The sequence below is a fragment of the Chanos chanos genome, chromosome 8 (genome assembly GCF_902362185.1).
Source record: "Chanos chanos chromosome 8, fChaCha1.1, whole genome shotgun sequence".
Lineage (NCBI taxonomy): Eukaryota > Metazoa > Chordata > Actinopteri > Gonorynchiformes > Chanidae > Chanos > Chanos chanos.
Window position 1 is genome coordinate 31178026 of NC_044502.1, and position 71061 is coordinate 31249086.

Here is a 71061-nt window from a genome sequence, read left to right on the forward strand (position 1 = left end):
AACTCTTGGAATGACTAATAGTCCAGAATCTTGAGAGGGGGATTATAGGATGTAATTAAGACAGATAGGTAGGCTGGCACAAGCCCATGTAGAATTTTATATGTTAATAAGAGGACCTTAAAATCTGCCCTTGCATGAATTAGGAGCCAATGAAGGGAAGCCAGGACAGGAGTAATATGATCAAATTTCCTTGTTCTGGTCAGGATTGTGGCAACAGCATAGCAATCAGCATAATAATACCATAATATAAGTTTTAATATTTGCTTTCTATCATTTTTTTATATTTGCACTTATTAGAAAATAACATTCTAGTGACCAAGTCACATCAGCAGGGGTGAACTAGCATGAATACAGTGCAGAAGCTCACCACAAGATGTTTATTAATGCTTATGCTTTATTTCTTTCTACTGCAGTTGGTGCTGGAGTTATTCAGCCAAGTGGTGAGTAGTGTTTGTATTCTGTCAAATAAAACCTTACATTTTAATACAATATGAATGTTTCAAGATGCTTATATGGAAGCATTGTAAAATACGCAGTATGTCTGTGTATATGTATGCTCACAAAGAACTTTCAGTGAAAACTTTTGAATGGATTGAATTACAACAGCAATTTCTATGATTATTCAGTTGTTTGGCCATTTATTTTCCATTTGGTTATTCATTTTACCTGTAACTTGTTTATCAACAGCAGTGACAAGTGTAGATGAGTGTAAAAAAATATTTCACATTTTCTAATTACAGCCAATGAAAAGGGTATGATCATTATCCTTATAATCACAATATGCCACATAGGTTGTGCTGGTTGATCACTGCCCTCTTGGGGTGAGGTGTAAAAAATCATGAGTACTTTATTGTTGTATGAGAAGGAGTGGTGGTGTTATTTTACTGATCAAAGTTAGCTTGTGAGCAAGACTGTTAGTTGATTAGCTCACTAGCAAGCTGGTTAGTAAATTTGTTTGCTTGTCTGATGTTTGTGTAATATCTTGTTATTATTTCAAAGATCCTGTTGCACAGTTTCACTCAAACCAAATCTCCAGTCAGGCCTTTTAAAATTAACGTTTAATATTTAATTCAGATGTCCATTTATTGCTTATTTTGTTTTCAGGTGGCACAGGCCAGGGTCGACCAGGCGGTGGTGAGTATAACTACACATGGTAACTTGAATTTTCTTTTGGAGATGAGAAATTACACATATCGCATAATATAGCAAGAATATTTTGAATATGAATAAAACAGAATAACAATTTCAAGAATGTGTGTTACAAAATATCTTAATACAAATAAAAAAATATCTTAAGCACTTCAATAAAACCTGTTATTGGCTATATCAGAACTCAGACACTAAATTTATTATCCTCATGTTCTGTGACCCGGCATCAGAAACTACTCGATGCTGACAGTGGTGGATTCAATTTTAGTATTAACGTTCAAAGCTTCAAAATATCAGAAAAGTAAACACTCAGAATCATGACATCTATCAACTTCTGATCTCTTCATCAGGAACTGGTGTTGGCATTGGTCTTGGTTTTGGCACTGGTACTGGTGTTAGTGTCGGTACTGGCATTGGAATTGGTATTGGAATTGGTGTTGGTGGAAATTCTGGTACCGGTTTTGGTGTTGGCATTGGTATCGGTGCCAGTAAATCTGCCAGTCCAACAGCAGAGACAGGAGCAGGTATTGTAATGGCACGCAGAGGTGCCAACTCTCACTGGGCAATGTCCCCTTACTAATGCTCCTGTCCATTAGCTTGCCTGACAATGCAAGGGGTCTGCATTAATGCACGGTTTTACTAATGTGTCGAGATGGAAAAGTATCTAATAACGCCCTACTTAATCAAATGGTTGGTTAAAACCATATTATAATGAGTTGATATTTTTGATGTGTGCCATTTGTTATAAATGAATATTCCCTAGTCAAGGACATTAGTCACATTCATGTCATCTCTTTTTCAAGTCATTTAAAATTTGTCTTGTCATACATCTGTCATGTGTGTGCAAGAAGTCTGTTAATAGCCTAGTGTCTGAGTTTTGCCAGCTCAGCTTTCGACCTGACCTGAAATGGAGGAATGTCTCTGCATAATACAGCTAGTTTGCTCTGAATCTGTGTTCAGACATAAAACAGCTGACTCTTGACTAAAAAAGAAAACAACACTAACAATTTACAATAGCATTCCTTAACAATTCTAAAATCTTAACTATAGGCCTTAAATAACCATTTGGCTTATTAAAAGTTATAAAGATTCTTAACCTTGGTTACCATTTGTGCCAGTGAAAGTGCATTGCAGTTCTCAAGTCAGGACTTTGTATGTTGGTCTAAAAAGTCCCTCCCTTTGAGTTATGTTAGATTTCCAAAATTTCTGATTGACCATATTAAAATATCAATGGGCTGATTTTGAGTGTTTGTGCAAAAGTTTATATTTCACAAATATTTCAGAGGGAGGCAGTTGTTCTGTTAGTTCATGTGATTGGAAACAGTTTTCCAGAATGTGTTTAGACCTGCATGACGTGCACCTGTGAGAGGATCTGTTTTATCCTGTTTGCTTCTTTTTTTTTTTCAATTCTCAATTTTATGATGTAGGCTTTAAGCAGTGAGGAAACAGGGAAGGTTTGAATCAAAGACCAGATTATAAACAAAGAGACAACATAGTTCAAAGAAGAACTGCAGAGCATGACTCTTGTCTCTTAGGTCAATATGCAAAGTCTGGTGGAGTTTATTTTGCAGTGCAAAATGTAGTGATATTAACCAAACTGCCATGGACTAACCAGAAATCCTCCAGAACAATATGAGCCTTGGAAATAGGCTCTCTAATTCAAAAGTATAAGTCTTGGTCCTCTTAATTACCCTCAAAATGACATGTCTTCATAAGGTACGGGTGTCGGTATTGGTGTCGGTATTGGTGTTGGTGCTGGCGGGAAACCTCTGAAACCGGGTGCATCAGGTGATGGTCATGTAATTATTTGCAGTTATCTGCATGAGGGATGCCTATACAACACTATACTGTCATTGTTTCACAGATACTACTTTTTGTAATGAGGATGTATACACTACAAATTATAATGAATACCTTTATGAAGACCTTTCTTGGACATACTTCAGATTTCATACTTCATACATTCTCTCACACAGACATACAAAAATGTATACATACACATCTGGAACAATTTCAATTTCTTGTGCAGACTTGTATTAAATCCTGACATATACCCAAGGAGCAGTCTCATCACATATACGCATATAATACTGTAATAGTACATCTATTTCAGAAATTCCCATACCTAAAAGTGAGAGACCTTTCACAAACAAATGTGCAATGTTTTTCATATGTAAACATCTGAAACAACTGTCAGTGTACCCAGAAAGCATTTTTTATCATTAGGTTCATATTTATATGCAATCAATTTATATGCAAATTTTTCACATCTGTATGCACCAGTATTTGAGAGAAATCTTTGAAAACCATTAAATACCGACACAATGAAACAGTCCCCTGTGAGTAATGCCCACCACATCATGGAACAGTGATTATGAGGTATACTTGCTAAATTTCAAATTAAGAGAGTACTGTCTGGTCTGTGTAACATCCTTGTTAAGATGGAAATAGCTGTATGAAAATTCTAGAGAATAATTTTCCATTCTGCATAATTTTTACATATATGTCATGCAAATTATGGCAAATTAAGGTTTTGAAACCAAAAAAAAAATTTATGGCATATAGTATGAGTGGCAAGACCAATACCGTATGTTTTCGTTATCATTACTTTATGCATTGATATCACTATTAATTATTTATGCAATGGAATTAGAAGACTAAAATGGATTTGGTCTTTCTTTGGTGGAGTAGGTGATGGTGGTCTCCCAGGAGCAAAACCACTGAAACCTCCAGGTATACTTGATATTCTTGTCTCCACATCAGTAACAGCATTTATGAGTGAATTTATGAGCAGTGGAAGCCCACACAGAAGTTCAAATAGGATTTTAGTATGGTAAACTAGGAACTGTACTCAACTTCTAAATTTCATAACTGACACTTAGGAGTTTGGTGATCTTAAAGTCTAAGAGTGTTCTATATTTTGAAGGCCAGTTATGTCTAAATAGTGAAAATCCACTGATAGGTGTTGGAGGTGGAGCCATTGCTGGGCGAGGAGATACTCCAGGCACTATTGGAGGGGGACCAGGAGGAGTAGATGGAGGAACAGGAGGAGTCACAGGAGGACCAGGAGGAGTAGATAGAGGACAAGGAGGAGTCACAGGAGGACCAGGGGGAGTAGGTGGAGGGGCAGGGGGAGTCACAGGAGCACCAGGAGGAGTAGGTGGAGGATCAGGAGTTACTGGAGGACCAGGGGGAGTTTCAGGAGGACCAGGAGGAGTTGGAGGAGGACCAGCAGGAGTTGGAGGAGGTGCTGGTGGAGTTACAGGAGGTCCAGGAGGAGTTGGCTCCAGCACTGGCCCCAGCACAATAAAACCCTCTAAAGGTTATTAAACATTTTAGACAATCTTAATACCATCTTAATTAAATATCTATTTAGTATTTACTATGTAAGCTGGAGATTACAAGGATGTAAATCAGAATAAGATGTTCCTGCATGTCTCAGTTTATGGTGGCGTTGGTGGTGCTGGAAGCCTTGGTGTCGGAGGAGTAGGTGGAACAGGAGGAGGTGGCCCAGGTGCAGTTGGAGGGCCTGGAGGAACAGGAGTATCCCCAGGGGCTGGTCTTCTACCTGGTGGTGGAGGTCTACAGCCAGGTGGAACAGGCACAGGAACTGGCACTCAGAAACCAGGCAAAAGTAATTTTGTCATTAATTAACATTCCCTTCACAAAATTTCAGTGGTGCTACCTTTATTACAACAGATTTTTTCATTCTACTCACTAAATTATGCAAGCTATACTATATTTCTCTTACTTTGCAATGCACGTGTGTCTCATGTTGTGGGCTTATTTCTGGCTACTTTAGGTTATGGTGGGGCAGGAAGTTTGGGAATAGGAACAGCGCCTGGAGCTGGTGGGGTTCTACCAGGAGGTGGTATGCAACATGCTTGGAATTTTTTACTATACACACAATTTAAAGGGATAGATTTTTTTTAAAAGGAGATAAAAAGATTTCAGTGAGAGTGTGTCAACCAAGTAATTAATCAGCTGTTAATTAAATGATCAGTTCCTAAACTTTAAGAGCTTTGACTTAGGAGCTACCTGACATAATGGGAGTAAAAATCATTGCTGCTCCAGCCACAATGTCTTAACCTCTAAAATTCTAGTAGCAATTGGTCATGAAATAATGCAAGTTGAATAAGGGAGCATAGAACTTTGACTTTTTTAAAGAGTAAAATCACTTCTATAGTGCGGTGGAGTTCCTCAAGGATCCATCCTGGGACCATTTAAGTCTCTCTTATATACACCCAGCCAGTTTATTAGATACATAACCCTGTTCATAAATATGGATCACTCTTATGGACAAGAAGTCAAATATCCATAGAATAGGCAAACAGGCATGAGAGATCCATGTGAACCAAGTGAACCAAGCCACTTTGAGCATGGTATGATTGTCATGCAAGGTGTGAGGGTCCCCTCTATCTCAGAAATCTCCATTCTCTTTAGCTTTTCACACACATCACTGTCTAGAGTTTACAGTGGTAGTCTTGTGAGCAAATGTAGCTTAGAGATGAGAGACGTTGCATATTATAATGACAAAAATTATGAAACCTACTACACAGGCCTCATTTAGCATTGTAGTAACCTACTATCTCAGAATGTACAGTTTGTGGATTTAGCCACAGGCTATAGCAACACTGGGTTCCACACCTGTCTGCTGAACCCAAGAAGAAGCAGTTCCATGTTGTACTTGATCACCCTGGATGGTGAACATCACCTACTATGATGAATGCTAGTTTCTGTGACATCCTGCTGATGGCAGAGTCAGGATCTGGCATAAGCAGCAAGGCTCCACATATCCATCCTGTCAGGTGTAAAAATTCCAGGCCAGTGGCAGTAACAGTGTAGGGACTGTTTTTTAGGCACACAGGTCTGTTGGTCTTAGATCTGTTAATGGTAACTGAGCATTGTTTGAAGGCCACAACATATCTGAACTTTGTTGCTTACCAGATAAATCCCCTCATGGCTATAGTTTAGCATTTGTCACATGGATACTTCTAACAGGATAATGAGCAATGCCACATTTTATGTAGTATCTCAGAATGGTTCCGGGATCATGACTGTGAGTTCTCTTTATTTCAGTGGTCTGCTGATACTTTTACATCAACATGGACCAACACTGCAGTGGAATAACTCCTAAACCTTGTAGAATCTGTGCCCTGAATAATTCAGGCTGTTCTGGAGAAAAAAGGGGCCTGACCCAGGATTAGATGGATGTAGTTAATAAACTGGTCCCTGAGTGTGCAGTCCATTGAATCAATGTGATTATGCCTCAAAATGTGTGTTGTGGTTAAACATGTCTCAAGCAGAAGAAGCACGACAATACTTCATACTAGAAATTTAAAACCTTTGCCAGGTTCAGTGTTTATTTCTTACCAACATTTTGGATACCATTGCTGTGCTACAAAAAGTCTGTAACAGGGTTATGATAAGGTCAAAAGTCACGCTGGGACTTTGCTGCCCTCTACAGTATACCAAGCATATATTCTGAACCAGTGATTCTCAACTCCAGTCCTGAGGGCCTGGGATTAATTCAGGACTGACACACCTGATTCCACTGATCAGTTAATCATCAATCCCTTGATTAGCTGAATTAACTGTGATAATGAAGAGTTAAAACAAAGACGTGCAGGACAAGGGGCCCTCAGGACTGGAGTTAAGAGTTCTAAACACTGTTCTAAACAATGTCAACAACTAGCAAATTCGGAATGAATAACTAAGTGAAGGCCTTTATTCAATGCTGTGATATTTTTCAGGTTTAAGGTACCCACTTGGCACTGGTGTGGGTATTGGAAAACCGGGCAAAGGTACACAAATAACAAATACAATGCCCTGATTCAATGTTTGACAATAATGATCCTTTAGCATTCACTTGTTTGTAGTCTGGATGGAAATGCAAAAATATAAAATCAAATGTAAATTTATATGTGTGTATTTAATGAATGTACATATTGATTCTGTTTGATTTAAGCTTATGGAGCTCTTGGCAGACTTGGAGGAGGAGGTTTTGGAACCGGCCTGGGTGGTTTTGGAACCAGCCCCGGTGGTTTTGGAACAGGCACGGGTGGTTTTGGTTTAGGACCAGGTGGTTTTGGTACAGGACCAGGCAGCTATGGAGTGCCAGGTGGTCTGGGTGGACTTGGTGGTCCTTCAGGAACTGGAACTGGCAGTGAGTTATCAAGCTATTATTTTGTATTTGGGTTCACCTGTGTATCAAGGATGATGCATTATAAGGAAATGTGCAGTTTAACTATCTGTGCACCTAATTTCTTTCACAAAACACAATATATTTAATTGGCTGATAGCAGACAACTCATTATGTACAGCATAGACTGGCATAACCAGTAGGTAATTTGTTATTTTTTAACAGAGGGGATGGCACAATGGCCAACATGGGGATGGCTCAGTTGTCACTGACACAGCTCTATAGAGCATATAGGGGGATGACAGGTTAACAAGGGAGATGCATTTTGGTCATTTTACTAACAAGGGGGATGGTATCCCCATCATCCCCCTACAAATCGCCTACAGGGCATAACAACACATTTTTAAATCCACACAACTGTGCCTTCAAACTAATCTGTTGTCAGGAAGGACAACGGTGCTGGACACAAGTGTGGTGAACTTAAGATTTTTTAATGGCACGTAAACAAACGGAAAGAGGCTCAACTCAAACAGGGTTAACAGGGGACCAAAGAAAGAGTGCAAAAAAAAAGGTTAACAGGCAGCCAAGCAATCTTTGGAACAAGGAACAATGAACACGAAACACAAAACGACTCAGTACACACATAAAAGGTGTAGACCTCGCACTGACTGATCAGACAGAGGAGTTTAAATAGTGAGATGCATTATCTGGAACTAAAGTGAGGGCAGGTGTGCTGAAGGAGGGTGATCAGACCGGTGATTAGTAAACCAGCGACGCTGAGCGCAGAATGGCTGAAACCGGTGAGGGAGGAGGCGAGTTTGTTACATCTGTGAAGTCTATTAAGCATACAGAACCCTTCCCACTTCATCTTTCCTGTATGTCCACTCATCTACCAGTCATAAACAGAACTATTACTACAGTTCTCAGATGTAAAAAGCTCAGTACCAGTAGTTACTGACACAGTAATGATTGTTTTTATTGCTTATTTAGAACTATAAAATTGTTTATTGTTGATCATTTTCCCAGGTCTTGGATATGGCCCAGGGACAGGAAAACCATCAAAAAGTATGTTATAAACATGTTGACTCAGTATTCATATTTTGCCAGACAGTCTACGATGCTTAGATGATCATTTAATTTTTTCTCACTATCTTACTTCTAGGCTATGGAGGTGGTGGCATTTTGGGTGGTGCTGGAAGGGGAGGATATGGTGGGATTGGAGGAGTGGGGGCAGGTCCAGGAGGAGTAGGAGGAGGACCAGGGGGGACTGGAGGAGTACCAGGAGGAGTAGTAGGAGGTCCTGGGGGTGTTGGAGGAGCACCAGGAGGAATATGGGGAGGTCCAGGAGGGGTTGGAGGTCTACCAGGCGGCATAGGAGGAGGTCCTGGAGGCATTGGAGGAGTACCAGGGGGAGTGGGAGGAGGTCCAGGGGGTATCTGGGGAGTACCGGGTGGAGTAGGTGGAGGTCCTGGAGGTGTTGGAGGAGTACCAGGAGGAGTGGGAGGAGGACCAGGAGGAGTAGGAGGAGGTCCTGGTGGATTTGGTAGAGGTACATTATAGGGCTTGACCATAATTATTGAAAGACCATACTTATTGAATTATTGTTTATTTATTTGTTTGTTCGTTTTGTTTGTTTGATCTGTTCGACTGGAGCGACATCTCCCTCTTAGCTATCCAACATGAACTTAAGTGATCCTTGTTACTATGTTGTTGCTTGATGGACTAGTTGCAAGGTTATCCCTCATATAAGTCAGGCGAACTGTCCAAACAGCAAAAATAATCAGTTAAGCACCATTTCAAAGTGTGAAATTGACAACATGTATTGCAATGAACAATCTACAAAAAGACCACAGAACTGAATAAACACAAAACACAAACAATCATTGAAATTAGTTTTCCTGATTTTAGAGTCATGAGATTTAGATATCTGAAAAAATCTTTGCGGAATTTTTTCACACATCTAAATAGCTTGGAATTCAAAAGTCCCTTGTGTAGAGCAGCTACTGCTCATAAATCATAGACTAATGTTTATAACATTTTGTTAAATTTTAGGAGAGCCATTAAAAAAAATTAAGGACAACTCTTCAACTGATGTGAATGATATCCCATATTGCTCGTTGCTGTATATTGCAATGATGATTTCCATTTTCATTTTAGACTTATTTTTTCTAAGCCATAGTAAAGACACATAAGATAAGGAAACATTTGATTTGGCATTCAAAACACAAAAATTCAAAAGATTTTCTTTTCTAGGTCTTGGATATGGCCCAGGCTCTGGAAAACCACCCAAAAGTATGTTATAACAAGCGCAATCAATTCACATTTCAGCTGTTGCAGAGCTATACAAGATGAGGATATACCCACAAGATCATTTAAGTCTGTTTGTATTGTGTTAATAGCCTATGGGGGTGCTGGTGCTTTGGGTGCACCTGGAAGAGGAACATTTGGTGGGGTTGGAGGAGGACCAGGAGGACTTGGAGGAGTACCAGGAGGAGTTGGAGGACTACCAGGTGGAGTAGGAGTAGGCCCAGGTGGAGTCGGGGGAGTTGGAGGAGGACCAGGGGGAGTTGGAGGACTACCAGGGGGAGTAGGATTCGGCCCAGGTGGAGTGGGAGGAGTTGGAGGAGGGCCAGGGGGAGTTGGGGGACTACCAGGAGGAGTAGGAGGAGGCCCTGGAGGTTTTGGAGGAGGTCCTGGCGGAATCGGTAGGGGTAAGTTATAAGGCTAGAGCACATATTCTTGCTCCATCAACACATATACTACAGAACCCCAATTACCCTTTTTCCTTCAAGGATACATGCATAGATGTTGCATGATTTGCAAACATATTCAGATATTATGTTTGAATCAAAGTAAAAATACAACCATAAAAGAATGGATCAAGTAAAAGCACAAGTCACCCATTAAAAAACACCTTGTGTCAGAGTCTTTAGTATCAACGTCTGAATGTGCTGAAGGTTTCAAAAGTACAAAATGAAATAAAAAAGTACAAAATGAAAAAACATACTGCAATTAATATAACAAAAACAAACACAACTTTCTTGTGTTTCAGTCGCACATTTCTGAAGGAACTTAGTAGGCATCACATACTGTATGAATTGCTTTGTTCGCCAAGAAAGTTAAACATTTCTTTTAAATAAGCATCAGATATCTTACAGGTAGATAGCTACATGTGCAAGTTAAAGGGGATTATTTAAATGTTTATAAATGTTTGAATGTTTATGACATTTTGTTCAATTTATGGAGAATCATTAAAAAATGAAAGACAAGCAATTCAAGTTAGTGCAGCCTTTGGATTGAGCTGAGGACAAAGTTTAAATTTTAGGCCTATTTTTGCTCACCCATAATCCAGTGAACTTGTAAAAATATATATACTGGTACCAATGAAAATTTTATTTTGTATTTAAACCAGAAAGATTGAAAATATTTTGTTTTCTAGGTCTTGGATATGGCCCAGGCTCTGGAAAACCACCCAAAAGTATGTTATGAACAAATAACTCGAGCTTACATTTCAACTGGTGCAAAGCTATACAAGATGAGAAAATACTCAGAGGATCATTTAAGTCTGTTTGTATTGTGTTAATAGCCTACGGGGGTGCTGGTACTTTGGGTGCACCTGGAAGAGGAATATTCGGTGGGGTTGGAGGTGGAACAGGAGGACTTGGAGGAGTACCAGGAGGTGTGGGAGGAGGACCAGGGGGAGTTGGTGGACTACCAGGGGGAGTAGGGGGAGGTCCGGGAGGATTTGGAGGAGGACTAGGGGGAGTTGGAGGAGTACCAGGTGGAGTAGGGGGAGGTCCTGGAGGAGTTGGAGGAGTCCCTGGAGGTTTTGGAGGAGGACTTGGAGGTGTAGGAGGAGGTCCTGGCGGAATTGGTAGAGGTACATTATAGGGCTAGACCATATATTCTTGCCTCATCATTATGTATACTACAGAAATACCTTTAAACTTTTTCTTGCTAGGTTGCATCCATACAACTTGCATCCCAGAGAAAAGACATTCAAACACTGCAGGAGGGTATTCCAGAAAGTGGTTTTAGTGAAAACTCTGTCTTAGTTAACACAGAGTAAGTAGTAAACATCCTAACAGAGGAGCCCTATGGCCTCATTCTCCTAGCAAATCAAGGCCATAGGGCTCTTCTATTAGGAGGTTTACTACTTGCTCTGAGTTAGCTAACTCCAAGTTTCCACCAAACTCACTTTCTGGAATACCCCCCCCCCCCCCCCCCCCCCCCACGTTTACTTGTGGCAACATGGTCAAAAAAAAAAACCCTGTTGGAAATGAAGTTTTAAGAATAGTATAATATTTTAATGCTTGTAATTTTACAAGTGAACTGAACTTAATTTTACACATGAACTTAACACCCCATCTATTGTTGTGTTATGTATCCCCACAAAAAAAAAATTTAAGAGAAAACTGGTTGCCAGGTTATCCTTCAAATCAGTCAGGTGAATAGCCCAAACAACAGATATAATCAGTTAAGCTCCATTTCCAAGTAAGAAACTGACAACATGTAATGCTATGCAACAACTATGAAGAAACCTCAAAATATAATAAAAATAAAACAAACAAAATCTTTGAAATTAGCTTTCCTGATTTTTAGTTATAGTTGAGTCATGATTTAGATATCTGAAAAACTGAGCTGATCTAAATAGCTCAGCATTCAAAAGTCCCACATTTAGAGCAGCCATCGTTCATAAATCATACATAAATGTTTAACATTTTGTGGAGAACTATTAAAGGAAGTTCAAAGTTATGAAGCATGTGAATGACATCTCATATTGCATGTTACAGTATGCTGCAAGGAAACTAAGAAAATGTTTTGATTTTGCATTCAAACCACAAATATTAACATGATTTTTCTGCCTAGGTCTTGGATATGGCCCAGGCTCTGCAAAACCACCCAAAAGTATGTTATGAACAAATTACTTCAGTTTACATTTCAGCTGCTGCAGAGTAATACAAGATAAGAAAATACCCACAAGGGTATTTAAGTCTGATTGTATTGTATATTATATATTCATTCCTGTTCCAGCCTATGGGGGTGCTGGTACTGTGGGTGCACCTGGAAGAGGAATAATTGGTGGGGTTGGAGGAGGACCAGGAGGAGTAGGAGGAGGCCCAGGAGGATTAGGAGGTGGTCCAGGAGGAGTTGGAGGACTACCAGGAGGAATTGGGGGAGGCCCAGGTGGAGTTGGAGGAATACCAGGAGGAGTAGGGGGAGGTCCAGGAGGAGTTGGAGGACTACCAGGAGGAGTAGGAGGTCTAGGTGGAGTTGGAGGACTACCAGGAGGAGTAGGAGGAGGTCCAGGAGGCACTGGAGGAGGTCTAAGAGGAGTTTTTGTCATTCTTTTTTGTCAGGATTTTTCCAACACTGTAAATTCTGTCCAAGCATGCCCTTTCGGACTGCATCTCACTTGCTCTGATTATTACTGCAGTGTTGCCATGTCATTGTTTAGGACCCCCTTCAACTTGTTCTTACAGCTTGTTTTTCATTTTTTGACAAAGCTCCAGGGTACTTTGGGACATCCGTGCATTGAATTACTTTTGTGTTCCTGGATCAGGCATACTTGTTACTTGTTTGGCAGTCTTGCTGTCCCTTCTCCTGTTATTTTACTAATAGTATTAGGAATTAACTTGGCCTGTGGTTTAAGTACATTGGTGATTGGTTAATCAGAACATGGCTTGCATAGCATTGTTAGATTTAGTTGCCATAGTAGTAGGTAAAGTACATATGTTTGTCCATGTGTGAGGAACCGGGCGGTTTAGGGATCTCCCTCTCTCGTCTTTTTTTTTGGTTTGGATCCCAGAGAGATTAGATGGTGATAATGCCTTCCTACTTACGTTCCTTTTGTTTCTGAATTTGCAGCTCTATCTATTGGATTACTGCAGTTCTGGGGTATTGTTTATTGCTGTTCATGGATTACGCTAATTGAAGGGTGTTGTATTTCTCATTGCTAACAATTTATTGTTCAGCAAGATCTCTTTCATCATAGTGGCCTTAATGGCTAACTTATTGTCTTATCGTCCTTATTATCATAGCTTTTTCCCGTGATAGATTTTTTTCTCTCTTCTTTTTACCCTTTCTTTCAGCTGTTGCCTGTTCTTGGTATTTATTTAGATGTTCTCTCTGTTGCTCCTCATAGCTGCCTCTGATTACAGTGAAGTGGAGTCTTCTAGATTGTTTGCCATGTTGCTTAATATATTTCAGCTGATCCCAAGCCTCTAAGCTTTTTACACCGGGCAGCATGTTTATTATTATTACTTGTTGTTGTTTGGTTTGAACATTTTTGGGCTTGTTTTAAGTCTGCAGATTACCTGCCCTTGCTTTTACCGTTGTCATAGCCATCCACATTTACACTCCCAACTAATTTAAACTCCAGTACTGCCACAGGTTTGGGTCACAAAGAGAATAAAATCCAGTGCACTGACAAGAGCACACAATAGGAATGCAGACTGAAGAAATAGTTAACACACTGATGAAAATGGCTTTAACCTTCAGTGTCACACTGAAAGACATACTTGTTCTCCTTTCAGGGGTTGGAGGCCCAGTTTACAGTGGAGGTTATCAGCAACCATATCCAGGTAATGAAGATCTACACATAACCATCATAAAGAGGTTCAAAAGAGAAGACGAGCTTTTTTTGTTGTTCTTGATTTTGCTGATTCACTTTCGATTGTTTCATCACTTTTAGTGACTAAACAAAAGAGCCCTTAATAGTGTGAATATTCCATTTTTAAATACGAAGTGGTGGATTGGAAATTTTCCTCATACTGTCAATTTCTCTTTACTTTAGGATTTGGTGGAACTGGAGGTGGAGTCCCAGCACTGTCACCCCAACAATGTAAGACAGAATATACTTTGAGGCTGTAAAAAAGACTACGAAGCCCAAAATGCTCAGTGTTTTGTTTCAGTCTGTTTGAAATGTTTTGTCTCTCACTCTTTTCTTTTTTAGCTAAGGCAGCCAAATACGCAGCCAAGGCAGCTCTCCAAGGTCTTCTAGGAGCTGGAGGCTACAGAGGTAACACCTTAAATGTGCTCATTTGATAAATAATTTTTATTTTGAGCTAAACAATTACTGTCTAGGAGTATTCTTGGGAAAGCGAAAAACAGTTTCATATTCATTTTTACTGGCAAATGGAGACAATTAAGTTCTAATTAAAAAGCTATTTAAAGATTATTCACCGAGCAAAGGGACCATCTGCAGTTGCAATCTGCCAAATGTCACCCTTTAACAATTCATGTGTGACGGCTTTGAGTTCACTATGAGTTTATATAAGTTGAGGTAGTGTTCTGGGTAGTTTAAGCTTGTGTAGTAACCTTGTGTGGTAAGTTGTAAGGACCTTGAGGTGACCGTGGATCTTTGTTCCAGGAGGAGCTGGTTGTCAGGGCAAATACTGTGGGAGGAGGCGGAGGAGGAAGTGAGAACTCCCAGTGGGGAAGTTACCTCATGAAAACGTGGTGCTACTGCCTGATTCGAATGTACTTTTTCAGCGTGGATCCAACATTACCATTCATGTGCAACATTTTTTTTCATTTCTTAATTCATTTTTCCTCTTTGCTGTTAAACTCACCAATGTGTTTGTTTTTTTATGTGAGGATTACTTTTTTATAACAATATGGCGGAGTGTGGCTAATGATAATGAAATGAGCATTCCTTTTTTTTCCCACCCTGTGCTCCCGCCCACATTTTAAACTCAAGCTGATTTTACTTGAAATCTAAGTCATCGCTAGTGAGCTAAATAGCTCTAAACTGATTCAAATCAAATCCTCTCAGAACACCAGCAAAGGACTCAAAATACTGTGAGAAAACAAAATATGTATGTACTTTGTCAAATTAATTTCAATATACAGTGTGTTTATGAAGTCAAATAGCTTCTAACCAGGTTAAGGTTGAGATACTCTGACTCTTTGTGCATACTATAGCTTTGCACATTTCATTTATATTGAAGTATTTTTATTCATTCCTGTTACTGAATGGGTCATGAAAGTAAGTGGTTTGGAAACCTGTTCAGACACCACACATTTGAAACCTCTGACTGAAGTAGTATGAGTTTTTACTCTCAAAGGTGTTTGGCTTCAAGCGCATGAAAGACCTTTGTCATTTCTCTTTCTCTTATTGAGGTCAATAAAATTCTAAAATAAATTAATCAGGATGATGTCTCAGAAACATACATATATGGCCTTTGAGATGTGTGGGATGTTTTCCACACTGCAACTCATTGCCATTTTCACCTCTTAGTAACTCAGAGCTCTTTTCCCTCATTTCTCTGTCCTCGACTTATCTTTCTTTAAATTAGCCTCTCTTTTGCTTTGTACAAACATATTTGTTACATTTAACCATTTTTTACTCTGTTTTTTTTGGATTTGTATTGATTTTGAAGCAGTGTGTACTGTATTGCACAGTGAATGGTTTTATGCTTTTCTTTATGTATAAGTGGAAATATGATTTTAGCTGTGATCTGATGGCATGATGTGTGAAATGCAGTTAGCTGAATATTGTTCAGTATTAGCTCATGTGCATTTGTTACTCATTAGAGTGTCAGTCATGTGTGTCAGAGCCAGAGTACTTTTGAATGACTTTAAAACTAAATGCTTTTTAACTTTGATACAAAAACAAAAGAAAAATAAATAAATAAATAAATAAATAAATAAATAAGACTCTAGTCTGTAATCTCTAGTCTTTTATGCAAAATACCCATCATAAAATATATGTACCCAATCCCCACCCGCCCTTTTGGACAGTGTTACTCATTTTCTCTCTTTCTCTTTCCTTCTTTACTAGTGCACATAGAGATGGATAAACATACTCTCTCTGAGATCTTGTACCGGTCCAGTGGACTATATTTTTTGTAGGGGATTCTTCTTAAAGAAGCAAAGTGGAATTTAATGGTTGAATTGAATTTGCTCTGTAACCAGTGACTCTTACTCTATGAATCTAGCATCTGAGGCTATTCATGATATTACTGTTCCTCGATGTTTTCAAGAAGTACAGAGATATTTTTCTCCCAATTTATAGTATTTTCCTTTCCCCTCTGCACTCTTTCTGCTCCAATTCCTAAATGCAGATTAAAAATCAAGATCAGTCTTGAAGATCAGTTGGTTGACAAAGCTGTTGTGAAATTCCTCGACTGCATTGCAAAACTCACACACATGCATGTGCACGGAACGTCCTCCAAAGCAGGGCACCCGCATGATTTATGTGCAGGTCCTTGCTTGCTCATGCACTCTGAAGGCTATCAGCAGGTGGTGGAATAGAGTAACTTTATCCTGTGGTAGTGCAGAGCTTTTTCTGCAGACCAAAGCAGTTTGCTCACAGGAAGGGTGAGAGTTGGACAGAACACACAGAAGGAAGCTTACTGTCGCCGGGTCAAGATTTTCTTTTTTTGCAAAGCGGACAATGACAAACTCATTCATCAGGGTAGGATCATGAAAAGAAAGTGTCCCACTTCAGGATACACATTTGGATATACTGAATTGCATGGAACAGTGTGGGACAAAACTGTTCCATACAGCTATATCCTATTTCATTTTCTCCTCCCTCTTATTCCTCATTCCTTTCTCTGAATAGAGAGAGAGAAAGAGAGAAAGAAAGAGAGAAAGAAAGTTGACAATTGAAGAGTTTATGTCACTGAAGGACTCACATGTCTAAGAGGGAGCAACGTTTCAAGAGAACGGTAAAAGCAAGGTAAGCCAGACCATTACTTTGTAATTCATTTGTGAGAGTTTGAGTTGAGCTTATAGGGTGGTCTGTGCTTTAGAAAAAGGTTATTGTTCTAACATCCGTCATGTGTTGCGTTATACTGCTGTCTACTCTTCCTGCATTCGCATCGACTTAAATAAAAAAAAAAGGAAAAGAATTTAAAGTGACAATTAATATACGGACTTTACAACACTTTCAAAGTACAGACAGTAATCAAAGTTTATGTGATAGTAATCTATGTAGTCATGCATATCTCTATGCGTGTTTTTACGTGTATTAAAGAGTAAGAGAAAGTGAAGGGGCAGAGCTCGAAAACTGTTGTTTCTTCCCCCTTTGCTGCCTCAACCCATCTCACGTGCTTTTCTAAGAACTATGCATGGTGTGTTAATGATAACATCTGGTCTCCAGTTCCTCTAAGAAGAACAGTTAGTGCTGATATAAACTGATTAAAATGTCTATGCACAACAGACTGAAGGCCAGGGTGTGCCAATTAGACATTAAATGTAGTGTTTTTCAGAGGAAAATCCTGTGAAGTTTTAAAGGGGTTAGAGGAAGTGGGGGGAGTTTTGGATATACGTTTAAAAGGACTCTGTTGCAGAACTTGCTGTGAGATTGGATCATGTAAAGGCATGTTCAATCTTGCAGCATCTTAAAAGTTCTCAAAATACAGAGTAAGGGGTCTGATGACGTAATAACAATTTAGATATGGTGTGTGTGTGCGCGCGTGCACGCGTGTGTGTGTGTGCGTGCGGGTGCACGCGTGTGGGTCTGTTTGAGTGAGAGTGCCTGTATGTGTACTCTGCATGTGAGAGCATGTTTTGGAAAAGTATTCTCTGTTTAAAACAAAGTGGAAAGAAAAACAGATGAGGAATACCAGTGATTTCCTGTACAGATGGTCAGTGAGGGAGTGGGGGGAAAAAAATCATTCTGGGTCATTATATCCAGTCACTGATAGCTCTGGGAACTCTGCTGGAATCAGGCAGAGCTCATGTGAATCTATGTACAGCTTGACCTGATATCTCTCGACATGGCTAAGAATAGCACAGCCAGAAAGCAGTATTCTGGTGCTGTCTGAAAAAATGAACTCAATTTCTCTGTCTTTCTAACACAAACATTTCCAACAGTGAATGAAACTTGAAATTTATACAAACTAAAATATGCAATATAATTCGAACCTGGTGCACAACCTCTCACCCTCTAGGTTTCAGACATTCTCACCGTGTACTCTCCCTGTTTTTCCCAGGTGTTGTGTATGTAGCTCAATTCTGACTCACTTGTGCTATGAGAGAGATGGCCAGTTCTTCTGTAAGAAGGATTACTGTGCTTACTCTGGTGAGCAGTGCCATGGATGTACAGAGGACATCACAGTGGGTTTGGTCATGGTAAGATATTACAGTACAGTACAGTTCAGAAAATTAGAGACCAGTCAGATTAATGGCACTGTTAGTGTGCTGCTAATGTCAGAGTATTTTAAGTCTACATTATCCAGGTCTAAATAACAGGTTTAAATATGACTTACAAAAAGGTTAAAGAATTTAGCTTTCTTCTTATAACTTGAACTAACTCACAGAGTTTCTCTCTTGGTGTAACAAGAGATGTAGTACATCATCCAAGTTATTGTGAAACTGCTCCCATTTCCCACGGTGAAAGTTTCATTTTGGAGTGTTGTGAAGTGGAATTTAACTTATTAATTTGTTATTCATGAGCAGTCTGTTTCTAAAACTTAAATCACTTAATTGCTTAGGTACAGAGCTTGGGGATTTCCATTGGCTTACGTGCACATAGTATCCGTTTTTCCAAATATAGACTCTCCTCCAGACAATCTCCTCACTTCCTTCCACTTATTGTGATGTAAGAGTTACTATCTGTAAACCTGACGTCACCTGTTTCTCTCTCCCCCTCTCTCTCTCTCCCCCTCTTTCCCTCCCCCTCTCTCTCTCTCTCACTCTCTCTCTCAAGGTGGCAGGGGAGCAGAAGTATCACCCTGAGTGCTTTATTTGCCATACTTGTGGTATATTCATTGGAGATGGGGATTCCTACACCTTAGTGCAGCACTCCAAATTATACTGGTTAGTGCCAGATCCAGTGTCGATGTTTTAAAAATATTGAAATTTATGTATTTGATTTTTTCATATGGGCAACAGTAAATATACTGATTAAAAACTTCTCATTGCTATGGAGCTAATATAAAATTACATTCAGTGATCAGTTGTTTTTTTAATTGTAACAGCCACTTTTCAGGGCTGTAACAATTTGTGTCTATGTGGATCTTGCATTCAGTGGTGAATGCCATATTAGGGTGCCCAGGTCCCAGGTTCCTGCTACATTTTAACCTCACCCTGTAATTGGAGGATGATTTTTTGGTCAGAGACTGAATTTAGGGAATCCTCCACCATACACATTTACAGTGGGCATAAATGCTAGTGGATACTACTAACAAATAACGACCTTTACTTTAAAGTATTTTCTCCTCCTGACCTGTAGCGAGCACTGTTATTACCAGAGTGCCTCCCTTCAAGCTCCAGAGGTAGAGAGCTCCAAGTTTCCCCATTCAGTGACACTGGTGACACTTAGCCCTGCAGCACAAGGCAGGCAAGGGCTTGTCTTGTCTGTAAATGAGCATGCAGTCTGCAAGAACTGCCCTGAGATCAGAGTATCACGGTAAATCATCCCACGGGTCCACAATTTCCATATAATTTCTATTAACTTTCATTAGAAACTTTCTCTTACCAGCTACGTACAAACAATCGTGTTTATTGAAATTTTAGCATGGTAGTGGATTTAGCTGTAATAAATAAAAGTAACAAGTTTTTTTCATTTTAATTTAAAATGGCGGCAAAGATCCTTACGGTTGTCTACAGAACATTTGGAATTTGGAATCAGAATTGTGTGATTACAGTTTTTGAACATCCACCTCAATATAAATGTATATATGTCTTGAAACAGGTGGGACTCTGACTGTATAAGCCCCAAGGTCAAAGCGTTACTTCATGTTGGAGACAGGGTTCTTGAGATCAATGGAACCTCTGTCAAGGACATCCCCCAAGATGAGGTATGGCCCCTGGGAACCCTGCTGATCAATGGATTTCTTAACTGTTGCATTTAACTGACCAAATAAAAAGTCCTTAGTTTATCTGAAACACTTTTGACAGTCGCAAGAAATACTTAAAAAGTAGAATACGCTGCCTTTTCATGAATGTGTTCACATTTTGAATTGATGACTGAACACAGGCAGTTTTGTCAAATTTTCCCTTTTAAAAGAAGTGATTCAATAAAATGTGACAATAACAACAAAGTTGGATTTCAGAAAATGCTTGTCGGCAACAAATAAACTTATACAGCTTCCAAAAAAACATCTGAGTGGTTCCCATAACTCTTCAGATCGACCAGATAATCCAGGATACAAACCGTGTGCTGCGGCTCACTGTTGAGCATGACCCGACTGACTCTCACAACAATCACCACTCTCCTGACTTGCTGGATGAGGCATCAGACCAACCAGCACCCCTAGGCCTTCCCCTTTCTCTGAACCGCATTTCAAGGTCTCCTCGCACAGGAAAGATTCTGTAAGAGTTCTTGTCTAACACAAATGATAGAGATCTAATTACACAAGTATGCATCATGATGTCTGTCCAAGTCTAAACAACCACAGGAAGTTATGCAAGTGGTCTGTGTGACTACTGTAACCCACTCATTGCATGCTTTGCACTCAGTTATGAAAAAGCAGTGTGCTGAAGCATAATTTCAAGAATTTGTTTGATGGAAAAGTGGTTTGCTACATCTTGACATGTAACCTATTTTATGTTTCTGGTGTGTAGAAACTCCTTTTTGAGTGATTATCTCTGGTTTCTTTTTGTTCACAACAAAATAATTCTCTTTGTCTTGATATCGCTGTCTCTCTGAATATAGGCGCAGCTGCAGTATAGATAAAGCAACATGCTCACAAGGCAATGCCCCACTGCTCTCCCAAAGGAGAGAAATAAATCGTTCAGAATCTCTGCGTATGGAACCCAGCGACAAGACACAACGGATTTTCCGCCCCTCTGACCTCATTCATGGCGAGGTCCTCGGTCGAGGTGCCTACGGCCAGGCCATCAAGGTAATGCACTGCCAGTTTAAGAGAAGGGTTTTCTGCTCCTGTATTACTGAGTGTAATGTGAGAGCATGTGGGATTTAATGGATTTGAAGACATGTTCTGCCTTGTGTTGTCAGGTGACACATCGGGAGACAGGTGAGGTCATGGTGATGAAAGAACTTCTCCGCTTTGATGAAGACACCCAGAGGACTTTCCTAAAAGAGGTTCGCAACTTCTCTATGATTCCACATCCACAAACCCCCCCCCAAAAAAACCTAGAAATATTCTGCTCCTCTGATATTTAGGACAGGTTTTGAAAAGTGAAGTGATCACTTGTTGACTTACAGAGTGTTATGATTTTTAATACCAGGTAAAAGTCATGCGCTGTCTTGACCACCCAAATGTCTTAAAATATATTGGGGTCCTCTACAAGGATAAGCGACTTAATCTCATTTCGGAGTATGTAGAAGGAGGGACGCTGAGGGATACCATCCAGAAAATGGTCAGTCTCTCTCATGTCTTGTTTTTCATTTCGGGTTTTTTATGTTTAAACAGACATACGGTGAATAAAAGAGTTAAAGATATATGTTGTCCATTATATGACATATGTATAATGGATAAAATTCTCTCTCTTCTCACTCTTACAGGGCAGTAACCATCCTTGGAACCTGAGGGTTAGCTATGCTAAAGACATTGCTGCAGGGATGGTGAGAATTATTTTTCAGTGTGTAATATAATAATAAACTAGAGCTTCAGCCCAGTCCCCACGGATCAATTAGAGTCCTGAAGTTTATTCAGCTTCACCTCCTGTTTTGGAGCTGACAGTCATGCTAAACTGCATCCAGCTATACAGAGTCTATGACTAATATTTCATCTTTTCTGTTCTCTCTCTCACCTAGGCCTATCTGCATTCTATGAACATCATTCATCGGGATCTGAACTCACACAACTGCCTAGTTAGGGAGGTTGGTAAAGGGATTTGCAAGAATTTGTTTGACTTGTTAGAAAGTACTGTAAGGTTCTAAGAAGGGTTCAGTTGTATAGAGCCAAATTTACATAAATCAAATTTAAGTAGTTTGAGACTTCATGAATATAACTGAACGGTACTTTAACGTGTAGTAGCATAGGGGTATCTTAATGTCAATCATAATCATCAAAAAATCATACGAAGAAGAAAACCATGCGATTACAGCTTTTCAAATCCTTCATATGTGGCACCTAAGAAGTGGTTCCAGCCATCACAGATGGGTGTTCTTCACTCTACTCCTCCCTCTCCCATTCAGAATCACAGTGTAGTGGTGGCAGATTTTGGGCTTGCCAGACTTGTGATGGAAGACAAAATCCAAAGGGAGCCCTCATCCTCCCCTGAGCAGCCCCAGACCAACACGAAGAAGCAGAGACGCCGAAAGAAATACACTGTGGTGGGAAACCCGTTCTGGATGGCACCAGAGATGATCAACGGTGAGCTAATCAAGGGAACAAACAAATTCATTGGCACTGAAAACACCACCTCACCCTCAGACATTTAGCCACTTCAAAGTTATGACTTGCTCTCTTCCACCCTTTTCTAGGAAAAACTTACGATGAACGAGTGGACACCTTTTCTTTTGGAATCATGCTATGTGAGGTTGGATATTAAGATCTCTTCACTGGTTAACAGCCTGTTGTTCTATTCCAGATATGATGCATTGTGTCTGTCACTTCTCTTGTCTCAAATCCTTTTAGCCTATCTCCCTACTGTCATGTATCCTTGCAAAGAATGAGCCATGATTTTAAAAAAATTCTCATGAGTATCGCTTTTTCCATTTTCAAAGCACCTCAGAAAAAAAGATAGGTGAGCAAATATCAACTGAAAACAGAAAAATCTATGAACAACACAACTCTATCTCCTTTTTCTTCCATTAGATTATTGGAAGGGTGTATGCTGACCCAGACGACCTACCTCGCACCCCTGACTTTGGGTTGGCTGTAACGGCCTTCTTGGAGCACTATGGTACCCAAGAGTGCCCACCTGCTTTCTTAGCCCTAGCGGTCCTCTGCTGTGACATGGATGCTGAGAAACGGTGAGATCCATTCCATCTGCACCAAAATTTCATATGATTTGCCATCAAGAATGTACCACACACCACAAATGGATATAAATGTTATCACAGACTCACACTTAAACATACACTTTCTTTACTTACATCACAGTCACTTTCATCTTTGTTGTTTTAGCCCTGCCTTTTCTAAACTGGAGGAGTGGCTAGAGAAGCTGCTGATGCATCTGGATATCAAACTTCCTCTAATGTCAGAGCTGGACCAAATTAGCCGTGAGTTTTGGCAGCGCTACGGACAGACTCAACAACATGCCAAGGAGCCTCCTGAAGACCAACCAGCCAGAGCCAGTGTATGCCCAGAATGAGGATAGCCTATAAGGAAATTGGTGTCTTGAATTGTCAGCAGAGTGGTAGTATCTACTACTAACAACCTCTTGTGAACAATGAAGTCAAGGAAAAATCTCATTGTGAATTTTCAGACTCCCTCAAACCATTCTTTGGGTACTAACAAACTTGATTAATTTAATCAAGGGTGTCATTTTAAACCAACAATATGAGCAGAGATTGCAGGAGCAACACATGATCACCTGACCTGTTTCTGGGTTTCCTATAGGGAACAGATTAGGGAGTCACTGCTCGTTATCAATCACAAGCTCAAAGCACAGAAAAACAAGGATACCACTAGTTGGTTTAGAAGTCAGTAGTGCCAACTGACGATACCCACAATGAACTGCACAGGCCTGTAAAGTAGGAGGGTAGCACTCCACTGACGGGTTAGCAATCTTTGGGGAGAACCACAACAAGGAACACCAATTAATGAGTACTAAACAAAGTAGTTGATGCTACTGTTCCTCTCAAAGCAGTTTCATCACCTCTGAACTGTCTTGGTACATGAGCATCTTGACTGCCTGAGCTTATAGCAGGGAGGAAGAAATAAGGGCTTCAACTGGACATTAATACTGTGAAACATGTAAAGCTCACAACTGTATTTAAAATTTTTTCAACATACTGTTGTTTTTTAACGTTCAAAAATTGTTCAACCTCGATACTGTGAAGGCATTTCTGCACCTTAACAAGTGATAACTTGTCTTCAACTGGAATAAACGCAAAATGTAATGAAAAAATCATCCAGTTTTTAATTGGTCGTGTTTTGTATTACGCATTTCACACCTAGTTACTTGATCTATCATTTGCTATTACTCGTGTAGAGAGCTCAAACGGCCCATTTGTGACGAAATACGAGTAGAATCACTAAATTAAAAATAGATGGTGGGTTAAAAACCTCATCCATCTAAATTCTCACTGCATTGTAGAGTACTGATTTAATGCTAGGTGGAAGAGGCCATAAAGCCACTATAAAGAGACTTAAATGAATACTAACAGTAAGTGCACTATAATCTTTTCAACCAGGGTGATTTCGTTATTATAACGTTTTTACTGCAATTCCGATTACGGTTGTCAGTCAGCAAGCATACGATAACCGTTAGAATGCTACACTAAACCGTCACCCTAGCTAGCTATGAAAATTCTTTGGAAGAATTATGAAGAAGTTTGGTAGTTAGCTGGAAAATTGTGTCTCAGACATTTGCCCGGTGTGATATAATATTTGACTATTAAAAAGGTTTGTGTTAGGCTAAATGTGGATATGACCAACCAGTTATTCTAAGAGCAAATGAGCAACATGTTCACTGCGTACCTGTCAAACCAGTCGTCTGCCCCCTTTGACTGTACCTTGCTGTGTCTTTATTAGAGTTTAGCGATCTGCAAATTATTTTCCTGGTTAGGGTAGTTGTTCTAAGGCCATTAAACGTAATTACAGTAAAAACGTGTAACGCAGTTCAGTTTTTTAATTCCGTTTTCCGTTGGGGAAAATCACATAGGTGGCTATGGTTGTCAGTGGCATTTTACAGACAAAGATCTCAGCTATTCCAATATACGGGAGTACAGTGCTCCTTCGAACACTTTCGGGCCGTTTTACTAAGTGTCTTTAGTGTGCTCGTGTTAGATAGTTTCGAGAATTAGTACTTTGGCCCATTATACGCATGTGGTAATACGATTGTGGATGAAGACAGGGTGCTAAATAGAAAGGACAGTTTCATTTAAGGATGCTAGATGCTTTGTAAAAGTAAAATTCAAAATATTTGCATCTGATGTTTGGCGCAATTTGATATTACTTACGGGAAAATGGTGATGGTGTTACTGGGGAGGTGGTATCTTGCTAGAGGACGGCGAGTAATCCTGTTTGTGTGAGGATCTCGGAGCCCTCTGAACAGCATCAAATAATAATACTACTACTACTACTACTACTACTAATAATAATAACAACAACAACAAGACATAGCAAAGAAAATTTAACATACAAGGTAATACAGTATGTATTCAGTGGATACATTCTTTTGAGCTGCATGTGACCAAAGTTTAATTGTGATTAAACATAATTACTCACAACAAATCATGCAAGTAATCCTCAGTTTCAGTTTAATCCTAATTTAATTTAAAAACATAATTTCCTTGTTAACTTCTAAATTTTATCCAGGCACTCAGACTGATGGAGTTGATTTTCAAGGTAAGCAGACAGCTAACTGATGTCTTGTATCCAGTGTGTGCCAGTCAATCTTTGATTGTTTGTGAATGATCTTTAGTCATTACAGTACCTGTCTGTAGCACAGGGGCACACAGATGATCACTAACACATATAACGATGACTGTACCATGCTTTTTCCCAAATATTTTAGATCATACGTTTGTTTTCAATTCACTGAAAACTTTTATCCATATCTGTCTGTTTGCATCTCATCTTCTCGGTCACTCCCGGCCCAGATGCTGAGGTAGGATACATGCCCATTAAAATGTTTTAATGTGTCATAATCTAGTGACTGACTGAGGCTGTTTCTGCATTCAAAAATGACTCTACCACACATCATTTGTCCTTGTTCCAGTTCTCTAATTTGTTATTGGAGGATACTGAAGACTTTGGGTTGGATAGCATTCTCAGAGAATTCCCCCCTGATGGTGCCAGTCAAACAGGGGACACTGACAGCCGTACCGCGGGTGGGTTTTGTTTTTCATCTCCACTGCCTGAGCACAGATATATGCTGGACCCCATCGGCTATGGCACCAACTCCCTGCCACCCCCTCCTCGACCCAAGAGTCCTTGGGGCCGCTTCGATCCATATGACTCTGTAGAGGTATTGTAACCACTGATCTATGGCCCAGTGTATAGCTGTTAGGCTAGTGTTGCTTTATATGTTGAGCTGTTGGCATAGATATAGTTCTATATACTAAACATTTATTTGTGTTTATCAGTGATAAAATATTTCAGCTAAGTGTGTATCTCTTGCTCCCTTTCACCTTGTAGGACCAGGATAAGGAATATGTTGGATTTGCCACATTGCCAAACCAGGTCCACAGAAAATCTGTCAAAAAGGGCTTTGAGTTCACGCTGATGGTAGTTGGTAAGGACAATGGCTTTTTGGGGGTTTTTTTCATGGGGAACATTGAATTCTCAGGTAAATTCTACTAATTATATCAAATCACAAGTAATCACAGTACTGTTTGAGTATTATTATTTGCTAGTGGTTTTTGAATTCGATAGCACAGACGTGTGTCTTCTGCAGGGGAATCTGGCTTAGGCAAATCCACACTTGTCAACAGTCTCTTCCTCACAGATCTCTATAAGGGAAGAGTTCTACATAACGCCCCCGGTAATTAGGACCTGTCTCATCAAACAAATCTGCATTAATCAGAATGCCATTTTTTATTAAAAAATAGATTTTTGCCATTGATATTTTCTGTATTGTTCCCTAAGAAAATTAGGACATAAATTTAGCACTGGTAAAGTTGTCTGTCTGAGCTATCAGCAGTGGCCATGTTTAATATCTTGACACCCCACAGATTATCTCCACTGACAGTGAGAGTACAGGTTAAAGTTGATTAGTCATATTAATGAGTGCTTGAATGCTGAGTTTTTGTGGTCTCTACACAGAAAGGGTTGCTCAAACTGTAGCAATTACCAAGAACACTGTGGAAATTGTGGAAAAGGGAGTCAAACTGAAGCTTAACATTGTGGACACACCAGGTTTTGGGGATGCTGTCAATAACATTCAGAGGTACAACTAGGGATAAACCTCATAGTGTGATTTACTCCCTAATGGACTAATATACACACATCCCAACTCATTTACTGTCCCTTTTAATGAGAGTGAATGTATCCATCATGTGTCTATCATATCCAAGGAGCTGGAGACATAAAAACACAGTTATACCCTATGCCAATTCACTGGCTGTTATTGGTGTTTTTAGTCATGTACATTGTGAATTGCTGTTACAACAGTGTGTGTGTGTGTGTGTGTGTGTGGTTGTGCATGTATTTGCAGCTGGAGAGCAGTATCTGATTATGTTGACCGTCAGTTTGAGCAGTACCGCAGGGATGAGACTGGTCTCAATCGCAAAAACATCCAAGACAACCGTATTCACTGTTGCCTCTATTTCATCTCACCCTATGGGCATGGGTATGAGGACCACACCTAAATCATAGGCCAGTCCATGTGAACAGTCATTTCTCTGATATTTCAGTCTTTATTCACTGAATCTTATGACTCTCAGTTTCAGAGAAAAATGTGAATGAGCTATTTTATTTTACCACTGAAGGACACTGTAAATGACTTGCCACACAACATCAATATTTTGTTGGGATTGTTTTGTTCTGCACTTTATCCTCTTTCACGATGTCATGTGATTAGTTTAGATCAGCATTTTACTTAATATCAAAACAAGCCGAATTTAGCTTTTAGCTAATAGGAATAAATTGAATAATCATTAGGCTTGTAGAGAGCCTTTGTGAACTTAAAACTTCGAACTTGGTAGTCTAGCTATCTTTGGTTGACCCTTCTGTGTAATCATGGAGTGAACTTCACTGTCTCTTTTAGTCTTAGACCGCTGGATGTGGAGTTTATGAGGTCTCTCCATGAGAAAGTCAACATTGTGCCAGTGCTGGCTAAAGCAGACAGCCTTACATCCTCAGAGCTTCGAAATATGAAAACCAGGGTGAGTCTAGATCTGTCTTTAGTTACATCTCATGGACTTTAGAACTCAAACAGAGCTTGGAGGTATGAGGTTGCACCTGTTGACTAGTGTTTCCATGCCTTAAAACAGCAATAGCTGAGTTTTACAAGGTGTTAGTGTTTTGTATCTGAAAGGAAATTAAACAGGCTTATAGTAAAACTAAAAAAAAAAAACCCAACTAATTTCATCAGTTCTTAGGTGCTGATACACATAAGCAACTTTCTGCCTGTTAGGCATCAATTTACAGGATTTTGTTCCAATCCAAAACTAACACAAATGAATCCTGAGTTTGAGTAAAGCCTTCATATAATTGATTTGGCAGATTTTAAATTTATCTCAATTGCACAGAACACCTTTACTCTTTTGTAGAATGTAGTTGTACTCGGGAAAATGCAATAACATAACCAAAATAAAATGAGATGCTTGGTGTGCTAACTAAGACAAGTTCTTCACTATACTGAGTATGATTTTACCATTCCTAATGGACAGATTATGACAGAGATTGACAAACACCGGATTAAGATTTATCAGTTCCCAGATTGTGATGAGGATGAGGATGAGCTGTTTAGAAGGCAGGACCTGGAACTGAAGGTGAAAGAAAGTATTGTGTTGACTAATATGGGGAGCTGTCTGCACATGCAGCATGTGAGAACAACAAGAGAATAAGGACCAAAAAATTCTTTTCAATCCAGTAAAATTGTCATTCCGTCATTTATTGCCCTCTGTTGAAAGAGTGATATCAGGATTTTTACTGTTGCGAACATATATTGCCCTCTAGTGGTTGAAATGTTTCACTATTTTGAGAGTAACGTTTAGTCTTAATGTGTGACGCATGAGCCTGTTAACTACTCAAAACCGTGTTTGCCAAATGGACTTTACTGATCAACAAGTCGTGGGATCCTAGACCCTTATGATAACATGCCTGGAATAATACATGCACATGTGTTTTGCATTGATGAAAAATGCAGTGTTTTGATTACAGCTTACTTTTTCCTGTATTTTCTTTGACAACAGCTACCATTAAAAAGTCTGAGTTGATATTTCACAATAGGAAGAATAGGGTGGGTTCACAGTGAGATAACGTCACTGTTAGAGGGTCCCACTGTTCATCTCTTAAGCTGTGTAATTGGTTTCGCTTTTTAAAAGGGCTGCAGATAGACATTGATCTTGCCAAGAAGAATGTATTATTGGTATAACTACAGGCAGCTGATATGTGACACTGTTTGGTTTCTCTCCAACTGTAATAGAGGAGCATACCTTTCGCAGTTGTTGGAAGCAACGCCATAGTGGAGAGTGAAGGCAGGAGGTTTAGGGCTCGAATTTATCCCTGGGGTGTTGTGGAAGGTAGGGAAATTGGATCCTTATACATGAAGTCAAAGTTAATCACAATACACCATTTGTCTAGCGTCAAAACGTTTTATCTTGTTTTGTTCAGTTCTCCTCAGTTTCTCTGGAGTTCATTAGTCTATTGTCATTTGTAATGGTCTTTACTGTGAAATGGGTGTCCTGTTTGATTATAGTTGGAAAAGGGACAGTATATGAACTGACACTGAAAATGTCATACGTGTGTAATTGTTATTGTGTCAGTGGAGAACGTGGCTCACAGTGATTTTGTGCACCTGAGGAACATGCTGGTGCGCACCCATATGCAAGACCTGAAGGACATGACCCAGGATGTCCACTATGAGAACTACCGCGCACAGTACCTGTGCAGAGGCGCATCCCCGGACCTAGTGAGAGACATTCACCTGTATACTCTTACAAAGTATCATGAGTTACTGTCGTCGACACCCTCATTTACTCATACATTCATTCATTCGTTCATTCACTTAATGTTTTACTTGTTAACATAATTAAATTGGAGTAGATATTCTTGTAGGTAAGATGTTGATTTTGTGAGTTACACTTACATTCTTTTCATCTGTGGTTGGATCAAGCAAGACTGATTTTGTCTTTTTAAGTTCTAAATCATTTCAGCAACATTACATTTCCCTTATTATTTGTTGTTTGTTTGTTTTTTTAATCCCTTTAGAGTTACAGCTTTGGTCATTTTGCTGTTTGATCGTGGGCAAAGGAATTCACTGATAGAGAACTTCCCTGGAGCAAAAATAAACTTGCATGAGAAATACCACTGTGTATGGTGTGTAATATACCTTAAAATTATCAGAGAATACCTGTGTAATGACAATGACATTTGTTACTCCATATAATTATTGATTTTATTGATCTTATTTAGATTTACCTGCACAAGACACATGTTCATGTTATTATTCTGTGATGGCATTTGTGCAAGGAAGTCATGGATATAGTAAATTGAGTTTAAAAAATGTTATCAATCAAAAGTCAAACGTTTGTGTAGTGTACTGAATTGTACTGAAAATGATCTTAGGTATTGTTAACAAAGCGGTCTAGTGCCATTCAGTGTATGGAGCCCGTCACTGCAAGACGCAGTCTGTCAACGTCATTAGCGTCCTCTTCTTTACCTTTCAATCTACCTCTTGGCATCTTGTCGTGAGAATTAAGTCTTGCAGGACTGGGACAAAAAGTAGTGTGTCAGACTGAAAACAACCAGCGGGAAGTATTGGAAGACTCGCCGGTGCCAACAAGTAGTACGCTCAACGAAGGGGTACTCGCCGAGATAAGTAAACATATCTGTAAACGTCAGTCAGACTTTTTGAAGCCCTCTCTCAACTGATGGACCCTTCATCGCCAAATACCAATCGTTTCATTAACGCGATGTACAAACGTGGTAAGTGTTTTTCTGTTCATTTAATAAATTATTTACATCATCAAGAACTGTGTAGAGCTCTTCAAATGGGTCATTTGCCATCAAAATTATGCCAAGGTGAAACTGTTTCAGTCCTTAGCAAAATGAACAAACTAGGAAATAATAAATAAAATAACCTGTAGAAAACCCTCTGTGAAGTGAATGAAATTATACTCTTACTGAGAAGTTCATTGCCAGTTCGTGTTTTGTAGTTGATATTTAGTCCAAATAAATCAACGTAAGCATACTAGTGAAAAGTACACTCATTTGATTATTTACTTTTTCAAATCCTCTTCTGTGCTTTCATGCCAGGATTTGGACCAGATGGTGAGGTATGGACTTATATCAATATATTAACGATAATGATTAGTAAACATGTTCAAGCGATGTATGAACTGGTGCTGTTTGCAAATGCACTTTATTCTCTGGTCGGTTGTAGCCACAACCCCCCACCTTTCCCTCGTCTTACTGGAGATCACAGCATTAGCGTTAAGCATTAATCTGGCTGCAGAAGGCACTGCGTAATGAGAAGTGACATGTAAGGAGATGGATCACGTTGCCTACAACCGCAGCAGTGGTCACAGTCACTGCTTTGGTAGCCTGTGAGGTAGAATTTTAAATGGCCCGTGTGCGGCTGGTAATGTTTAAAACCAGAATAATTTTGGAATCCTGTAGAGACTTCTTGATAGAACAGTGGGACCATATTTTGCAGAATAATGTCCTTGTTTACTTAAACAGACACCAGAGCATTTTGCTCGTATTAGACATTTTCGGGGCTACCTTTGTATCTATTGCAGGTGCAGCTTCTTATTCTCACTGAGAAATCTTTGTTCTTTAACTTTTAGGCACATTATGTGAGATTTGAAACTGTGAAGCATACATGTACATTTTGAGGTGGTTTGGGAGTCCTGTGTAGTTAGTTTTGTCTGTAGATGCAAAGCCTCGACATAAAAAAAACCACTGGATTAATAATGTTGCTTAGACAGTGCTGCTTGGATAAAGTTTATAAAAATTGGATAAATTTATTTGCTATTTCCTTCATCAAAAAGGAAGTGTTTGGCCATTTCAGGTACACACTCTACAAACAAAACCTCTCAGATTTGGTATCTACACATCATCTTCCAGTTGGCCACTTTTCTCAGGACCATTAAGCTCTCCATTCTGTCAATCTCATGTCTCTTTCCCAGCTGTCCAGTTTGTCTATAGAAGACCCAGAGGACGCAGAGCTGGCCTACACCATGCGAGACCTCCCTCCCAGGACAGGCCACATTTTCACTGGGCGGGACACACCTGTGATGGACAGAGAGTCAGAGGGCAGTGCCCGCCCACACACTCCAGGTACGCCCACCTTCATGCGTTCCTGTGGCATGGTGAGAAGCTTCCTGGGCTCGGAGCCAGACCATCTGCGTAGGGGCCAACTCAGCTCAGCAAGCTCTCTGGATTCACCACTCAGCCCTTCACGACCCAAGAGCCCATGGGGCCGCTTCGACCCCTATGACTCTGCTGAGGTAACACAGAACAAATTTTGATTCCAGATAAATTGTGTTTCAGGTTCAAGTTTTGAGATCAAATGAAATTCTGTCTAACACTAGTGAAGAAGCTTCAGTTTTGCCTTAATGAAGTGTAAAATGAGATTCGTTTATTTACCATAAAATGAATTTCATTTTAGGACCAAGATAAAGAGTATGTGGGCTTCGCAACACTACCAAATCAAGTGCACAGAAAAACAGTGAAAAAGGGTTTTGCCTTTACGCTCATGGTGGCAGGTGAGGAGGTGGACTGGTTATAAAACAGTTGATGGTTGTTGGCAATTGATGTTGTTTGTGCTTTGGAGCAATGCTTTATTTCAAAACAAATTCATTATTCTGAATCTTTCGGGCTCTCTGAGCTCTAGGTATTTTGGAAATATCACAAGTTCTCAGTTTTAAGGTCTCAGTATAGTATGGTCATGCCTGAATTATAGAATCCCAGTAGCTGTGGTTTCATACTGTGAATGATAAAATAATTATTTGGTCGCATAGTCAATCACATAGTCAATCTCTCTCCGTCTCTCACTCTCTGTGACTCTCTCTTTGATAATAGGAGAGTCTGGATTAGGGAAGTCCACACTGGTCAACAGCCTCTTTCTGACAGATCTTTACAAAGACAGGAAGGTGCCGAATGCTGAGGGTAAGCTGTAGATGTCTCTGTTTCATCTATGAATGTATTCTGTATTAGTTTGGTACACATACTGTGAAACACAAAATGACTGACGGCATCTGGATCTTAAAAACATATTTCATCCATTAATACTAAGAGTTATTAAAGTTCTTTGGGTGCTTTCAACAGGTAGAATAACAAAGTGAGCCATAGCTCTTGATTGCTCAGCTTTTGATAGTTTCCCTATCCTTTTCTTCAATAGGATTTTTTTTCAATGTAAAGATGCAAATACACACAGTGATCCCAGTAATCAAGGCAGCATATCATAAAGCCCGCTTCTTTCATTTCAACATGTTGCCGTCCTGACATTTTTGGTAGACAAAACTATTGGGCATTTTCTCTCCTTCATACCCAGAGCTATGACTGTGTCATTTACCAGGTATACAGTATATTCATAAACACAGATGAATACCACACCTTGCAAACGACACAGTCGAGCAGTACTGTAAAACAGCATTGCACTTTGCTGGCACATCATAAAACATCTGGTACACACACTCTTCAGTATAGGTGGTTGGAGTTGAAACAGACATTTGAAATAGTTCATAAGCATGGGTGTGTGTTTTTGCACCCCTTTGAGTTCACTATGTGAGCAGTTTGGGGTCTTGTCACCATAGCTAGACAGAACGCATGCATTCTAGTTATGTTGCAGAGCTCAAAAAATCATTATCATAAATTCTAAAACAGTGAGAATTGTCTCAGTATTTGTAAGGATGTTGTTTCGGGAACAGTTGTTCTCCAAAACTGATAGCCTTTTTGATACATCAAATGCTTTTTTGGCTTATTATGGTCTGTGAATGTTGTCCTGCAGATTCCAGAATGTCTTCTTTGTTTTGTTCTCTGCACACAGAGCGGATTGCACAGACAGTGCATATAACCAAACACACAGTCAGCATCGAGGAGAAGGGGATCAAGTTGAGGCTGACCATCGTGGACACACCGGGGTTTGGGGATGCTGTCAACAACACAGAGAGGTGACCCTACTGTAATATTCACTGAAAGGTGCTCTCATAAGAGAAGTCCAATAACAGAGAAATAAGACAAACTACAAGTTTAAGACTGATTCTAATTTTATTTTGACTTTTCCATCTTTTGATTGGTTTGCCGTACTGCTAAATAACAAATATTTTTTTTAGTATTAAAATTATATTATCTTTATCTCTTTAGTGGCTGTATGTACTCGCTCTCCATTTAATTTCAGTGAATCAAGCCTACTTTATTAATCTTATTCGGACATGTCTATTTTCATAGTTGGAAACCAATTGAGGACTATATTGACCAGCAGTTTGAACAGTACTTCAGAGATGAGAGTGGCCTGAACAGAAAGAACATTCAGGATAATCGCGTCCACTGCTGCCTTTACTTCATCTCACCCTATGGACACGGGTACGATAACCAAGAACATTAGCCAGACAAAGTGATACTGCTCAGAAGATCTGTGATCTGTGATTTGTAAGAACAGTATAATACAGCTGTGTCTGACCCGCTGACTTGTGTCGTGTCTGGCTTAGATGGTTGGATGAATAATCTTTATGAATAATGTCAATCTAGCATCATGAATATTTAAATTAGGATATAGCCGTGGTATTCTCTGCATTGTTTCTTTTAGTCTTAGACCCATGGATGTGGAGTTTATGAAGGCTCTCCATGAGAAAGTCAACATTGTGCCGGTACTGGCTAAAGCAGACAGCCTTACACCAGCAGAAGTCAGGAGAAAGAAACTGAAGGTGTGTTTTTATGTGTGCACCAGCATATATTTATATGATTTTACTGCGTGATTGTTTCAGGTTCTCTCGCCATTACTTCCTGTGTGTTTCTGTATTTGTGTTTAATAATCTAACGTAAATTTGACTTTGTGTTTGCTCTCATACACAGATTCGTGAAGAGATTGAGAAATTTGGCATTAATATTTACCAGTTTCCTGAATGTGACTCAGATGAAGATGAGGAGTTTAAGCGTCAGGACCAGGAGCTGAAGGTAAACTCTGTCATCTCTCCTTTCTAGTTATGCAGTAACTTTAAAGCCTCTGTGGTGATTTGTTTTAATGTACATAAAAATTAAATCTTAAACTGTGTGTTGTACCTGTAACCCTCTGACCCTCAGGACAGCATTCCTTTCGCTGTGATCGGCAGTAACGTTATAGTTGAAAACAAGGGAAAAAGATTTAGATGTCGTCAGTACCCTTGGGGCATGGTTGAAGGTAATATATTCCATTTTATTCTCTTCAGCTTTTCATTACTCTGTCATTTTCTATAATCAGGAGCTTTCTGAACAATCCATTAAATAATGTTTTTCTTTTTCAGTAAACTGAACTCTGAGTTGTAATTAGATATCACTTGGTTTGGGGTATGGGTATTTTCCTAGCCAAGATGATATTTGATCCGTAATGTCAGAATGTGTATAGCTGATGTGACGTGCCTTTGTTGTGACAGTGGAGAACCCTGCTCACTCAGACTTCCTAAAGCTGAGGAACATGCTGGTGCGCACACACATGCAGGACCTAAAGGATGTGACGCGAGAGACACACTATGAGAACTACCGTGCACAGTGTATCCAGAGTATGACCCGCATGGTGGTACAAGAGAGGAAACGCAGGTGGGCAGGGCCTTGCATTATTCACGCACACACACACACACACACACACACACACATGCACACACTCTACACACGCAGTACACGCACGTACATCCAGGAGAAAACAGACTGGAGGATTTACAGTACATATCATCGATCTAATTATCAGTAACACCTTCTGGTATCGCTTATGAAAATCTCTTGGCATTAGCCCAATTTAAACAATGCTTCACTTGACTTACTATGACAATTTGTTGTTTTCTTACCTGGTGACTCATCTGTTAAATGTCTTACAGTTTATGCAACCGTCTGAGAGAGAGTGTCTCTGACTTACCCATCCCTCTTGTACCCGTGGACAGTGAAACAGAGCGACTGATCTGGGAGAAGGATGAGGAGGTAAAGGGTTTCCATTTAATGTCTCTATGACTTCAGCCTGCCCTCAGTCAGAGTTTACTCCTCACTACCGCTGCACCAGGGTTTGTCTTTAAAAAGCATAAATAAAGCCGTCCGGTTTAAAATGACTGTTTTCTTTTTGCCAGTCAGTTATTGTTAGACTGCAGGATCGACATGGGCCAGGGTGCTACAGGGGTCATGACTGTTAAAGACTTTCAATATAAGTTTCTGTCTTGTCAAAAATGTTGCTGTCTCCTGTGGCTTGTCTCGTTTTGCTGATGCAAGTAAGATGCAAGCTGGATCTGATTTCGCGGCACACTTTTGTGTACCACAAACAAGTTTAACCAAAACAGGAATGTTCTGTTAAACTGTTGTTCAGAGCACAGTGGGTGAGTGTGTGTGTGTGTGTGTGTGTGTGTGTCTGTCTGTCCGTCTGTGTGTATTTGTGTGTGTCTCTGTGGGTGTATTTTGCTCTGTTGAATCTTATGTCTATTTTACCCCCCAGCTCCGGCGAATGCAAGAAATTCTTCAGAGGATTCAAGAGCAGATGCGTCACGGGCATTAAGAACAATCCAAACCTGCTGTCTGATGTGTGGAGGTCACATTTACACTGTGCTGTCTAAGACTTTGCTTTTTTTATATGTTTTATTCTTTGTTGAATAGAGTATGCAACTACTAATTTTGGAGTGGGCCATGGGTGGGCATGTCTAGACAGGACATAAGATCTCCAGATAATTGGTTGACTCTAATACTCTTGTAATAATGTCCAGAAAGCACTGGTTGGTATAGGAAACCAGTGTAATAAAGGCAGTTCACTGTATATAGTCTGTCTGTATGAGCTACACAGAGGAAATGACATCCACAGATGGTAAGGGTGGTCTGTGGGGGTGACACAGTGTACATGTATAAAAATCAGAAGTATACTCTCCCACTAAAAGTTGCTGTTATTTTTACTCATCTATAAAAATCTTTTCTTATTTCTTTGTGAATAAGATATTAATATGAACAGGACTGATTAGCTGAGTGTGCACTGGACACCTGTGAATGGAGAGTTTAGGAATGACAAATGCTGGTGTTGCCCTTCCATGGCCTGGACAGTCACTAAAACTGTTTATAGGTAGTTGACACAACACCTCATTTTACAGTAATTAAATGAAAATACAAATTATGTGTATTCTCTGTTACACAAAAGTTCAGTAATGATGAAGAATAGTGTATTGTTATGGTTACTTCACTGTCAAGCAAAATATGCCTTCTTTTCTTACACCATTTTTAACTTAAACATGCAAAATGTCCTGCGGTGTGACTGTGATAGGCACGGTGCAGTAAATGTAAACATCAGTAAAATAAACAGTTATGCCTGAAAATGGATTAAAGGACCTTTGACATTATTTCAAAGGGGTTTACATTTCTAAATGATGCTCTCTGATATCACTGGTGTGATATGAGATGGATCACAGTTCCCAATATTTTGTAATCAAAATGTAGTCCTGCAACATGATGCAAAATATCTATTTCACAAATGAACAATTTTACCTCCACATGTGGGGTCCTTTATCAGACCATCACCTGAAAGTCTGGCAGACATTGGAAATGTGGATGTGAAGGTCAGAGGGTGAGTGTTCATCTCCTATTAATTTGAAATTTTCATACTTTCAGGTGAACCGCTGATCTGTCCATTTCCTTCTTTCTTGTGGTGTGATGTATCTACATTATAAATATCAAAAGATTTTAATGTGCAGATTATTTCATCGTATAGAAATATCATATATATCTAGCCACTAACAGATGAAAGACTAACAGCAGAGGGGCCTCCAAATGACCTTGAAGCTGTATACGTCCTGTCACGTGAGAGCACTGTCCTATGGTGTGACATGAATTACCTCACTGAAGTGCCTTTAGAAGATCATACTTGCTCAGCTATGAAGTATAAAATTTTGATAATTTCCTTTCATATGTGAGGCTACATATTCCACTTGTTTGTTTCACTTGTTTGAGTATTGTCCTGTACCCTGTCAAACATTTTACAAAGTAAAAAAAACAAAAAAAAAACACTCCCAGATCCAACAGAATCATAAATGTCATAAGATTTATTACCAATCTTCAATATGTTCTGTATTAATTGTAGCATATTACATTTCATCATTACTCTTTAGTACTGTTATTTTTAAACATAGTGGACATTTAGATCTTAATGCAGCCCAAAATGTACAGGCGATATTTAACTTAGACTTTCTCCATAGGGAAAATGCTGTTTTTTTATATATATAATATCAAAGTACAATGAGGTCTATCTTTCCACCACATCATACAGTATAATATATGGTCCCAAAAACAAAATGAAAGAATTAAAAAAAATTAACACAAAGAATTGCAATCTACATGCAAAATCAGGCAATGGTATATATTTAAAATACATACATATATGTGAATACGTGCATACATCTCACATATACACATACATACATATATTAGAAAAAAAGGACAAACGAAATTGAGGTTAGACTACTTTTTCTTTTTTTCTCCTTTTTTCATTCTTTTTTTTCTTTTTTTTTTTTTAACTAAACATGATGTTGAATGTCTTTGTTCCTCGCACAAAAAAAGGGTAAAAGCTCATATTAAACTGCTATACAAAATCAGACACAGAACACAATTTTTTCCCCCCACCTATGTGGACTCGATTGAGGGAGGGCTACGGTTAAAGCAGGCAGTCACAGTGTTGTTGCTAAAAGGAAGTGTCTGATGCAGCTCTACACGGGACAGACACATCTGTGTACCCCATCATTAGAGCCTGCATACCTGTTAAACAGAATCTCAACACCTGTTCAACAATGCTGCAGCATCCGTGGAGCACAACTTAAACATCAGCACAGGAGGACAAAAGTGTCATAACCTCAGTTTGCGTTATCTTAAAAATAATCTATTTGTTAACACGGAGTTAGGTATAGCTACTGTGATGCTATGAGGACCACTATGGAGATGTTGGACTTTTCTCCTCTTTTTTTTTTAGTTGGAAATCAGTAATAGCGACCTACAGTAGATGATGTTTAAAGAGATTTGTACAGAAAGAGGTTGAAGTGTTACTGTCCTGAATCAGAGGAAAAGTATGTTTATCGTATTGTCATCATTTACAGTGACAAATGTGGACTGCAGAATTGTCTTTTTCTGATGCATCAGAGCACTACCAATGTGGTCACACAGGAACCTGCATCACTCAACATAAAAAAAGAACACACACACACACACACTTTCACTTGTACACAAGGACAAAAGCTACAAAAGAAACTGTCCAACTGAATTTTCTTTTCCACAAAGAACCTTGTTGGGACTCATGACTGACATAGATATTGAAACATACCAACATACACAGGAGGAATGTAACCAGAGAGACCACAACGTACAGCTTGCATGTGTGCTGGTGAGTCAGTTAGCTGTTAAGTTAAAGCTGGATTTCACTCATTGAGTCTCAAAGTTGATCCTACACTCAGATGTCGATTATTCTTCAGCCTGGAGACTATAACTCTCCAGATAACTGGAGGTATCCAGTGCCGTCGAAATAGAGGAAGATCATGTGACCAAAAGGTTACGGATCACATCCGGACCATTTTCAAGGATTTTCAGAGTTTAAATGCTTATAGTTCATTTCAAACATGCACCTTTTTTTTTAAATACAGGTACTTGTTCAAGCGCACTCAAGCCTACAACAGGTTGTATTTCTGAGAGCTAGTAATCTTAATTCACAACTTGCGACCAGCTATAAGCCTTCTACTGGTGCTGTATTTACGATCTGAGAACAACAGTCAACAACATAGTTTGTTGACATGTTGGCAGGAGTTCTCCCGCTATGCCGTTATATGAACAGGAGAGGGCGCACTTTGGCTTAGACCGTGTCATCACAGGCACTTGAATACTCTGGCGCAATTACACACAACTCACTGTAACCCCCAGCGACACAAAATGTATGTCCTTTACCTGTTATATATATGTGTGTGTGTGTGTGTGTGTGTGTGTGTGTGTGTGTATATATATATATATATATATATATATATATATATATATACACACACACACTTACACACACATATATATTTGTGTTCATACATATATATGTATGTGCATTTGCATACAGCATCACAACAAAAACGTGGACAGCCATTGCCTAACACACACACCATTCAAACTTCAAACATTTTAGAGTAGCTGTTAAGATGCTTTTTGAACTGTTACTTTGAAAATTTGTATTTGCACCATGAAGTTTCTGGAATCTGAGACATTCTGTTAATGCTTTTTTGGCTATGAAAATTAGAGGTGTAACGGTACATGTACTTTCTAACTACTGGATATGAAACCTGGTGTTCTATATGTATTTTGAACCCCAGGTTTTCCCTTGGTCAAGGTTTAAACAAATATTTAAAGCTACACTTGGGATGTGATTTAATTTTTTGATGTGGACAATCAAATACAACTAAATTATTCCAATCCTCATGTGATTCAACAAATACACGTTGCTCCTTATTCGACAAGCTACTGCAATGCATGTCTTAAATGTTATTTCAAAATCCTTATTTCCTTCAGGCAGTCACTGTCTGTCGGGTAACAAATTTACATTTGCCGTTCCGTTTTCCCTGCTGAAAAAAAAATGGATTGAACTGTGGGCCTAGAACCATTGGAGCATTCTGACCCACTAAACCTAAAATTCTGACCCACTAAACCTAAAATTCTGACCCACTAAACCTAAAATTCTGAGTAGCGTTACACCCCTAAAGAAAACCTATGAGCCTGAGTTTGAGTCTGTTAAAATATATAATAATTATTGAGGAAAAAGTAAAGATCAGCAGAGAGAGAGAGAAATCGAAAGAGAGAGAATGTTTTTAGCACATTGATAAAACAGAAACAGCTGACCATCATGCTTTCCTCTAGATTTAGGCAAAATGACTACCCTCCATCAGGTCACACTCCGTCACAGGAGGAGACCCATCGCTCATGCAGCAACACTTTCACGTGCCCTTTCTGTCCACGTGTCTGCCACAGTACCGTACAGGTAAATCTTTGTTCTGTTTCCCTCGTTTTACAGGAAAGGTCGACAAACGCAAACTTTTCACTGCATTTGGGTTCACTGCCTGTTTTTCATACCATTTCCGCAAACCCTCTTTTACACAGTGTCTATCATTTCTGTCTGCAACCATCCCTCCACTGATCTCAGGCCAGTTTCAGGGTGCTGACAGGGAAGGGAGGAACAGTAACCATAGTTACTGGGTTGAGTACTGCTTGGCCCACAAGTCCTGGGTGATGATGAGCCACTACTGCACCCTGCTGGGCTGGAGCCGCCGAACCGTTAACTTGGGCATTTGAATGAGGGTGATGGGCCAGCGTGTGAGTAATGTGGCCCACCACAGCAGGCTGAGAGACAGACACCGACTGGGGATAGAGAGCAGGCAGATGGGCCACGGGATGTACGGTGATGTGGCTGATGGGCTGGCCGCCACTAGAGGGTGCTATGTGGGCCAGGTGCTTGGACCCCGCTGGGAGGACGTGATTGACAGCCTGAATGACGGAAGCATGGGAGACGGCGGCATGGGCAATTACAGTGGGCTGGGGAGAGGCGACCACATGTGTTGGTGGCACGGGAGCAATGGCCTGCGGGGTAAACACGGTTGTCTGAGGCTGGGAGAGGGTGGAGGGTGGATTTGCAGGGCTGTGTTGGATGGAGACGCATGGAGGGAGGATGGTGGGGGTTGGCACAGAGGCGTGTGTTTCCGGCGGGAGGACCTGTGCGGCTTTGGGGAGGGCGGAGGGGGCAGAAGGAAGAACGTCGTCATTCATGTCCTGATCGACATTGTCTTCTCCCTCTGTGAAGAGAAAAGAGAGGGTATAAATGCATTATTAATAATAAAAACATTTTCTTCTGGATGGATGAAATGTTGGGATGGTTGCAGATCACCGACCACTTCCATGCTCTAAATCAGGGGTGTCAAAGTCCGGTCCTGGAGGGCCTGGGTCCTGCTGATGTTTGTTTTCACCTCTTAGTTACCTGTTGATTTTCACCTTGAAAACAGGTGTGGACAATCTTCAGCCAATCAGGGATTCTATTTAGTTGGTCCTCAAGAAAAAGAGCAGGACCATGGCCCTCCAGCACTGGATTTTGACACCTGTGTTCTAAATGGTCTATTCAATGACAAATATGTTAAAAATAAAAAAAACAGGATGCCTTTCTGCTTCCAAGCAAAAAAAAAGGCATTCGTGAAAAGAGGAAGGAGGATAGAAGCCAAGAACATGCTTGGAATCCAAGTACACAGTACACTTTCGTCATACTAGTAACCATTTAACAATGCTTAACTTCAGACAATATAGTTGTCATGGATTGGGTCACTATATCTAACATCCATTGTAATGTGCCTTCAAAAGAAAGCTGTCACTTGTAACACAATTCCAGCTGCATTACAAATGTAATATATAGCTGAACAAAGTCAACGTTTTATTCTGAGATCCAATCAAACAGTTATAAATCTCACAGTATTTGACCTTAGGCCATGGTTGTGCCAGTTCTCCAGCTAGCATCTGGCAAAGAGTGGAAACATTAGAGGTGCCTGACAGCCATTTCTAGAGTACTAAATGTACCACAGGAATCCCTGGATGCACTGGTTACGTGCTTCATGAAATAATTAAAGGCATAGTACTACTCTACTTATGGCTTGTGGCCAGCCAGGTCACTGTTATGTTGTCATAGATAGCTGTACCTGGCTTTTATATAGCAAGATATGCACTTATCCAAGTTAACCTGGATAAATATTGAAAGCTGAATTATGAAGTAGATAGAATAACAGAATCTCAAGGGTCTTTATGATATAAATTGCTGGCTGGACATTGCCCATTCTGTACTCAGGTAAGATATTGGACCTTTTACTCATAAATAAATGTACACAAAGTCATCTCTATGGTTGTATATGTTTGTGTAAAACTGCATCAAACATGTGGGGCAGTGGTCATGAGTTGAACCTTACATCAGTATGTACGTATGTGACCTATTTTCGAAAACATCTTTACTGTGAGCTGAACAAAGCTGATATTCATGGTAAGACAGCCATTTAGAAATGGCATGTAACCAGTACCAGTTCACTTCAATGCTTAATGCTTAGTGTATTGAGCACATGTAACATTTTTTCATTTTATAAATTCCTCTTTCCAGGTCTATTTAAAGCTTCAATGGTTTCACCTAGGTATTCCATTTCTATTCATAATTACAGGTAAAGGTCATGAATGTTTTTAGCAAATCGCTGCAAGGAATGTACTTCAAAATGGGGCGTGTCACTTCACATGTATACAGATTTTCATTTGACCAATCAGTAAGCACAGTACTGCAAGCTGTACCCCACTGGTTCCTGTTGCTCTTATTGAGGAACTACCTCAGAGCAAGAACCAAATTTAATTCCTGTACCCATATATGGACTTATGCTGTGAGCAGTGGAAACATCCAGAACCCATTAACTTGCCTTCTCTGCACAGTGTAGCAGTGGAAAAGGAGTACTAGACCTCTGAGCAGCTGGGTGAAGTATGTGGTCCAATGAGCTGCCTACTCCATGCTTTACTACATCTAGACAGGTTTATGTTTGGCGAGAGTAAAAGACAAACCTTCATCCTCCACTGCCTGATACTACCTGTCACGCATCTTGTGGAGGTCTACATGGTCAAGGAATACAGAGCCATTTTGGGCCACGTGTTGTACCCTTTGGTGCAAACATTGTTCACTCAAGATGTTCCCCATTCCATGTCCTATCTCGAAGTATGATCAGGTCTCCTCCAAGAAACAGTTTAAGACTCGCGTAAGAGTACTAACACCTTACTAATTAACAATTATTCATTCACTGTTTGCTGTTTCTTTTATTTTGTATACCACCGTGCGATCACGTGTGTGTGTATGTGCATGCGGGTGTTTGTACATGCGCACTCTTTACCTGATGCCGTTGAAGTGGAGGCCTGGTCGTCCTCCGGTTGTACCGTCTGTCTGAGGATACGATCTATCTCCATAATGTCCATGCTCTGGTTCAGTTCGTTCTTCAGCTCAGCCAGTCTCTGCTGGGTGGCAATTTTCTCCCGTGCCAGTCGCTCCATCTCATGCTCGTACTCTTTCTCTTTTCGCTTTAGAGTCTGAAAGCGACAAGCAGAACATGTTAGACGTACCCGATAGCACTCGTCCCACGCCACGCACATACACACACTCTCTCAGGTACATGCTCAAGTCGCACTTGGGATTAGCTTGGGACTGGGAAAAATGCTTTTATGTTGTTATCAACATTTATCAACGAATCTGTCAACAGCATACAAGACCACTAACCAAGAGACTCATCTGCACACAAACATAGATAAATTGTGTGTTTCTGCTGATTAAAGTGGCTCGCTACTCATCTTCTGAAGTTTGAAAAGTTCCAGAAAGTATTTGTCTTTGCTTTTTCCTCTCCCAGGTTTCTCATTTTTCTCTTCTGTTTTCTATCATTCTCCGGTTGTATAAAAGCTCCGCGTCAGCTACTCCCATTTTTTCTTTGCTCTTAAAAGGAGAGTAAGGGCTGGGAGGGAGTAAACATAATACATTCTCTGTCTTCTCAGCCAATGAGAAGCCTCAAAGCCTGCCACACTGAAATGACCTTCAGTCTTTTTCCACAAACTCTGAACCGGCGTGGTTTATTGGCAGGTGTGGAGCTTCTCTGTGAACATATCTAGGCATGTGCCACCATGAGAGGACATAACTTCCTTCTCCTGTTCAACACAATGAATGAGGGATTACAAACAAAATCAGTAATTAGAGAAGGGGAGGAATGAACAATGCACGTACAGGAAATCCAAATAATTACTTCCTGCTTTAGTTCAACCTCTTTGTTTGTTTAATAAAAAGTAAAAAAGGACCACTGAATAATGAAAAGCAACAGTGTGAGTTTGCTACTGCTGTGATGGAGTGCCGGAGGGATAAAATGAGGAGAGAAATGAACTTCTGACCCAATTTTTTTTCAATCCCCTAACAAGGGAACATCAAACAGGTGACAAGAGCCCATTGTGTAAAGACATTTAACATGGGTTGGTGGGTGGGGGGATGGTGGTAATGGAAGCACTTGGGAGTAATGGGAGAGCTTGCCTTGTCATGACATTGTGTTCAGAGGACCTGGTCACATGGTTTGGGAAAAGAGAGAGCAAAGCTGTTTAACCTCCATCTGTCAGAGCTCATGCCATGCGATAGCACACACACACACACACACACACACACAGTGTAAGTTTCCAACTTTGCCTTCACAACAGCTCTCTGTCAACGTAACTATGATCATGGAAACATTCTGGTTCAGTCACATCCCTCTCACATCAGTAGTCTGCATCTATACCACAGTATGGTGTGTGTACATGGACAAAAGTCATAGACTGTTCGGACTCTGATATCATGATAATCTCCTCCAAAAACTGAACTGTCCTCCACAGTCCTATGACATTCTAAAAGGCCAGCGGGAAATTATTAGTACGTTTATATAATGAAAATAAAATTAAACCCAGCAAAAGAAAAATTAAACAGAAAAATAAACCAAACACCATCAGCAACAGTGTGACAGTTTCAGATGACAGCTGTAAAAAATTAACAAATAAATGACAGCATCATATCCTGACACAATTAAATTTATTATGGTGCTTCAGGGACTATTATGCTTATCTGCAGTTTTAAAGCACTGTATTATTATTATTATTATAACTATTATTATTATTATTATTATTAATAATAATAATAATAATAATAACGGTAATAATATGGTGCTTATTATTATTGTTAATAACAATAATAATAATAATAAAAACTGAAACACATTTAAACCAGTGCCATGATCCAATGCCAAAAATGCATTATGATGAGGAGTTAGAAAGACAGAGTGACAGGTGAGAGAGAGAGACACGCAGAGAGAGACTGACAGGCAGGGAGAAAGCGAGCGGGAGAAATAGTATATAATATGCCTCAGAGCAGTGATGAATGTTTGCTGTTACTCTGTAATATCTGAGCGTGATATGAGAGCAGGTGTGTAATCATGTAACACAGAAATGAAAGCATTTCCATATGAATTGTTGGGTTAGGAGCGAGATGCCCGTCTGCCCTAGTGAGCCCTGATCCCAGGATTAGAGAGCTTCGGCTGTCTGAGCACTAGGTCTGCATTAAGCCCCTTCACACTCAGCCACTGAACATGGAACACATGCCAACACACACGCCCCCGCCGACACACACTGCCTCCTGCCCTGCGTTCACCGTGTCTTGCCAGTTAACTTCACCCTGTTCACCACAGCCTAAGAGCCGCAACCAGCTGTGCTTCTACTGTTATTAATGGTTAATTTAAAGTAAATACTGGAACAAATAACACAGCAGACGGAAACTGAGAGGACTGGGTTTGCATATGGAGGATAAATGACCGGTCAATGAGAACCGCTGCAGGAAAAGCTGTTGTGTGGAGTGGTTTATGAAGGATAAGATTCTGACGATTGGGGTGGCAAGTTTGGAATGGAGGGGGGTGGAAATGACCTTTGAGCGCAGCAGAATTGAGAAGTGAGGGATAGAGGAGGAAGCTTCTGAGTGTTTTGTCAAATCCTGATACATCAGAGGAGAACCGTTAGCCTGGGATTAGATCTCCCCAAAAACAAATCCCTATCCTAATCCAGATTTAAACCATTTTGGACTATTGGGCAAACATGGGACTATATCTACACTAACATTTCAATTTGATTCAAAACCAGCAACGACTTGTCTGTGTTTAAAATAAAAAAAAAAAAAGACAACAAACCACCACAGGGTCTTGTGGGATATCACCACGGCAACAGCTGGAACCCACAGAGGTCTCCTTGGCAACAGAACTGGGAAGGAGCTGTGCAGTGGAGTAGGAGGGTTTAACAAAATCTAAGGTGTCGTGTGATAGGATGAAAATGCAATGCCCTTTCTCCAGAGTGATGCTCATCACAACTCTACGCTCCTCCTCCTCTTGCACTCATCCACCTTTCTACAAGTCTCCCACATCTTCACCAGCGCACAGTCTCCATATTCCCTCAGTCTACAGATACACACCACTTATTTCACACCATCGGTATTACCCAGTGCACTGGTTGCCAACACTGTCAGAAAGTCAAATGGGAACAGAGAGTGCCAAGAGACTTAAAGAAAGAGTGGTCTTACAGCTACTGTACAACTTCTCCATTTTGCTGCCTCATAGTTTCTAGTGAAGTCACAAAACAATGATCAGGATTTTTCTTTTTTTTTCAAGCTATGCTGGTGAAGTATATCACTAACAGTGACCCATGGTCAGTGGTTTTTTATTTGTTTACGAGTGCAGAAACTCGAAGTAATATCAAATCATGCATGCATCAACTCTATTACAGGCAATCAATGGTTATGTCTAATTGGTACAAAGACATGGTAGATATCACAACCAAAAAAGCTTCTGAAACCTGGTTTCAAGCAAAATAAATAAATAAACACTTAAAAGATGCTATGAAATGGCAGACAGGTTTGAGGTCAGACTAAACTGGAATGCCCAAAATCAGCACTATTGTGAAAAACACTGTTGTGGCAGTATAATGCCAGTGCATGTATGACTTGTTCTAAAGGTTCTTTAGGTTTCACGGTCCAAAAACTGCTCCGGGGTCAGATTTGCTGGGTTGCTGATTATAGTTTGCCCTTGAGTGGACAAACTAATGTGTTAGTAGAACTTGAAAAGTGCACCGGGTCAGGCGTCATGTGTCTGCAGTTCTACTCTTCTCAGCAGGGATATGGATTGTGCTGACGGAAGATGCTTGAGAGAGGGACTCCCTGCTGCTAGCTGACCGCTAACCATACCCAGAACCGTCGCCATGGTTACGTGAGATTCACAAAATTGGGGGGGGGGAAAGGCACAACAAAAAAAGTGCCAGTTACTTAATTAATTTCTGTAAAGCTTTTCATTTGTTGTGCAGCTAATCTAAATTTGATTCATTCAACATGATGAGAAAAGAGACGTATATTTAATCTTTTCATTCTCTCAAAGCTTTGCCTTTCATTCTCTCAAAGCTTTGCCTCCCCCATCTCTTTCTGTCTCTCTCAAACATTTTGGCTTTCAGGCGGTGCACCAGCGAGCATGTGCGAGAACAGCACAGTCTGTGCTCTGTCTTGCATGCGCGCACACATACACACACACACACACAAAAGGGAGGGGGAGGGGGTGGCTACGCAAGAGGGTGGTGATGTCACTCTGCTCACGCACGCCATGTGCTCACGACTCACATGGACAGAAGAGTAGGCGGAGAGCTCAAGAGAGGAGTGAGGACAGAGTAGGAGAAGACAGAGAATGAAGAGGAAGAGAGGGGAAAGATTGTGATATTTCCACAACCAAGCTAAAAGAGAGCTGCATTTATTGCGCAACATTTTTATTATCCTTTTTCATGCATTACTTATGGCCTGTCAAGATACTGTTGCAGCATGCTGTGGTCAGACTATCTTCAAGATCCATAAAGAGCGTCAGAACAGAGAACGATTAAGAGAGAAAGCAGCGGTTCCCACTGCCCAAAGGGTACTGTATTCAATCTACACTGCTTTGTTCTACCACACGAAACATAAATCCATACATTTTACTGGTGGAGGATTGTCTTATGCTTCACAGACGGGATATTGAAGTTCTTGAAATTACTATCTTAAATTTCCTTTTGACAGGAATGGTGACACTGACAATTACAAACAAAAGATGCGGTAACAGGACAGGTCAGAATCATTACAGAGCCTCAGGCAACAGCAGGGCACACAAACAGAAAAAAACTGCCATTGTTACTTGAACTACTTTAAGGGTGGAACGAGTACGGTCTTGTCATTACATATGGCACAATTCTGCCAATCTTGTGTTTAAACCTGCATGTGGGGGCGAACGAGAGACAAGGACGCAAAGAGACGAACGTAACTGTTCTTTCATTTCCTTTAAAATGATCATAACAATGGGAAAGAACAGAGAGAACTTGAAATCACAGTTACAAAATTCAACTGTCATTTTCCCCTTACTAAGACACATAATCTGAAGTCTATGACTATGCTAATTCTCTTAGCATACATTCTCTACTCTGCGATATAAATGACAGATACTGTGGTCCAGGTCCCCGCTTAATTTAAACATTAACCTTGATAACAACAGCCATCTCAGTTCAATCCACTCTCTTTAAATGTTGATGTTTATGTTTGCAAAAAGAACCTCAAGGAACACGAGTCAGCTAATCCAGTCATTCATTCAAATGGATTGTGTTGCGCCTTTTCTGGGCACACTTGGTCATACCACTTATCACACTCTCGTGGTGACAATCAATCCATCTAACATTTCTCATGTAAGCCTGTTCACTGCTTTGGGTCTTACTTGAATGTAGCGTAGGGCACTTCTCAACACACTCAAGTTGGAAGTCTTCTTCTCATCCACGTTGGGCACATTCTTCTTCAAGGTTTCAAAGCATTCTTTCAAGTGGGCTCGTCTGGGACGGAGAGTTAAGATTCAATATTTCTCCCTACTTCAGAAGCATGACTTCATTACACGACTGAATGATGACAAACAAAAAAAGATCCACCTACCTGTTCTTTTCAAGCTTGTTGTGTACTTCCCTGGTTCCAGCTCTGGGAGGAATTAATTAAGATATAACATCATTTGACATATTGGTCAATACAACGCAATACAAATAAACTGGAGGGTTTTAGAAGAACAGAATGCCCTTACCCTCCAGGCCTCCTTTTGGCATCCTGGCTTCGTGTCTCCTCTGTAGTGGCGACGTTAGGCCTAGGGCCCTGAGACGCCAAGCTGTGTGGTTGTGCTAGCGGGGGCTGGGGGAGCAGTGTATGCTGGGAGGTGGTGATGATGGGGGTGGGGTAAGGTTGTAGCAAATGCTGTGTCTGCAACGTCTGCTGTGCTTGGGGAAGTGTTTTCACCTGGCTGTTGTTGGACTGAGGAAGAGCGTTTACCTCAGCCTTAACATGGGCCACGAGGTGACGCGGTCGCTGCTGCTGCTGCTGCTGCTGCTGTTGAGGGGGGGAGTGGGTGTCCTTTGCTGGGGGGCTGAGCAGAGGGGTGACTGGTGGGGACAGAGCTGTGGCCAAGGGGGTGACCACAGGCACAGGCGGAGCAGTGTGGAGGTTGGACGCTGGTGGTAGCGATGGAGCGGCAGGATTGGAGGAGACCACAGGAATGGGAATAACTGCAATGGGAACGGTTGGAGGGAGGGTTGGAGGTGGCGCAGGTGGGTGATGTGGGTGATGATGTTGTTCACGTTGGGGCTCCTCACTCCAGGTCACATGATTGACTACAACAGGCTGCACCAGAGGGGCGGTGACCTCTGTCCTTTTCTGTTCCTTCTCCTCCCGTGTGATGAAGGGCTTTCCCCATCGCTCCTGTTCCTCTGGAAGAGCACCAGAAAGAGCAATGAAAACTGTGGCACTCAAAACAGATGCGATGAAAGACCAAATCCCTCTCTTGTCACAGAGCCCAAATATATTTTTCTAATTAGTTAAGCAGTATTCATTTACTGTCATATGAACCTACTGGAACCAGCAAACTGGAGTTGCAGAAGTCAAGCAGAACACTCTGAAATCTATCTGTGGACTAACAAATAACCTGTCAGACAAGCTCATGTCTGGGAGGCAGGATATTCCATACAATGCCTATTGTGGTCTCCCCTGGTGGGTTTTGGCAGGTGTTTGAGTGGATTAGCGTAGCTTTTGTCTAGAAACATCAAGTGCAATGTAAATGCACTGTGACTGCAAACGTATCTGAGTTTCTTTAATGTCTCCTGTTTCACAGATAACAGTATAGGTCAATACATGCTATGAATTTAACTGACTAAGACAGAGAGTGTAAAAAAGTACACAGTACTGCCACACGATGCAGAGGGCACTGTCTAGAATACAAACAGGCAAAGCCAGTCCAACCAGCAGAAAGATGCATCTCAGATTCTAAACAAGCTTAAGTTGAAAAAAAAAACAGAGTCAGATCATGCCTAGACGTTTCAGGAAGAATTACAGAGAAAAAAAACCCGCACTGATGTCAACTCTCTTAAAATGTTTATCATTGTAAAGCATCAGGTTGCCACGCTAGGCTTGGCAATGCCTGCGTACTATCAGAGGTGTAATCTTATAAAGTTGGCAACTGGACTCATTTAAATTGCATGGGGTGCCCTGCAGGTTACACGTTTCCTCTGTGAAAGGTAAATCCAATGGTGAGAACACAATAGATTTCATAACTTTTCAATTATTCATTTTCACTTATTTTTACATCTAAGCTGTTGCCTTTTAAAGCGGTAACGGGAAGACAGCTGGGGATCTACTAAAACGGCAACGATGAGCCATTCATCTAAACAGAGACTTACAGCTGCTCTCTCCTCTAATTCCACCTCTATGAGGCAAAAATCTGGAGTAACTGCCCTAAACATAACAGAGACTGACGTCAATAAGGAATTGGCCAACGATTCTCAGAGACAGATTGTGAAGTGTGGGCTGTCTGTGACCCACGCCATCCCCCTGACTGGATAGTTTCTGTAATATAAGAAGAGAGAGGGATTTCTTCACTGTCTGTTTCACTTCCCTCACAAACGGAAAACGATCTAAATCTACAGAAAATCTAGGCCTTAAAAATGAGTCTACTACTCCCGCGTTGCATGTAGATTGCTCCCGTACAACCGTAAACCCAGGGAAACAACTAACTCATTTTCATACTATAGTTTACCTAGATAACGATCCCCTGCTTTTATTTCTTTGGCCCGCCACTCTAAAGGGGGATGTCTTTGACATAATCTCTTTCTCAGCAGAGACTGGTGCAAAACAGGAACACCTCAATCTGTAACAGTTTCAATAATTACTTTACAAGACATGAAAACTATTTTCATATTTCAAACTATTTTACTGAGCAGCAAACTGAGCTTGGGGAAAGGGGAATCTCTCTACTTTTCATGAACTGTATCAGCACAAGCTGAAGAGGCATTCAGTAAAAAAAAAAAAAAAGTCACTTCTTTGGAGTTCAAAATGACACTTTGTTTTCATCTTTCCCACAGAGCGAGAGAATGTCACTCCTCTGGAACACACAGCATGAAAATAATTCAGACAAACTGTTATGTTATGAAGAACCAGTAAATGCAGAGTTACTGTTTCATGCTTACATCACATCAGCAGCCCTGCCACATCCTTGAACTGAAACATACCACACTCTCCAGCTGAAACTGAGCCAGCATACAAAATCACTAGGCAGGTAAAAGCTTAACCAGTACTTGTGACCTCTGGGAACGAATAAAGTAAGGAACGGTAATTATCAGACTTCTCTCTGCAGAAACTGAGTGTTCCCATTGTCTAAAACAGGTCAGTGGATCATTAAAGGTGCCTTCCCGTTAACAGAACACGGATGAAAAGATGTCCTTATGTGGCTCCATGATACACCCACCACAAGACAAAATATCTAATCTACTAAACTAGTTTCACTAGATTTTGATCACAGAGCAATGGCAAAGTCCATTCATGGGCTTTAAAAAGAAAAAAAAGAAAAAACAGGTGCTCATGGTGAAATCCTGAGGCCACTCAGTTAAGAATCATGAGACTCACTGACTAAAAACCATGTAATTACATGAGACTGTGAAAAGAACACTCTCCCAGTGCTCAAACTGAAAGAGCTACAGCACGAGGCATGTGATGGACTATCCAATCAATCTTATTTTGCCCAGAAATGGGATGTGATACATCTCACTATTAAAAACAGTCACAATAGTGACAATATTAATTCACATTTTTATGTTTAAAATGTTGTGAACAGAACCAATCCTAATACAGCACTTTTCAACGTCAAACTTAAGTCCTCGTTTTATTCCACGCCAAATAAATCAGCCACCAATAGATTATTTTCTAAGAACAGGAAAGTGGGGATTTATGGCAAAGATCTCACCAGAACAGCACAGTTTTGAATATGCAGGAAAATGCATATTATATAACTCCTGCATTGGAGGGAGGAGGGCGGAGGGGTTGTTGTCCTACTTTCTCCCCTGCTGTGACCTGCGCCAGTCTGTGGGTTGTCTCTGTAGGGGAGGGTGTCTAGCGCGCACGTGGTTGAACTGGGCGGTCTTTCTGCACGCGGTATTTTCTAGGGGGTGTAGATTAACCAACACGTCAGTACAGACCGAAACAAAAAACAGATCCTCCCCAAATGTAGCGATAAACGAGCCCTATCAAAACCGAAAGGACGATATGTCACAAAGCGTCGACATATCAACGCAAGAAAACTCAGGACAATAAGCAGAGATGTCCATTAAAATAGTGGTAAGCGAATGGTTGGGGCAATTCAGTAGAAGTTATAAACACTCATTATGTAAAAAAAAAAAAAAAAGACTGGGTGTTCTGCTGCCACCCGAAGTCAAAGGACTTCGCTCACTATCACACAGCCTAGACTTAACGCTTCTACCAGAAGCGTACCACACCCTAAGGACAAGAATATGTAATCAAGAAAGCACAGGAACAACACGTTACTGTAACAATCTAACAATACTGATGATATAAAGCCTCTTAAGAGTGGTCTTTGAAACAAAAGGCGTGACGAATGCATATGTGTGTCAAGATGTTTCCACCCACAGTCGACAAGAGTGCGAGCGTGGTAGTCTATCTTACCTGGCTAAATATAGACTGGATTAGACCCGGAAACCGGGAAAGCGAAAACCTTTCATAGTTGAGAGGTAAACCAAACCTAACCGACAACTGCAAGTAAATGACTTTGCATGGCAAAGCACATTTGCACAACGGTAAAGAATGAGTATCTGGTTACATTTAAAACTCAACATTTACCCATTTACTCAACTGGTTACATCAGCTACTAAGTATCATCAAAATCTTTCAAAATCTTTCAGATACTCGTATCACAGGCTCTAGATTTCTACATGCAATATCATGTCGCCAAAATCACCCAATCCCCCGGCAGCCCGGCTCCCCCGCCTTACCACGTGTAATCTGTTGTTGCTGTGCTTGCCATTCCAAATATCTTGCCGCTTCCAATAGCGTATCGATACTCATTTCGCGCGCTGGTATAATGCGGTCGCAAAAAATACAGCAGAGTTGCAAATTGCAGATTTGTGTGGTTATAGTAGATCTGCTTATTCCAACTGCACCTAGAAAGGATCATAAAACATCAGGATGCTCTTTAAAATATCCTCATATCCACATTTCTTCAATTGCAACAAGATGGCGATGCGAGTAACATAAAACACAACAAGGCGAAAGGCATACCTTTCAAGACCCGCCCTCTACGATTGAACCCTCCCTATTACTACAACCTATAATAAAATACGGCATAATCCAGGAGTCGGACTTTAATATTGACAGTCGCCTACTGCTGGAGGATTGTTTTTTTTTTTTATTTTATCTCGGGCGAACACTGTTGTCTGGTTCTTTGTTATTTAATCCACCCATGGATATTATTAGCCCTGGTATATGGGCTAGGGTTTATTATGTCAGTGAATGCTAAAACGCAAGGCACAAAACAAAATCTAATATTATAAAACTAATACGAAAATATTTTGAGACCACGCAGATAACAGAAAGTATATTAGCTCACTAAATAAAGCTCACTTTGCGCCAAAGCCCTGCAGGAACACGGTACGATTTTTTCCTGTTCAAGAATTCCGTTTTCCTTGGTTTAGGGTTAGCCTCTCCCTGCAGTGTGCTTGCATATGATTAAAGCATGTCGATGCGAGGGAACCAATGGGCGTGAAGAACAACAAGGCATGGTGTCTGTGCACATGGGCACCCGCTAGGCCTGTGCTCGGCTTATTTGCATGTAAAGCGCATGACTCGCCTTCTTCGAATCTGTCAATCATGACGAGCAGAATGCCTTTTAGCCACGCCCAAACCACGGCTTATTCATCAGTGAAAAATGTATAGGTTTTGAGTGTGACCGTACTTAGCAAACCTCGATGTTTCTGCGTTAAGATGGATATTTACACCAGTTAGTCGTTTTAAAGCTATAAGTGAAGCAGACGCTCGGACGTTGCAATGTTTAACATTTCCCCGCAAAACAGTGTCTAATGGTCAATCTTGCGCAACCTAAGGCGTGGTGCTCAAAGTAGGTCGTCCTCTCAGTAGATCGCGTGTAGTATGGCGGTAATGCAAATTGAAAACGACTAAGTTGTTTGCTTTTCTGTTCATATGTCACGTTTAACAGAAGTGAAACTTTAAGATCCACATTCTTCCTTATGACCATTTATCGTTGGCTTTATACTGTTCAGACTGTAGCTAAGGGGAAACGTTGAGTACAAGGGATATTCTGCTTGTCACTGTTAATAGTTTTACGATCAAATCCATCGAAGGCCCTTCGTGGCTGGGTATGTTCTACGGATAATATTGTTAACGATGCTTTATATTTTACAGAAGTTATACTTGAAAGTATAAGATACCTTGTAATATATGAAATACAATCAGATAATGTAACTTTGTATTGTACAGGTCACACAGCTGTTTCTCTAAAGATAGAAGTTGATCTGGTTGCTGACAGAGACGTTTTCTGTTTGTTTGCTGGTTTGCTTTAGGGTGGCTTGGGCACTTGTTAGTACATGATGGTTCCAAGATTAATGTGCCACTCTCTTCTTTTAGAAGATTTCTCATGCTTATCCTAGGTAAGGCAAGGAAAAGATATTCCAGCCAGAACTAAATCTCGACTCTTCTCTGGCACGATTTAACAGTCAGGGTGGTTTCCCTGCATGCTGTCCCAGCCGCAGTTGTCTATGAATGAGTGCTTGCATGGTAACAAGCTGTGATTGGCCAGGGTGAAGGAATGCCCTAGTCCACCATCACTGCATTGTATTGTTTCCTCCAATCACTATGCACCCTCTAAAGTGCGTAAGACTTGATCCCGCTCCAGCGCATAAGCACACACACGCACACAAAGTAACAAAACCTCCATGTTTCATAGCCCACAGAGAGTACACAAGTTTTAGGAAAATGTACATATTTGCATATCAAAACATAATTCTAGAGAATAAGCCCAGTGGCATAGCTGAGTGACATATGGAACTGTGAACTGATCACATGCATTGTAGTATAGATTACTGCTCCCTTCCAAGTTCCCTCATTTCTTCATTAGCGGATAAGTATGTCATCTCTCTCACTAAGACGACTGAGGAATGCAAAGTAGTTTTAATCTTTTGCGTTCATATGCTAATGCGGCTGATGGACTTTACCTTTTGAGTCACTGTCAGTTCTATGTTTTCTCAAAATAACAGTCAAGTAACATTATTTTGCGATAGACATTATATTATGGTCCATTTTCAACACTTATAAAAGTTCCAAGATCAATGTTGTGAATGTTTTCATTTTTTCTATCACTTATAATGTGGACCTAATAACAGTATATTAACAGTAATAACAGTATTTAAAATACTAATAGTAAATACTAACAGCAGTATTTTAAAATACTAATACTAAATACTTATAACAGTATTTAAAAAACTCAAAAACAGAGTCAAATACAAATGATTCTTGAATACAGAGTAAAAGTCTTGTAAAATTACAGTTTAGTGCTCCATTTGCTCCAGTGAGCAGCCAATATATTATCCACTCTAACCAACCATTGCTCTTGTCTCATGTGCAGACAACATGCAAGTTACTAGAAGAATGAGAGGAATATGCAAAGAACTACAGGATGGGTAAGGGTTGTTTAAAACCCATTAAGCAGAAGGCTACAGATTGGTAACATTTCTGTCTCAGAAGTTGGATGATGTGTTCTTTGTGATCTTGTGCATACTATATGGATCTTTTCAGATGAGGAAAACCAATTCTAAATGAAAAGCAGATGAAAACTTTGCATGCTTTTCCATGATAATAGAAATACATTAATCTATACTGAGTTGTGATAGATAATTGGGGTTGTCTGTTCATTCTTTGAGTTATCATAGCACACATGGGAATGTTATCCCCACTTAAATATTTTTCTTTGACAAGTTCATGAGTTGCTTAAACACAGTGGATTGGTAATCCAAAGCTTTTTATATCTGAATTCTAGTTAAAGGTACAGCCCAGAGCTGCTAGAAATATTAATCACAGTGCTAATCGATACAGACTAACAAGAGTGACTGTTCTGAAATGTTACTACAAGTTTAGCTAGTTCACTTGAAAGTCCATATGTAGATAGAGTGTAATTGTAGTGTTATGTATTTGGTGACAAAGTGCATCATCATGACTGCCATTAAGGGAACTAACTGAACCAATAGCTTCAATAACGAAGCAGAAGTGGGGCAGAATGACCTTTGGCCATGTCTGCGTTGTATTACTATGTAATCATTATTAACAACATTTACCACATGGAATACTGAGCATGCTCATACTGAATGGATATAAAAAGATAGACTTCTCAGTGTACATAGAACAGGATACCTTCTAATAAATTCAATATTGCAGGCTAGCTAGCTAAAAAAAAAAAGTTAAGCTTATCTTTAAAGAAACTTCAGCACAAAGTTGTTCACCATGGCCCACAAAATAACTTGTCTCAAAAGAGACCTGGCTAGTTATCAAGTCACCCAAGAGCACAAAAATCCTGAAATGTTAAAATAGTCATTGAGATACCTTGAAAAAATGTATGATAAGTGCAAAACGTTTAAATGCCATAAATCTAGCCACTACATGATCGGTCAGTGTGTTTGTTCACAAATTTCAGGCCTCGGATAGTGTTGCTGTTATGGTTAGGTTGAATTTGATGGGGAGTTTGAGAAAGAAGTGATCTTTTAGCATGCTTGCCATTTGTACCTCATATTTCAGTCCATTCACTATTGCATGCTGTATTTGCAGCCTGGAAAAACATTGAGCATGTGTAACAGTATGCAATGTAACAGTAACAGTATATGATGTAGAATATTTGGTATTAGAACTCGGTGCTCAATTCAAGAGGGGACTCCTTCTGAGTTGTTCAAAACCACTAGACTTGACATTTAATATACTTCTGTTGTTTTATTTGTGTCTTTTATATAAATATATATATGTATGTATGTGTGTGTGTGTGTGTGTGTGTGTGTGTGTATATATATATATATATATGTGTGTGTGTGTGTGTGTGTGTGTATATATATATATATATATACACGCACACACACACACACATATATATATGTTATATATGTTATATAGTATAATTGTCATTTTACCAAGGGGTAACTCTCAAGTCCTGCCAATGGTGACATGCTATGCGCCAAGGCAAGTTATCATTTTGATACTTTGAGGGCCAGGCCGGCCTTTGTTGTCCTTCCTAAAGTCCTGGTCCTGCAGTAATGGCCACTGACTGTCCTTACAGCTCAGGCAACATGGAGTCCAGGAAGGGTTTTTTTTTTGTTTCTTTTTAATCTTGTCTCTATAAATGTTGCCTTTGTGTTTGTTCCTTTTTTACAGGAGTGAAGAGTAGAGGGGTATGTTGATGGACTAGGAGTAATTTTTTTTTGTTTTTTTTATCATGTAGGAAGCCTGTCCTAGTCCAGATCTTCTCTATACTGTGATTATGGTGGAGTTTGGTGCATGATTGCTGTTAGATCGTGGAATACTTAGAAGTGTTCACTTGAAATGCTAAAGTGGTTTGTTTAACAAAATTAATGTGCCAACCTGATTTTTGTCTCAAAGTTCTAAATTAAATAAATGCGTGATTTTCTGAAATCATGGTTGTGTTATATGTTCAGGCCAGATGGTGTTGACAGCCTTCTGCTACTTTTTCAATCTGGTGTCTGAACCCATGTTTATTACAGTGGTTTATTACAGTTATTATTGTTAATTCAAATATTGTTGAAATTGCTGTTTAGTATTCACAGTTATAATCAATTATGGGGCCCAAAATTACCTCACTACATATAATAAACAAAACCAATTTGTAGAAAACAATAGCATTTGTTTAAAAACAAAATAAACACTAATATGATTACTAGCCACATTATTTGCTTGCTTTTTTTTCATGTGAAGTTTAATAGGGTGTCCTTAGGAGACTGCAATGTGAATTCCTGAGATATATTAAGTTTGATGGAAAAATAGATGGAAGAAGAGTGAACTGTTATAAACTGTGGTCTATTCTCTCTCCTTTGGTTTTCTCAGTGCATTTTCAAAGGAAACTACACATTTGGAAACAGTGTCATTATTTAAGTGTGGAACACCGACACAACCAATCCAGGACAGTGGTCTCTCATTGGGCTGAATGTAAGCCCTAAACTAACAGGGTTATAAATGATTTAAGACACGTTGCATGCAAAATGCACGTTGAAAACTGTCAAATATGTAATGTGAAAATTGCTAAAATAATTCACGTATTTATTACAACATCTTTTACACATTCATCCCATATTGAAGAAATATCACATCTCAAATTATTAAACATGTCAACATTTCATATATTTGTTAAATGTTAGAAAAATATTCATACACCTACTTAATATTGGCCAACCTTTTCTACAAAATTTATGCACGTGAAAACCTTTCACACATTCATGTACACACAAATGTTGCGCACAAATTTGCGCACACACACAAACACACAAACACACAATTAAATGTAGCATGTATCATACTTTTAGAAAATTCAGATTTTATTAATACATGTGCAAAAACCAGGCTTGAATAATGCTGAATTTGCACTTGAAAACAGAATATTTTTGCCAAATACACCATCCCAATGTTAATAGCACAGAAGTGACTTCAGTATCGGTTAGAATTTATAGTACATAGTGTGCTCTTTAGTTTAGTCTCTGTTAAATCTTGCAGTAAACAGACTGTCGTTTATTTTGTTACTATTCTCTACTCACACTTATGAACTTCTTTGTTAAAAAAAAATTTTTAAGTTGAGCTTTGCTACAAAAGTCAAATTACAGTTATTTTGTGTTAAAGAGTCTTTCACTGCTTACTTACCACTTTCACATGCATATTTGGTACTACAAGTCATTACAGCAAAACAGGGGATAAATAATTAAAGAACTAATGAGCCAGCAGAGCAGTTGAAATCGTAAAACTGACATCGGAATGAAGAGTAATGTACCATTCAAGTGCAGTGGAACTGGAGCAGAGAGAGACATTTTAACACCATACCTGCCCTGGTCTGACAACACGGTCACGCAGAAAGAGTTGTGTTTGCATTTTAACATGTTATTCACACAGTGCAATCATACCTGGACACCTATAACCACTGGAGGTAGTCAGTCCATCACAGGCTTTTGGAACCAACATTCAAAATCTGTGACATCTAAGATACTGCTTATTACAGGTCTATATGTGGAGTGTCACATCATCTGAGCAATTTAGTCGTGCTTTAGTCCTTTAGTGCTTTTTATTATAAGCATACCAGCACCAGAGAATCAAAATTACAACTCTGTAATGAGGAGAAACAAGACAAAGAGACATGTCGTTCTGTCCTATTTCCTCAATATTTACCCAGAAATAGAGTAGATTAGCTCCTGTTTCATTCTTTTATTTATTTATTCATTTATTTTTGCTCTTTTAATCTTAGCATCACTTTTCATCTGCACTTTTTCTCACCTTACCACCCGTCAAACTCATTCTGTCTCGTTCGGTTTCTCACATCTCTGCTTTATGTCCTTTTCCTCCCTTCATGGTCATCTGTAGCGTCGATATCTGTCATCACTTCCATCTGTTCCTGCAGCATGGCTAGATTACACGCACACGTCGTCCTGGAGACTGTTGCCAGGAGACCGTGGAATCAGAGGTCGGTGGTTGAGCATGGCTAACGAGGTGGGCCAATATCCATAATTTATCATCAGTTCTCATCCCCCTCTTTAGCAGGCATTCATGTATGTGTGTGTGTGTGTGTGTCCGTTACTGGTTATGTGACTGAAGGTGTTGTCTGTGGCAGAGCAATATTCGTTCCCTGGCTTTTTGGTCAGTGTTGATTCCAGTTAAGTATGTATTCAACATCCTTCCCTGCAGTGGAGAGTTCCTGATTGTTGTTGGGAAAGCACAATCTTTGATTGTCATTGGAATGCATTTCATACAGTCCCCATATTACTGTTATTTAGCATAACTACTCAGATGTGGTTGATTTTTACTGGTGAGGAGTTTGATAATTAAAAAACACAGAGGACAGTGCAGTATGACTCCAATATTGCTAAAAGTTGGTGTGAAATCTTAAGTGCAGACCTGGGGAATGTTACTCTGAGTTAAACCAGAGAATGATGGGCAGGGCATAGCAGAAGAACAACACTGTAGATACTAGAGATAGAATGTCTCTTTGCTGAAGATGATGTCACACCATAGTCCAGATTCTTGCAGTGCAGTACAGTTCTTCCCCTGCAGATATGAGAGTTGACCATATCTGTCCAATCTAGTTTCCTGTTCTCCACTGCAGTCTATGCAATTTCTGATATAAACAGTGCTAAGATGAGAGCTCTTGACAGTCATTTAAGTTTGATTTGATGTTTGCCTGTACAAATATAGCACTGATAATAGCAAAATAGGATTATAAAAGCATAATATATCAATCATGGTTAAGTAGACATTAAAAGATTAAAACTGATGAACATTATGACAAGGAGTGCAACATTTACAAAATGGGTTCATTTGGATTCAACTGAACGTAAGTGCTGTCTATATGACAGTGAGGCCAATCCTGTTCGGACATGTGTGTAACATAGACTGCCCTCTGTCTGGTGCCAATATCACAATGGCAACGTGTAACCTTCAGGACCTTGAGATCTGAAAATTACACTCATTGCTTTTAACTTTCTTCATGCTTTGAGTTTTGATTTTTAATCTGACCCAGTATCAGAGAAAATATAACTTCATTCGCATGCTAACTCTCCGAGCCCCACCCTGAACGCAAAATCCCCCCCAATTACACAAAATGAGTCACAGAAGACTGAACTGCTTTCATATTTACATACTTTTATTATTTATTATTATTATTATTGACTGTATTGCAAACAATGACATCCAGATATATTGGTACACATTTTTTTTTTTTACTTCTCGAGTGCACGTATACGTGTGAGTGAGTATGTATGTACAGTGAGAGCACAAAAAGCTGAATAAGAGTCCACATGGCCTCAGTGTGTTTAAGAAGGCAGAAAAAAGCGAAAGGTCTGACACAGCATGACGCTCACGAGACTTACTGCACATCTGCATACAGACTCAAATGCCCCACAGCTTGGCGAACGCGGGTATTTGGCATACGCGACACCGCTCTCACGTACTGCCGCACATGCTGAACGGACGCGCTCTGAAATTAGATCGCTCGGGAACGTTTCCGTCTGGGCAACGCATACCTGCTAACACAGCTACGCGTGCGAGACCCTGCCAATGACCCCAAGTCCGGTCGCGAAAGCCAGACGAAATTTCTTCTTCACGACAGACTGTGTCTACGTCTGCCACATCAACAGCTGTTCTTGACGTCAAACCCCATCAACAAAAGAGGCAAAATTTCATATAGATGTGTATAAAGCGGCACAAAAAATGCATACAATATGTACATATGTGTCTCGACAGTTAACAGAGCAGCCTAAACATATTGCACTTGTTAATCTAGCTGGGAGGCATCTTGTCTTTATATTTAACACCAGCCAACTGACTTAATTGATTTAATAGTTACATGAAAACCAGTTCAACGTTTCTGACAATATTTCAGCACCTAATCTGAACCGACAGCTCTTTATGCGCAGTGACATGACCAAATCACTGAGTACACATGGCAAGAAGCATTCTTTTGGGCCTGCTCTTTCAGTACAACCTCACACATACACACGCGCGCGCATACACACAGTCACGGCTGCGCTAGGACAGACGAGTGACGGTGAAATCATACAGCCGAGTGGACCGGTGCAGAAAAAGATAGCTCCACTTAAATTAATTTACATTCACTTTTTTTTTCTGAAAGATTAGCAATGTAATGTGTTGCCAGTTGTCAATATTGAAAAAAAAATGCAGAGGGCAGATTTTCTGAGCCAAAAGGCTTGCAGTATACAGGGTTTGCAGTAAGCTCTGGGTACAGTTAGTGTCTGTGAGTCTATGAGTGTAGTGCAGTCCGGAGTGTGACCGTTAAGAGTGGAATGCATCACCCTCATGGAGATTTTTCTCAAGCCGTTCTATCAAAGCATGATGGCTTATTGGGGAACAGATGAGTCAGTTCATTTAGAGCCACAGTCTGGGCAAAAGGAGCTAAACATCCCTTAATGTCAGTTCATTAAGAGTGCTGAGTGAAGCATAGTGATGACATGGGACGATTTCATCTATACAAAGAAAAAAGAAACAAACAAGGGAAACAAAGCAGATATACATCCTGCTTGAAACAGACCTTATGTGAATTTCCAGGGCAAGTGCACCTCACCGCTAAAATCGATTGATCCTTTCATAGACTTCTTAAAATATTCTTTAAAGTAATCTGACCCATTATCACCTCTGAAAACTAGCCTCGTGCCAACCTGAGATCAGCTGAGGAGATATCCCCTCGTTTCTGAAGGGGGCCCTCTAGTGTGTTGTCAGAAAGAATGAAAAGCAGAGAGATTTATATGGATTGGCAGAGAAAGACAAATTAGCTTCGACACTCCTGTTGACTCCAGCTTGAAAATGGCTTTTCAGAAACCGTTCAGGTCAAGCCTTATCCTAAAAGCGTGAAGAGAACTCCCGCCAATTCCATCTTAGCATGAACGAAAACTCACACATAAAGGACCGACTGCTGATTATGATGCTGATGCTCATCTCAGGGAGCATATTTAACAATATACAAAACGCCGTCTTAAATCTGTTTTATTTCAGCTTCTTCTTTTTGTTCTGCTCAACTTAGTTTTAACCTAGTGTTACGACAGAAGCAAAAAAAAAGAAAAATCTAAATCAATAAATATCTTTGTAAGTCACTAAATATCGAAGTGTGGTTGATTTTTTTGAGTTTCTCTCAGTGGTGTAGGCCTAGCCTCTCCAGCTGGGCAACAACTGGTTTCCAGTCAAAACTTAGTGAAGATAAATAACAGTATGAATATCCAGCCCTAAGAGTCCCACAGCAAAAAGTGTACTTGCTCTAAGATTCCCCCCTCCCCCTTCCCCCGTCCTTTAACTCCAGTTTGGCATTTCTAAATCACCCAGAATTTGGTGTGTCCAACCACAGGGCAGTCTGCCTCTTGAGTGGCCATGAATTCAGTCTAGTTGAGTGTGGCCAGCACATGGTTCCTCCATTACATGTTAAGCCAAACACTCTTCTTCTTAGACAACAAGAAATGTAATGTTCACGGAGGAGGGCAGTGGGAGCCACTAGTGCACAGGTAAGCAGTGAAAGAGAACAGGGTTCTGGTCAACACACTGGTCCATAAGGAAGCCACCTGTGTTCCCTTGGACATCTAGCCACTGGCAACTGTGGTCTCTATGACTCTTAAATGCCCCGAGTCTCTGAGAAGAAGACAAATTTTAGTCACTCTCTACTATCTCTCTCTTTCTCTGAAGCACCATCAGACGATGACAGGGGAAGCAAAATAAGACAAACTAAACCACAGAAAAAAGGGTTAGTTTTAGTGCCCTGGATCCGAACTTCCCAGAGGCCACTGCCTGCCTTGTGCAAAGGGTCTTCTGTGGTCAGAACGGAAGCCCATGCTCTAAAATCTTATGGTAACTTCTACATAATGTTAAGCAATTTTTTTTTTTTTTACCAAGTTTGAATTCATCATGCAAGAATGCTTGTTTTTTTCCTCATGAGTGTGTCTGCTCGACATTTAATAAGCTCAAACTACATCCATGGTCATTTACATAAAAGGGCAGTTGTTATTTGACGAGAGCTGGATGGGGCGGTAACCATGGCGATGAGGGGTGAGGTGGTGGGTAGGGCAATTGGAGTGTATGTCAGTGGAGTGAGGACACGGAATCTGGCAAGTACCATCAACGACACTCCCACACTTTGACTGTTTGATCTACGCTTCCGGTCACCACGTAAGGGGATGTCTTGTGGAAATCTGTGAGAAGAGGAGAAACACTAATTAACAAATGCTACAGGCAATTCCTGCATAAAAAAAAAGAAAAGTCATGTAGGTCAAATGCATAGTTACAATAAAAATGGTTGAATTAAACTGTTAATTTATTATATTCCATTAACGCTGAACAAGTTATAAACTAAGAGGTGAAAAAAATCAGGAACCTTACAAAACTCCTCAGACTTTGGAACTGAACTGAGGACAGGATCACAGTGAACATAAAGTTGAAAAGGAGGCTGCAGGTTTATCCTGCTGTTCCCAGCTGCCCTTTTTTTTTTGCTTTTCTGTCTCTATACAGATTCAAGGGAGTGCACTGTCAACAAGGTCATCATGACTCCTACAGTATACAAAGCATGAACCTCCCCAATGTGAAGTTTATGACCTTCTTATGAAAAATTTAGGCCAATTACCTGCAATTGATTTAGCACATAGTGCAGTGAAACTGATTCAGATAAATCAAACAGGTGACAAATCTCACTCAGTCTAATGGCATAACTGTCAGGACTGTTACATTCTTGGTGCTCTACAATATGAATTTGATTTTAATTATTTAACAAGCAGTGATGAAAGCTATCATTACTGTAAATGTACTGCACATTAGTCCATGACAGGCACACTCAAAATGCTCACAATACAGATCTAAGGCCTTGAGTCTCTCAGGAGCTGAATCAGGAGGAACCAGATGTGCACTCGGTGTTGTATGTTTCTAGGCAACGGTTGCCCGGCAGCTTACCCAGAGAGGTAACAAAGTGTTCGTGGGCACTAAGTGTCTTCATACAGCGCTTGTTCTTGTAGTCCCAAATACGCAAGGTTTTATCATCAGCACAGCTAATGATGAACTTGCCCCCTGGGTGAACTAGCACCCCACGCACCCAGTTATCATGACCAACCTGAAACACACACGCGCACACACACACACACACACACACACACACAGTGACAAAGAGGAGTGAGCTGATTTAAAGAAAAAAAATCTCAGAGAGATGAGATTCCACTGAGCATCTCAGCCAAGCATGGCTAACAGACAGGTGCACAGGGGCACAGAAAGCTCGCTCAACATGACACAGAGAGAGAAAGACAACTCGGCTGGGTCCAGTGAGCTAACTGAGTGGTAAAGGGCAGAGAGTAACCAGAGTAAATGAGGACGATGACTCACCAGTGTCATAAGGCACATGCCAGTGCTAACATCCCACATCTTGATAGTCTTGTCTCTGGAGCCAGACAGCAGGAAGGGACCAGGCTTCCCACTCTTCTTATTCTAGGAGGGGTAACAGATGGGTTGGGCATAAGGATGAGAAGCAGATTCCAGAATCCTGAATTCCTATTTCTTGGTGCTAAAAACCTGCTCTGCAGTGTCATTTTCACTGCCAGCACCAATAGCCGGAGCACGAGCACAAAATACAGATGCCGTAAAGGCGTATTCCAATCTCCTTAAAAACTGTATAAAAGACTTACCAAAAATTAAAATGATCAAAATGACTGACCTTTGTACTTTACTCCTACATGAACCAAGACTGTAGCATATTAATACAAACAACTTCACTGACCACTTGTCAGCCTGGCAGCAATCTTTATAAGGCTCCCTAAAAAGCAACCTGGAGTAAGAGTGAAACAGCTGCTCCTATAAACCCAGACACACAAACACACACACACACACACACACACACACAAACACACACACACACACACACACACAAACACACAAACACTCTTACCTCAGAGCCAGTAGCCTCCAGTATGGTGGGGTAAGAGCTTTCAGGGGCCCAGGAAATGCACTCCACCACATGTTCATGTTCGCGCAGTTCTGCCTTACACTCTTTGGTGGCCGTCACCCACACACGCACGGTCTGGTCGTTGGAGCAGCTGGCCAGCAGGGTGCCGTCCTGGTTGGGCCTCACCATGCGCACCCACTCTCTGTGTCCTGTGAACGTCTTCACACAGTAACTGAAGAGCAGAACAAACAAAACAATCTAACTCAGTCACATTTCTACTCCATCATCACCCACTCAGCCACCAGTTAAGACAGGGGTTTTCAACCTGTGGGGCCCGTCCCCCCTGGAGGGGGGGGGGGATGCGTTGGCACCTTTCAAGGGGGGCGCAAGATTAGGAGATTTTTAGGCGCTAACTGCCAAGTACAATGAAACAGGAGCAGGAGGTCGGGGGCGGGTTCAAACCTAGACAAAGTGGGGGGGGGTTGCATCTCGAAAAAGGTTGAAAACCCCGGTCTTAAAACAAAATCAGGTTCATATACTCAGGCATGCCAACGACCGTTTGATCAGTCACTTTGTTTTAAAGCACTAGTACGTGTCCCATTTCTATGATGAGACACTGGAGAGTAAAGGCCAGCCCTTTAACAGCTTTGTCCCTGCATGCAGATTGAAGCAAAATGAAAAAGTAGTTTCACAATGTAGAGGATGTAACGGCACTAAACACAATCCCTCCGGTCAAAACCCCATGAACTCGCAGGGACCACGGCATGTAAAACTCACCCAGTGGCCACCTCCCACATTTTGATGGTTTTATCCCTGGATGCAGACACTATATGATCACCACTGGGCATGAAGGCAACAGAAGACACATTGTGGTCGTGACCTGAAAACAAAAGAACTCCACTGAAAAAAATTCCCAACGATATGTTTAATGCCTGCATTGATGGATGAGAAAAACATACTGCACTCCAGACTGAAAGAGAGTAGGGGGAACCTTTCATCTTTCCACAAAATAATAAAAAAAATACTTTTTCAAGAGCAAATATACTCTGGCACAACTCTTTAAAACCTTTCCAAACAATAAAAGCAGCAAGACTAACAGAGACCATTTGGCGAAAATATGGGCCAACATCACACTTTCATGAGTAGTGTATATTTTGATAGAAAAAAATCTTCTACACACGCATGCTCTGTAGTTTTCTCATGATAAAATACTGATGTAAATAATATCGGTAACATGCTGCTTTGCTTTCTTTCTTCAAAAACCATGCTCTAGTGTGAGAAACCATACCAGAGCCATCCCAGTCATCTTTGTCTTTGGAAGTATATGATTAAGTATCATTTGGCCATGCTGACTGTAACCCATCTCTCACCATGCATGGTCCTGATGCACTCCAGGCCCTGGAAGTCCCACAGTTTGACCGTCATGTCAGCGGAGCAGGAGGCCAGCAGCTTGCCGTTCTGATCAAAGGAGATGTCCTGAACAGAGTCTGTGTGGCCCTTCAGGGTGCGCTCAAAGTCTCCTGTTTCATAGTCCCACACCTGCAAGCGCAAACACACACGCACGCGCGCGCACACACACACACACCGCACACACCTGAACTCAGACCCTCTGACTCTCTCATGGTGAACAGCTTAGAACTTCAAAAACCATGAGCTTCACACTGGTTACCAACATTCAATTCCATTAACTAAGTGCCTTAAAAAGCAGTATACTGCATGAAGTGAAGAACACTTTGTGTGTTTAACACTAAATTTTTAGTTGAACACTAAGATACATTAGTACAGATTATTTGCCAAGAAGCTAGATGTCAGTTCACATCCCTTCACACTGGCCACAGAAGTATACGTTTCCTGTCACAGTTAGACATCAATCAAACAGAAACTTGCTTTCAGAACCTGTGGTCTTAACAAGCTGCACAGCACATGCATACTACTGACTCATTAGAGATGGAAATCTGAACCCAAAAAATGATTATTTGAGTGATTTTAAACATAATGAGAAGGGGTTTGAGAACTCAAATATCAGCACAGTAACACAGCGCCCTGTGAGAGAACTGGAGACAGACAGAGACTGCACTGAGAGCCCCTCTATTTCCTCCTAGCCTAAAGTAAAGCTCCATTTGCTGTTGCCCTAGAAACCAGTGCATCACCGCTTCTCTGTTGAGATGGTCAGTGACTCAGCAAAAATAACTAAGCACATATTCTGCACTGCATCACGAAAATTAGACAAGACAGACAAAGCCCTGACATTGAGGCCCTAAACGCACTGACACAGACGGAAAAGAGACACTGGTGTACAGACCATGTTCTGACCGAAAAAAAACTGCAGCATGCAAATTCTCTGCACAAGTCTTTGTAGAGTACATATATAAGTACAGAGAGAGGGAAAGAGACACGTAAAAGAGCAGGGATACCCTGGGGACAAAGCAGTAAATTACACAGCACCCCATCACAAAAGTCACCAGTTAACATCTCAGCGTTACAACAGCCTGCGTCAGGTGTTGCAAAGAAGCCCACTGGGTTCTGAGATCAGCTGGGCAAGGTTCTCTCCCCAATATCCCCCTTAATTAATCCCCAGCACACACAGTAACATAGTGTGGACCGAGACATAAGCTACAACCCCCTGGAGACACTTACAAACTGGCAGGTTTTGCACTGGTACATGAGTCATGCTTTGGCAACTTAAAACTGCACAGAGAAATAGCTATTCCAGTTTGGGCCAAAAATACTGAAACAAATGGTACAATGCGTCAACATTTCTCGCCAATTTACCTATTTCCATTTCTGCCCTGATATGATTTTTTCAGAATAACGTTGAGCCCTAACCTGAAGGCTACCCTTCTTCCAGATCATCTCCCATCTTTCCAGAGAAACCTGGGATCACACAAGAACACACACACAAACCTTAATGGTGGCGTCCTCTGAGGCCGACACCATGACGCTGAAGACAGGGTGGAATATGATGCGTGTGACAGGACTCCTGTGCCCTTTCAGGGTGTACTTCTCCGGGGGGCGTGGGATCCACTCTTTGGGGTCTCTCTTCTGACTCACGGGGCCACCTAAAGTGATCTCCTCCTTTGCTTCATTAAGCTTGGATTCCAACTCCATTACCTGTCAGATGAGTATAGACCACGACTTAAGAGATGTTCTCTACCCAGCACAGCCCAACCTCTCTACCATTTCAGATCATATGCTAAATTAAATTTAAATCAAAGCAAGACTATGTGATTAAGATTCACTTTAATAGTTTATACACCAGTGATGGGAATAACCTGAAGGTACAGGAAGTCACGGAGTCTCTTCTAATCAGTAATCATGTCAGCCATTTATGACTTATGAATTACTCACATTAGTACATAGGGTAAAATGAAGCTGTTGCCTTGAACTTTAACTTTACCATGACTGATGGTAGTGTTACAACATGCACACACATACCTTCTTCTGTAATCTGATGACTGAAGTCCATTTTTTTTCCAGAAGGCCTGCATACTTCTTATCCACTTCTTCATTCTAGAGAGTAACAGACAGTTGGGTGAAGAACTGAGGAAACACAGGCATAACCTGATTGTCTTACACTGAGGCAGAGGAACATGCCAGAAGAACTTTTTCAATCAGTCAGCCGCTGTCAGATCTTACCATGTCTAATTCTGCCTCCTTCTTAAAAATGGAATAGGCCTCTTCATAGCCATTGGAACGCAGGTAATCTGCTATAGCTCGATTTCTGAAAGACAAGCCATTCTAATATTAGTGTCAGTATATATCAGCAGCACGGTGCTAATGCACCAATATACTAACTGACATTTTCTGTTAGAAACAGAAGGCCAGACAATGCAATGCTCCACAGGACCAGTAATGATAGTTACATTATGTGACATTTTGATGAGTCTCTGATCGCTATCAGTTTTGCGGTGATAGAAAAGCATGAAGAGAAGGATGAGTGCAGTAAGAAGACACAGAACACATTAGTGGAATATGCAAATACACGCCTCTATCTGGAATAATTATCACTGTTAATGAGACATCAGCTTTCACAGTCAGATCATGGTGAATAGTTCATGAGATGGGAACAATGATTATTTTAGACAGTGGCCTATATACCCCACCATAACCCTCCCTGTCTCCCACGCTACGTTCACACTACAGGTCTGAATGCTCAACTCCAAATTTGCTACTCACAGCTAGATCCCATTTTCTGCCTATTCATAGCAATTTCTGAAAGTGACCCATATCTGATATCAGTGTAAACGGAGTTTGGACTAACTATCTGACATTTATTGGGACTACGTTAGACAGAGAT

At 40.4% G+C, this 71061-nt stretch overlaps 5 protein-coding genes across 5 annotated transcripts in view; 3 read left to right on the top strand and 2 right to left on the bottom strand.

The window, feature by feature from the left end:
• Positions 1 to 16909: 16909 nt before the first annotated feature.
• limk1b (LIM domain kinase 1b) lies at positions 16910 to 24054 on the top strand. The gene is made up of 15 exons (XM_030782772.1): positions 16910 to 16979; positions 18238 to 18376; positions 18954 to 19063; positions 19479 to 19655; positions 19941 to 20046; positions 20376 to 20560; positions 20904 to 21093; positions 21207 to 21293; positions 21440 to 21571; positions 21717 to 21776; positions 21969 to 22034; positions 22353 to 22530; positions 22641 to 22696; positions 22975 to 23132; positions 23287 to 24054. Exons 1-15 carry the CDS (start codon positions 16936 to 16938, stop codon positions 23471 to 23473), a joined length of 1875 nt encoding a protein of 624 aa, XP_030638632.1. The 5' UTR covers positions 16910 to 16935; the 3' UTR covers positions 23474 to 24054.
• Positions 24055 to 26200: 2146 nt separating this feature from the next.
• On the top strand, positions 26201 to 30234 carry LOC115819571 (septin-4-like). Its single transcript, XM_030783075.1, has 11 exons — positions 26201 to 26296; positions 26467 to 26563; positions 26726 to 26812; positions 27094 to 27217; positions 27485 to 27619; positions 28037 to 28154; positions 28662 to 28773; positions 29224 to 29260; positions 29422 to 29516; positions 29760 to 29905; positions 30205 to 30234. Exons 1-11 carry the CDS (start codon positions 26201 to 26203, stop codon positions 30232 to 30234), a joined length of 1077 nt encoding a protein of 358 aa, XP_030638935.1.
• A 674-nt stretch (positions 30235 to 30908) lies between these two features.
• On the top strand, positions 30909 to 36670 carry LOC115819572 (septin-5-like). Its single transcript, XM_030783077.1, has 13 exons — positions 30909 to 30921; positions 31252 to 31271; positions 32127 to 32447; positions 32609 to 32705; positions 33022 to 33108; positions 33989 to 34112; positions 34390 to 34524; positions 34748 to 34865; positions 35014 to 35115; positions 35242 to 35338; positions 35571 to 35733; positions 36009 to 36108; positions 36611 to 36670. Exons 1-13 carry the CDS (start codon positions 30909 to 30911, stop codon positions 36668 to 36670), a joined length of 1437 nt encoding a protein of 478 aa, XP_030638937.1.
• Positions 36671 to 41259: 4589 nt separating this feature from the next.
• On the bottom strand, positions 41260 to 54274 carry mntb (MAX network transcriptional repressor b). The gene is made up of 6 exons (XM_030782306.1): positions 54076 to 54274; positions 49833 to 50508; positions 49691 to 49732; positions 49482 to 49593; positions 44058 to 44250; positions 41260 to 41954 (listed from the first exon to the last, which is right to left on the bottom strand). Exons 1-6 carry the CDS (start codon positions 54146 to 54148, stop codon positions 41305 to 41307), a joined length of 1746 nt encoding a protein of 581 aa, XP_030638166.1. The 5' UTR covers positions 54149 to 54274; the 3' UTR covers positions 41260 to 41304.
• A 7755-nt stretch (positions 54275 to 62029) lies between these two features.
• pafah1b1b (platelet-activating factor acetylhydrolase 1b, regulatory subunit 1b) overlaps positions 62030 to 71061 on the bottom strand; it is a 14184-nt gene continuing 5152 nt past the window's right edge. The window contains exons 3-11 of the mRNA XM_030782092.1: positions 70401 to 70485; positions 70200 to 70274; positions 69669 to 69875; positions 68135 to 68303; positions 67542 to 67644; positions 66768 to 66996; positions 66209 to 66310; positions 65786 to 65942; positions 62030 to 65034 (exon numbers count right to left, since the gene is read on the bottom strand). Coding sequence (XP_030637952.1) covers positions 64961 to 65034; positions 65786 to 65942; positions 66209 to 66310; positions 66768 to 66996; positions 67542 to 67644; positions 68135 to 68303; positions 69669 to 69875; positions 70200 to 70274; positions 70401 to 70485 — 1201 coding nt within the window. The 3' untranslated portion in view covers positions 62030 to 64960. The remainder of the gene's footprint in view (positions 65035 to 65785; positions 65943 to 66208; positions 66311 to 66767; positions 66997 to 67541; positions 67645 to 68134; positions 68304 to 69668; positions 69876 to 70199; positions 70275 to 70400; positions 70486 to 71061) is intronic.

What these genes read in the sequence shown, in the direction of transcription:
- limk1b (XM_030782772.1), top strand. Translation starts at nt 16,936, where the DNA reads ATGTCTAAGAGGGAGCAACGTTTCAAGAGAACGGTAAAAGCAAG. An exon ending in CCTCGCACAGGAAAGATTCT is followed by an intron (nt 20,561 to 20,903) that starts GTAAGAGTTCTT and finishes CTCTGAATATAG; the next exon opens with GCGCAGCTGCAGTATAGATA. An exon ending in GACATGGATGCTGAGAAACG is followed by an intron (nt 23,133 to 23,286) that starts GTGAGATCCATT and finishes TTGTTGTTTTAG; the next exon opens with CCCTGCCTTTTCTAAACTGG.
- LOC115819572 (XM_030783077.1), top strand. An exon ending in CTTTACGCTCATGGTGGCAG is followed by an intron (nt 32,706 to 33,021) that starts GTGAGGAGGTGG and finishes CTTTGATAATAG; the next exon opens with GAGAGTCTGGATTAGGGAAG. An exon ending in CCCTTGGGGCATGGTTGAAG is followed by an intron (nt 35,339 to 35,570) that starts GTAATATATTCC and finishes TTGTTGTGACAG; the next exon opens with TGGAGAACCCTGCTCACTCA.
- mntb (XM_030782306.1), bottom strand. Translation starts at nt 54,148, where the DNA reads ATGAGTATCGATACGCTATTGGAAGCGGCAAGATATTTGGAATGGCAA. An exon ending in GCCAAAAGGAGGCCTGGAGG is followed by an intron (nt 49,733 to 49,832) that starts GTAAGGGCATTC and finishes AATTCCTCCCAG; the next exon opens with AGCTGGAACCAGGGAAGTAC. An exon ending in CTCCACTTCAACGGCATCAG is followed by an intron (nt 41,955 to 44,057) that starts GTAAAGAGTGCG and finishes TTCTCTTCACAG; the next exon opens with AGGGAGAAGACAATGTCGAT.
- LOC115819571 (XM_030783075.1), top strand. Translation starts at nt 26,201, where the DNA reads ATGCTGGACCCCATCGGCTATGGCACCAACTCCCTGCCACCCCCTCCT. An exon ending in GGAACTGAAGGTGAAAGAAA is followed by an intron (nt 28,774 to 29,223) that starts GTATTGTGTTGA and finishes ATTTCACAATAG; the next exon opens with GAAGAATAGGGTGGGTTCAC. An exon ending in TCCCTGGGGTGTTGTGGAAG is followed by an intron (nt 29,517 to 29,759) that starts GTAGGGAAATTG and finishes TTATTGTGTCAG; the next exon opens with TGGAGAACGTGGCTCACAGT.